Source organism: Panthera onca, chromosome D4 (genome assembly GCF_046562875.1).
Source record: "Panthera onca isolate mPanOnc1 chromosome D4, mPanOnc1 haplotype 2, whole genome shotgun sequence".
In the NCBI taxonomy this organism is placed as follows: domain Eukaryota; kingdom Metazoa; phylum Chordata; class Mammalia; order Carnivora; family Felidae; genus Panthera; species Panthera onca.
Window position 1 is genome coordinate 31,763,328 of NC_138351.1, and position 72,089 is coordinate 31,835,416.

The 72,089-nt window shown below is 39.7% G+C and overlaps 1 protein-coding gene and 1 long non-coding RNA gene across 2 annotated transcripts; one reads left to right on the forward strand and one right to left on the reverse strand.

Annotated features, from left to right (window-relative positions):
* Window positions 1-15,214: 15,214 nt before the first annotated feature.
* On the reverse strand, window positions 15,215-20,159 carry LOC132663512 (procathepsin L). The gene is made up of 8 exons (XM_060609835.2): window positions 19,949-20,159; window positions 18,827-18,963; window positions 18,404-18,526; window positions 18,153-18,299; window positions 17,747-17,971; window positions 17,134-17,299; window positions 16,365-16,479; window positions 15,215-15,609 (listed from the first exon to the last, which is right to left on the reverse strand). The coding sequence occupies exons 2-8, from the start codon at window positions 18,950-18,952 to the stop codon at window positions 15,510-15,512; spliced, it is 1,002 nt and encodes a 333-aa protein (XP_060465818.1). The 5' UTR covers window positions 18,953-18,963; window positions 19,949-20,159; the 3' UTR covers window positions 15,215-15,509.
* A 142-nt stretch (window positions 20,160-20,301) lies between these two features.
* On the forward strand, window positions 20,302-34,956 carry LOC144614180 (uncharacterized). Its single transcript, XR_013551788.2, has 3 exons — window positions 20,302-20,381; window positions 29,642-34,676; window positions 34,837-34,956. It is a non-coding gene; the product is annotated as an uncharacterized LOC144614180 (long non-coding RNA).
* Window positions 34,957-72,089: the final 37,133 nt, after the last annotated feature.

A 72,089-nucleotide genomic window follows, 5' to 3' on the forward strand; every position in this document is an offset into this window, starting at 1 on the left:
TAAAAGGTGGCTGCCAGGCCTGAACACAATATTCTAGACGTGACATCATGAAATTAACATCACTGTCTTCTTTGTTCTACCCTTAAATTCCATTATGCAATCTTCTGGGGTACCCAAATCATGTTCTTAGTCATTTCAAAATTATTGGTACCAAAAATTAATTTTAGGGGTACTATTAAACCACTTTTCCCTCATCCTATAATTGTTATATATACACACATTCTTAAATTTTAACATATACCAACACTTAATCTCAATGTAGAACTTTTTGCACAATGAATTTCATTCTACTGGATTCAGTCTTTCTAGGGTTTAGAAATCCTTTTTTTTTCTCTTTATTCTTTTCAATCTTGATTCTTTTATTTAGAGTATACAGTCTCTATCATGGGCATATATCTTTTTTGCCTACTGAGTGATGATGCCCTGGTTTTCCTGTAGAAGCACTGCTTTTCCAAAAGCAATCCATTTGGTTTAGTTGGGTGGACCACCTTCCAAATCCTGTTGAAGGCATGTGACCCAGGCAGGGCCTAGTGACACCAGCCCTGCCCACAACTGGGAAAAACACTTTCCTCCAAAGAGAATCAGAGTGATAGTCTGACTGGGGTGTGTCCAATGTGGAGGTAGAAGATCCCGCACATGGTGGGAAACAGTGGGGTGCTTGTGACATTTGTTGAGCCCTGGATCCAGGCATGTCTGCAGCCAAGAAGTCCTCTTCTTGTGTAAGCAAGTTTAAAACTGATTTCTGTTTGTGGTGCCTGGGTGGCTCACTTGGTTAGTTGTCAGGCTTTGGCTCAGGTCATGATCTCATGGTTCATGAGTTCTAGCCCCCATTGTGCTCTGTGCTGACAGCTCAGTCTTGAGCCTGCTTTGGATTCTGTGTCTCCCTTGCTCTCTGTCCCTTCCCCACTCATGCTCTGCCTCTCTCTCTGTCTCTCAAAAATAAATAAACATTAAAAAATAAAAAAAAAAAATGATTTCTGTCACTTCAGCCAAGAATCTTGTTTAATAGACCATCCCTGAAAATTGTGTCACTTGGACAATCATATTCTCATAGGAGGTGCTGGTGGCTCAGATTTGTTTTGGAGCTGCATTTCCATAGGAAACATAGTTTTTATTTGTATTTTACATGTGTTTAGGGTGGTTTAGTGGGGTAGGATGGGTGTGTGTGTGTGTGTGTGTGTGTGTGTGTGTGTGTAAGAAATTCTGTCAAGTGTCTTATCAGGGCTGCCACTGTGTTTGTTTAAATATCTGATAAAGGTCAATGAGGGAGATCAGGTCGAGGATAAAGCCTGGCTTTTTGCCACCAGAAACCAAGTGAAAATTGACAGTAACTAACACTATTTGGGTACCATGGTTTAGTTTTTTTTAAATCCAGGTCATATTGCTGGTGTGAATGTAAAATGATAGCTGTTGTGGAAAACAGCTTGGCAGGCAGTTCCTTAAAAAGTTAAATACAGGATTACCATTTGATCCCACAATTCCACTCAGATACTTGTATAACAATGTTCATAGCAGCATTCTTCAGTAGCCAACAGGTGGACACAATCCCAATGTCTATCAACACCTGAATGGATAAAATATGGTATATACATCCAACAGAATTTTGTTCAGTCTTTAAGAGTAATAAAATTGTGATACATGTGAAATATGGATGAACCTTGAAAACACCATGCTAAGTGAAATAAACCAGACACAAAAGGATAAATATTGTATGATTTAACTTATATGAGGTACTTAGAATAGGCACACTTACGGAGACAGAAAGTAGAGTAGAGATTACCAGGGGCTGGGAGGAGGGGAGGATGGGGAGTTATTGTTTAATGGGTACAGAGCTCCTGATTGGGATGATAAGAAAGTTCTGGAAGCGAAAAGTGGTGATGTGTGTACAACATTGTGGATATACTTAATGCCACTGAATTGTACGTGGTTAAAATGATGAATCTTATATTATGCATATTTTATCACCAAAATGAAAAAATACAACCTGCAGACATTAGTGCTTCCTCTGATTTAGTATGCATATCATGGATGAGCAGTCAATATTTGTTTACAATATTTTTCTTTTTATGTAAAATTTACATGTAAGGAACTGCACGAATCTTTTTTTTTTTTTTAGAGAGAGAGAAAAAGTAGGGGGAGCACAAGTGGGGGAGGGGCAGAAAGAGAGGGAGATAGAGAATCTCAAGCAGGCACCACGCCCAGTACAGAACCTGACATAGGCTCAATCCCATGACTTTGAGATCACGACCTGAGCTGAAATTAAGAGTTGGATGTTCAACCAACTGAACCACCCAGGCGCCCCTGAACTGCACAAATCTTTGAGTTTTAACAAATGCATACACCTATATAACCCAAATTCTTATTAAGATACAGAATATTATCATCACTTTGGAAGTTCCTTCATGACCTTCCCTGTGAAATGCTCTGATATAATTTTTTAAAGTTTATTTATTTGAGAGAGAGAGAGAGAGAGAGAGAGAGAGAGAGAGCTCGCGCGCACGCGCAAGCGCGCGCACATGAACGAGTGGGGGAAGGGCAGAGAAAAAGGGAGTGGGGGGGAGAGGAAGAGAATCCCAAGCAGGTTCCACAATGTCAGTGTAGAGCCTGAGGCAGGGCTTGAATCCAAGAACTCTGAGATCATGACCTGATCCAAAAGCAAGAGTAGACACTTAATTGACTGAGCCACCCAGGTGTCCTGCTCTGATATAATTTTTTAAAATGTTTTTATTTATTTTTAAGACAGAGAGAGACAGAGCATGAGCAGGGGAGGGCCAGAGAGAGAGGCAGACACATAATCTGAAGCAGGCTCCAGGCTCTGAGCTGTCAGCACAGAGCCGGATGCGGGGCTTGAACTCACAGACTGTGAGATCATGACCTGAGCTGAAGTTGGATGTTTAACAGACTGAGCCACCCAGGCGCCCCTGATATAATTTTTAAAAGCAGAATAGAGAATCCACAAGTGAGGATTTGTTTTTTTGCTTCTACCTATATTGGCCCTCCCTCTGAGTGTTGTGTGATTAGCAATCTAGTGCTGTTCCTGGATGTGGAGGAAGAGGAGAGGGTACAGAAAGCTGAGGAAAGGACACTTCTGTCCCAATGTTGGGATATGGGATGCAGGTGGAAGTAAAGAGAATATGTATTCTGAAATTCACTAAAGCAGTCTAATCAGAATTGTCTCTTGGTATATTCCCTTATTGTCCACTTCTCTTTGGCTCTTAGCAAAATCCCTCTCTAGCCCCTTGGGCTGAGCCCAATGACTTTGAGCCAACAGCCCACGCCTCTCAGAGAAGTTCTGTGTTATTGAGACTGCATGGCTAATGACTGGCCAGTGGCAGTTCCTCATGTGAATGTTGTGTGAATGGATTGGCTGAGCAATGACAGTGCAAATCTCGGAAAGATAAATCCTCCAAATAGGAGACTTGCCTTGATTTAACCTATCTAAAGACAGTCTGTTTTCCCCTCTTTCTCCTCCTCCTTTTCCTTTACCAATTCTTACGTTTTTTAAATTGAACTGTATACTTCTGAATCTGTTACCTCATGAGAAGAATGTATATTATTATTTTTTTAATTGGAATAATACAGCAGAAAGAGAAAGTATCTCTTTTTATGCTCCAGGAAGCATACCTGGTTTATAACTTTAGAAGACTTTTAAAAATACATACAAAAATGTGTATGTCTCTCTGTGTTTTTTTTTTTTTTTTTTTTGAGAGGGCTCATGTGAATGAGGGGCAGAGAGAGAGGGAGAGAGGGACAGAAGCGGGGCTCACCTGAAGCGGGGCTTGAGCTCACTGGAAGCAGAGCTGGATCTCACGAACTGTGAGATCATGACCTGAGCGAAAGTCCGATGCTTAACTGACTGAGCCACCCACATGCCCTTGTCTCTGTATTTTAAAAAAATTGTAACAAATTATTCATACTGATCTACAACTTGCTTTTTTACCTGAGATGTATATTTCACAGGCATTACTATGTGCTTCTTCTGCTGTAAGATCTACTGACTTCGAGAAAATGACTCACAAAACAACCTGAGAGTTTTATTTTATTTATTTTACTTTATTTTATTTTATTTTTGTTTTATTGGGTTTATTCTTTTCAAAGTCATGTGGATTAATTTAAGTGTCTCAAGTAAAACTTTGGTTACAAAATGACATGGTTGGCCAAGAAAACAATTTAGGAACTCACAATTTTCCATCCACTGATTTTTGAACATTTTTAAGGAGAACCCCTTCTCCCAAGGCTGTTTTTTTTTTTTTAATTTTTTTTAACATTTATTTATTTTTGAGACAGAGAGAGACAGAGCATGAACGGGGGAGGGGCAGAGAGAGAGGGAGACACAGAATCGGAAGCAGGCTCCAGCCCACAGCCTGACGCGGGGCTCGAACTCACGGACCGCAAGATCGTGACCTGAGCTGAAGTCGGACGCTCAACCAACTAAGCCACCCAGGCGCCCCCCAAGGCTGGTTTTAAAGAGTGCTTAAGTAATAATCTGCTTGAGGAATTGTACTTAGCCATTTCTTTACTAAGGGATGAGCAGAAAAAATAAAGTAAGGAAGAAAAATTTTGAGCTTCCTTATCACACCAGAAGGGAATTCCAACTCATAGTTACAAAATGGGATACCCTAAGACCCTAAGCAACATATTTACTACAATTTTTGCCTGTAAGAAAGCCTCCTGATCCCATCAGTTTCCCTTCTTAAGCAAGGCATGGAAAGGTCTTAATATCTGGGTTAGATGGGGACAAGAAGGTCTCCAGTAATCCAATAAACCAACAAAAGCCTGTAATTCCTTTACTGGTTCAGGGATTGGGAAGGCTTGTATTTTATCAGTGACTGCCTCTGGCACCACTTTTGTCTTACCTGCCCAGATGACACCCAGGACACTGCCCAGATGACACCCAGGAAGGATCTGGTCAGTATTTACTTCCCATCCTTGTGACTTCAAGTGCACCTGTAATGACGCAGCTGCTTGAGACAGGGAGGATAAATCATCACAAGTTAACATTACATCATCTATGTAGTGATAAAGCACCATCTCCTCTGGCAATACCCAGTTTTCCAGATCTCTGGCTACCATCCTATGACAAATTGCGGGACTATGGAGGCACTCTTGGGGCAATGCCTGGAAGAGCCATTGTCTCCTGTTGCATGTAAAGGTGAACTGGCCTTGGGATTCAAATTCTAATAGAATGCTGACGAGGGGGTTAGATAGGTCTAGTACGTAATGATATGTCTTAATGGATGCTGTGATTTTTTTTTTTTTTTTCTAACAATGAGGCTATATTAGGCAACATGGCATGGCTGCATGGAGTAACTTTACTGAGTTCCCTATAATCTATTGTCATTCACCAGGTCCAATTAGATTTCTTTTTTTTTTTTTTTTTTTTTTAATGTTTATTTTAGAGAGAGAGAGAGCACAAGCTGGGGAGGGGCAGAAAGAGCCAGAGACAGAATCTGACGTAGGCTGCAGGCTGTGAGCTGTCAGCACAGAGCCCAATGTGGGGCTCGAACCCATGAACCATGAGATCATGACCTGAGCCAAAGTTGGACACTTAACCGACTGAGCCACCCAGGCGCCCCTAGATTTCTTTACAGGCCAAACTAGACTATTGGATGGGCTTTGAGCAGGCCTGATTACCTCTGCCTTTCCTAATTCTTTAATGGTGGCAGTAAACTTGTTATGCTCCCCACCCCCCGTACTTTATATTGTTTTATGCTTATTACTCTTCAGAGGAACTGGCAGCTGTATAGATTCCCATTTTGCAGAACCCACAGTGATGGGTTTTACGACTCCAATGTGCAACTTGAATTTGCCTGTCATGGTAGTTAGATCTAGATCCTGTAAAACATCTACACCCAAAACATACTGAAGAATGGGTGATACATGCACTAGAAAACAGCAGGGTGGGAGCCTGCCAATCTGTAGGTAGAGATTAGTTTGTCTGACCTTGATAATTTGTCTCCCATAGTATCAATTGCTTCTATTTCTCCCTGAGATATCAAGGAGTTTCCATAGATTAGTGTGCATTCAGCTCCAGTGTACATTAGAGCTAGTACAGTCTGTCTGTTAGTGTGAAACTAATAAATGATTAATTCAACATGGGGCCTCTGGTCACCCCTATTGTACTCACCAGAGGGCAATGTTGATCTAACTTCTAATCTCTAGGAGTAAGGAGTACCCATACTCTAAATTCGCTTGTTAGCAGAGGGGCACTCAGGAACACATCTGGCTTTTTTGAGCCTTCTTTCAAGGGAATAAACTGCTTTCCTTTAGTCAATGCCTTCCATAGGCTTAGCAGGAACCATTGGATTGCTTGTCTATATTTCCTCTTAGGGTCCTAGATAATATTAGAGTTTACAACTAGTAAATCTAGTTGTTTACTAGAGACCCTGATGGACCCCCTTTCTGCCATTTTATTATTGGCAGGATCCTTTGTTTTTCCATTTTTCAACCCATCTATTTCCCCTATGCCAGATTCTTTTGGTTTCATTTAAGTCAGCCACCATAGCCACTACTGTAGCAATGGACTGATTAACCATAGGTGCAAGGACAGATGCTAAAGTCTCATAACATGCCCCTGAGGCATGGTCTTTCATATAAGAGGAAAATAATTATTTGGTCCTCTAAAATGCTGAATGTAAATGGCATGTTTCATTCCCAGTTCTCATATAATTTCTTGTAGTTCTTCCATAGAGGTCCAGTGTAATGGAGGGTAGGGAAAAATCCCCTTCATTAGGCCAAGTCATCTTTTTTTTTTTTCATTTACATCCAAGTTAGCATATAGTGCAAACAATGATTTCAGGAGTAGATTCCTTAATGCCCCTTACCCATTTAGCCCATCCCCCTCCCACAACCCCTCCAGTAACCCTGTTTGTTCTCCATATTTAAAGAGTCTGTTATGTTTTGTCCCGCTCCCTGTTTTTATATTATTTTTGCTTCCCTTCCCTGATGTTCATCTGTTTTGTATCTTAAAGTCCTCATATGAGTGAAGTCATATATTTGTCTTTCTCTGACTGACTAATTTCGCTTAGCATAATTTCGCTCTAGTTCCATCCACGTAGTTGTGAATGGCAAGATTTCATTCTTTTTGACTGCCGAGTAATACTCCACTGTATATATATATATATATATATATATATATATATATATGTGTGTGTGTGTGTGTGTGTGTGTGTGTGTGCATTTTTCTAGTTTTCTAGTGCATGCATTCTTTATCCATTCATTCATCAATGGACATTTGGGCTTTGTCCATACTTTGTAGGCCAGGTCATTTTAATGCTAGAGTTTATCAAATCAATCAAATTAGCTAAGCACTTACCCATGCCTGCGGCATGGTATATAACCTTTGTTCCAAGGCAGGTTGAGCAGTGACTGAGGCCATTTTTGACATCTCAGACCCTCTAACACAATACCATCTGTCCCAATATTCCACAGTTGTAACATACAAGATGCATCCCTTCTTGGCCTTTTTGCTTAAAATGCCTCATTAGCTCCACTAATTCACCTCATAGTCATTTTCTGACTTGTTGGAATTTATTCTTGGTTATCTCAAGGCTCATGAGGGGCCTGGGTCTTTGTTTGAATCAAAGGGTATGACTGTAAGTCATTTTCCTTGTCTATTATAATATCCTCCCCATAAGCGGAGTCATTATTCCAGGGATCCTAAGCTTTAGGGTCCCAATTCTCTTGAAATATAATAATTCTCACTTTAGTGTATGGTAGCCTGCACCCATGCATCTTTGCCATTGTACATGTCATACTTCCTAAGCATTTCTCCTGCTGTTGTATTCTTGTGGACAAGATATCCATATTAGATGTGGCTTGTACATCCTTTTCCAAAGTCAATGCTTCTCTAGTCTGTTCTAATTCTCTCCTTACTTATAATTCTGCAGTGTCTCATAATGCACATATCTCTGGCCAAGCTACTGCCACAATAGCTTGTTCACTTTCCCTTCCCTTTTCCCTACCATTCTAGATAGGATATCTAACAATCCTTTGGGCCATTTCAGGGTATCCCCCTATTCATGCACTGCTCCAAAATGCTCAAAAAACCTAGCTGAGTCTTCCCACATGACAGTGGCTGGCCAGCTTGGGATTTCCCCCACCGACAATGGGATTTCCCCCACGGACTATGGGCTTTCCCCTGACAGAGCCCCTTTATCTCTGCTTGTTTTGTTTTAGGTCTCTAGCTTAGCTCACCAATTGTTAGAAGATCGAAGAGGAACAGTAAGGTATCCTTTGAGATACTTTGAAACCAAAAAATGAAGTAAGCCACTCCATACCATTTACACACAGTTTTACTGATATGGGGATTGGGTGGATGACGATCCAGGTGCTTTGCAGCTGTTGTCTGCAAGGTCTGGAGCTTAATCCACAGATTTTATAGAGCAAGGGGGTATGCAGAGGCCATTGTAGGGTCAAACTGTTTAACATTTAACAGATCATCTGTGCACCAGAGTGGGGGAAGGGAAGAAACGATATTATCTCTACTAGTTATCTAAACAACCTTAGGGATGATCAGATTAAGCCTTCTTGCATTCTGGTTAGGGGATACATAAACCTCCAAGGACCTGGAACAAGTATCCCTGAGGGAGATCATTGCAGGGACAGGAACAAGATGGAAGGCCAAAGAATCAGTCTGCTCTCCTACACCTACACTAAATGTAGTCTAGATGCTTTTGGTATATTGTAGAAGAAAAGGTATCCAAAGGTTTGGGAGTTTCAAATGTTAGAGTGGATTTGTCATGTAACAATGCTCACTCACCACAGAAGGGTATAGAGGACACAACTTCTTCCACTATGACTGTAAGAAATAAATTTGTGAGGGAAATCCTAGTATCTTTGAAAAGCTCTGTGGTCACTCTTCTCAACAGATTAGAAATTACAGTGGAAAATGCTGCCACTGAATTGAGATTCTTAAATGCAATGGGGTAAGTGGATCCTGGGTGGCAGGAGCCAAATGGTGGCACTTAATCACCAAAGATAAGGTGGATGTAGAGGCCACTTTTAGGTGACGTGCTTGAGCAATAGAAACTTGAGCAAGACAAAAGGGCCCACAGTGACTACCGAGTGGACGTAAACAGACTCACTGAGTGACCCACCTCGACCTAGTCATAGGCCCTAACTGACCAATGAGCTACTTACAACCAGGCACAGGTACCAAAAAAGGGAAAATTCCATAAGTTCCCATGTTTTCTCACTCCACTCTATAACTATAGTCCCTCACCACTGTGGCAGATAGTTTCTCCTTTGCTGTCCTGCCCAGTGCTCCATTGCAGTGTGTTCAATAAATTTCTATCTCCTTTGTTCTGGCTCGGGTGAATTCTTTCACTGCCAGTGCCACTGACCCCCACCCAACTGGAACACACCACAGTGGACATGGTTACCAAAGTGGACAGCAGAGTTGCTGCAGTAGTTAGAACAGTCTGACTTGCAAGGACCTATGGCACTGGCTAGCTGATAATAGTGTCCCTAGAAGAGAAGCAGGTGGGCAGTCTACTAAATTCTTATATCATCTGTAAAAGCAGATGAGTTCTAGGTCTAACTTGAACAGCAGAAGTCTAACTTGAAAAAAAAAAGAGTTACAGCCCCTCAATTAATTCCAGAACTTGAGACAGTTTACAGACTCCAAACCCTTAACTGAAAGGGAAACTGTGTCCCCACTATACTGTTGATTTTTATTCTGTTTATACTCTTTTTACTGTTCATTTTTTCTCCCAGGCTGTTCCAAAGAGGCTGATAGCCTTTTATAAAGGTGATATGTTTTGGAAAAAAATAAGACAATCAGACATTTTGGGAACTACTCAATACTGCCTCTGAACTGACACTAATTCTAGGAGACCCAAACCTCACACATCAGAGTAGGGGTTTATGGAGAAAGGGTGATCAATGGAGTTTTTGCTCAGGTCCATCTCAGTGGGTTCAGTATAGTTTTTTCCCCCCAGTTCCAGAATGGATAAATGGAATTGACATTCTCAGCAACGGGCAGAATTCCCACACTGGTTCCCAGATCTGTGGAGTTAGGGGTATTATAGTAGGAAAGACCAAGTGGAATTCACCAGAACTGCTTCTACCTTGCAAAATAGTAAGCCAAAAGCAGTGACACATTTCTGGAGGGATTTCAGAAATTAGGGCCACCATCAAGGACTTGAAAGATTCAGGGATCGTGATTTTCACCACCACATCCTCATTCAACTCATCTATTTGGCCTGTGAAAAAAACACACGGATCTTGAAGAATGACAGTGAATTATCATAAACTTAACCCGTGAATTATCATAAACTAACCATAAACTTAACTCCAATTGCTATTCCAGATCTGGTTACATAGCTTCAGCAAATTAACGTATCCCTTACTACCTGGTATGCAGGTATTGATCTGGTAAATGCTTTTTTCCCCTCCACACCTATGAGTAAAGACCACCAGAAGCAGTTTGTTTTCAGTTGGCAAGGCCAACAATACACCTTCACCTTAGGGGCATATCAGCTCTCCAGCTGTACATCATAATTTAGTTCTCAGGGATCTTGATTATCTTTTTCCCCACATCATAGTGGTCCATTACATTGATGACATTATGCTAAATAGAACTAGTGAGCAGGAAGTAGGAACTATTTTAGACTTACTGGTCTTATTGGTAAGACATCTGCATGTCAGAGGGTGGGAAATAAATCCTACAAAAACTTAAGGGCTTCCCATCTCAGTAAAATTTCTAGGTGTTCAGTGATGTTGAGCATGTCAAGATATCCCTTCTAAGATGAAGCATAAATTGTTGCATCTGGCTCCACTATAACCAAAAAAGAGAATGCTTAGTGAGCCTCTTTGGATTTTGAAGGCAACACATTCCTCATTTGAGTATGCTACTCTGGTCCATTTACTGAGTAACCCAAAAACACTGTTAAATTTTGAGTGGGGCTGAGAACAAGATAAGGCTGCAACAGGTCCAGGCTGCTATCTATGCAAGCTACTGGGCCCCTTGGACCATATGATTCAGTAGATTCAATGATGCTTGAAGTGTCAGTAGTAGAAATGCTGTTTGGAGCCACTGATAGGCTCCAATAGACAAATAGTAATGCAGACCCTTAAGGATTTGGGGAGTGAAGTCACGCTATCCTCTGCAGATAACTATTCTCCTTTCGAAAAACAGCTTTTAGCTTGGCTACTGGGTATTAGAGAATAAATGCTTAAAAATGGGCCACCAATTTCATGAGCTGCTCATCATGAACTGTGTATTATCTGACCCACCAAGCCACAAAGCCAAATGTGCATTGCAGCACTCCATCATTAAGTAGAAGTGGTATATATGGGATTGGGTCTAAGCAGGCCCTCAAAGCAGAAGTTACATTAGGAAGGGGCCAAATGCTCATGGCCCCCACTCCTGCCTTCTTGCTCCCAGCCTCAACCTATGGTCTCACAGGGCATTCTCTAAAATCAGTTGATTGAGGAAGAGAAAGCTTGGGCTGGTTTATAGATGGTTCTATGTGATATGCAGACACTAACTGAAGTGGACAACTGTAGCACACTATGACCCCTTTTGGGGACATCCCTAAAGGGCAGTGGTGAAGGGAAATCCTCCCCGTGAGCAGAATGTTGAACATCTGGTTGTTCATTTTGCTTGGAAGGAAAAATGGCCAGAAGTGCTATTATATACTAATTCATGAGCTGTAACCATGGTTTGGCTGGATTATCAGGGTCTTGGAAGAAACCTGGTTGGAAAATTGCTGACAAAGAGACCTAGAGAAGAGGTGTGTGAATAGAGCTCTCTGAATGGGCAAAAAGCATGACTATATTTTTGTCCCATGCAAATGCTCACCAAAGGTAACCTCAGTAAATCAAGTGAATAAAATGACCTGTTCTGTGACTACCAGTCATTCTTTCCTCAGCCACTCCTGTCATTGCAAATGGGCTCATGAATGGTGGCTACGGTAAAAGATGGAGGTTATGCATGGGCTCAGCAAGATGAGAATGTGAGCTCCACAAGAGACAGACTGTGACTACCTTTGTTCTATACCCCAGAACCGACAGCACAGTTGAATGAGGAAATATATTAACTACAAAAGTTTTAATATGTAGTACTGAGAAAAGAGACCATGGAGCAGCTCTTGGTAATAGTTTCTTATTAAGTTATTTAAAAATAGTGATGACCATGAACATTTCTGAAATTCTGTAAAGTGATGGGAGATAAACACACATACACACATACATACATATATATGTATGTAAACATGTATATATACACTAATACTTGCTTCTTTAAACTCCCACAAGTTTTTTGTTTTAGATTTTTATATCAGCCAAAAGGTAACTGAGTTTAGGAAACAGCCAATTTCAAATTTTATAGGCAAAACATATAAATGTGGTCTTAACTGTAACTTAACTGTAACTTTCATCAATCATAAATCACTAACAGAAATAGGGAAGTCTATACTTGCTTAAGATTTTGTAAGTATACCTTGGAGATGGTGATGAAAATTAAGTGCAAAAAATGAGTTTTCTAATTACAGTAGTTTCCCCTTATTTGTGGGTAATACATTCCCAGCCTCCCAGTGGATGCCTGAAACTGCAGATAGTACCAAACTCACACTCGTTTGACCTTTGAACAACACAGGTTTGAATTGTGTAGGCCCACTTTTTTTATACAGTATCGTTTTAATGAGTTAAACATGATGCTACTCTCATGCTTCTACACAAGAGTTTACAAACCCTTGTATTTTAATGAAAATGTCACTTGAAAGATATATTGTACGAAGTGTACTTTCAGTGAGTTAAGCACAGGAATATTCCAATATGCGTCTACATATAAGTTTACAGACTTATATCTCAAAAATGTTATCTGAAGTTATATATATGCAATGTGGTATCAATGGTTTAAGCATACGGCTTATCCTGTGCATGTAGGCCCACTTACATGTGGATTCTTTTACAGTAATGTAAATCTATTTTCCTAATGATTTTCTTAACATTTTTCTCTACTGTAAAAATACTGTAGATAATACGTATAACATCTAAAATACATGTTAATTGTATTATTGGTAAAGTTTCTGGCCAACAGTAAGCTATTAGTTAAGGTTTGGGGAGTCAAAAAGAGACTTCGGGAATTCAAAAGTTATACAGATTTTCAACTGCATGAGATGGGGATAGGGTTGGCACCCCTAGGCCCCACGTTATTCAAGGATCAACTGCACTGTTTTTTCCTATACATATATGATAAAATTTAATTTGTAAATTAGGCATAGGATAAAATCAACATGAAAATGGAATTATAGTATATTGTAATAAGTTATGTGAATGTGGTCTCTGTCAAAATATCTTATTGTACATACTCATCCTTCTTGTGATGTGAGAGGTGATCATATATATATATATATATATATATATATATATACACATATATATAAAATATGTGATGAGATGAAGTGACGTGAATGACAGGCGCTGTGATATAGCATCAGTCTACTATTGACCTCCTACTCACCTGTCAAAAGGAGGATCATTTGCTTCTGGACTGTGGTTGACTAAAACCATGGAAAGCAAAACTGCAATTAAGGAGGGACTACTATACTGAGACCATTCTCTCCCCTAACAAGATGTCCATGTGTTATAGCTACAAATCCACGTAAGCCAATTCCTCCCTCATAACTTGCCAAATTGTCTCACTTTTCCTTACTTCCTCTGAAATATTAACTAGGATAAGTAACTATTTGGATGTCTGGACTATAGGAAATACTGGTAGCCTGTTCTTCAGATTAGATTTTGTAGTGATAACATTTGTTTCCAGCTCTCTTTATTTCAAGTCTATTGGCTCCTTTGAAATTCTTTTAGATGATAGATGTGGTTTGGAACTTTTCACAACTTAAAATATAAAGGTCTTTGGAAGTTACAAAAACAAATACTTTAGACATCTGAGGTGTCCTCTGCTTTGACAGACTTGAAACTTTTTAAAATACAAAGCCATCATGCTTCCCTTCAGTTTAGCACCCAGATGTTTCCTTAGAGTCTTGAGTTGTTCCAGGATTCTGTGGACACCACTGAGTTAGCCTGCTGTTGCAAAGCAAGATGAAGGAATCCTTTCTTAGAGAAAACTCAGATTGAAAATGGTACATTATATTGATGTATGGACAAAAATTATTGAAGGTTTTGTGGGCTATAAGGTTCTAGTTGTCCTCGATCTCTCATTCCCTTCATAATTGAGTATGGCTATATTAAATATTTCACCAGCTTAGTCCTTGTGTTTTCTTATTGATTGGGAGCATGAGATTTTTAAACACATGTATACCTGCTTCTTTGGCCTGCAGAATGTAGGTATATTTTCACAATTTTCCCCCTACTAATAAAAATACATGTCTTCTGTGGAACAGGTTAAAGAAAATAATCATCCATAACCCACCCAAAAGTTTGGCATATTTTCTTTCCATCTTTTAAATATACAAATATATTGTCTTATTTGTATTTACTACCTGTGCAACCATATGCTTAGGCTGTTTTTTTCCCTTCCAAGTTTAGTTTTAATTCAGAGATTACGTAGCTAGCTAAGCCCCCAATTTTGACCCAGTGATCTTCCTAGGCCAGAAGCCTATTTTTGTAGTCTACACTCATCTCTTGTGGATCTTTAACACATTTTTCCAGTTACTATCAAACATGAGAGACTTGTTCATCATAGACATTAAATATACTTTTGCTAACACTAGGCAACAAATGAGGCTTTTCCTAGAAGAGTTATGTGAAAGCCATCAGAGACTTGGCAGAACAAAGATAAAAGACTTGGTAATCCAGAATCTGGTCCTTATTCAACTGCAAAGTAGTCACATGGTCTTTACCAGCAATTCAAGGAGATGCTTCAGTAACTGGCTCTGAGACTTTTTTCCCATAACCTTACTAGGTTTTAACCATCTTGAGTCAAAGGAAGAGGATCTCCTTTTCTAGTGTCTAAAACCTAAGATCTTAATGTCTTCTCACTTTCCTAAAGAGTGAATTGTTAAATTATTAAAACAATTTACCTTTGCCCTTCCAGATTGTTATGTTTTGCTAGATTCAGGGTTGGGTCAACACAGCCAATAGGCAGCTGACATAAAATCTGCATATTTGTTAATTAGAAAATCTTGAGAACCACCCAGCATCCTTCTAATGCACCACTGGCATATCCAGTTATATCTTTATAGCCCAATTAGATTTTATAACTACACAAAAAGTTAATGCATTGAAAACAGAGAAGTTCCACCTCTACATGTTGAGTTAAAATTTATTTTAAAAGGTAAAGTTTTATATATCCTTTGAAAAAATGAAAATTCAAAAGTCTTAGAATTAAGTAATGAGTCTTCAACATTATAAAGCTATTTATAACAGCAATTAAGGTAGTGGTAAAGTTTTACCCTTATAAAAATGTCACAGAATTCAAATCACAACTTGGATCTTCAATGATTCAAGTGTCTTATGTTACATAAGGGTTTGGTCAGTTTTAAGATAAAAATTCCTCCAGATATGCTGTCCTTAAGTCCTCTGATACCCCATCCACCAGCTTACACAGTGGGATAGCTGGCTGCCGTAGCAATTCCACAGTGGTTGTTCTGGTCTTTGGCCATTTTTACATAGCCACTCCAGCCCCATTCTGGACCCCAACTGAAAAAAGAAGAAGTTTTTTGTTTTATACAAAGTATCAAGTACATATTAGCTTCATTAGTAATAGCTAATACTTAAAATAGGGCTTTCCACATATCAGGTGCTATCAAGCACTATTCTAAGTGCTATTACATATATTGGTAAGTATATCAATTCCCACAGGTCCTTAACTTTTTAAGATAGGAAACTGAGGCAGGGCTAGGATTCCAATGTAGCAGTTTGTTTCTGCAGGCTATCTTATACCCCCTCTCAAAGAACTTTAGCAGTGAAAATGGATCCAGATGACCTCAAAGCCTCTGGGAATTGGGAAGTAGAATAAAATGGCAGGGCAACAAATGGTAACAGGAAGGACATACAGAGCCCACTGGACTCTTAGAAAATCCTTCAGAGTTAAAAGAGTCAGCAGTTGTTTCTGCTCAGTATACCTTGTTGAAAAACTGGACACAAAAAAGGAAACCAGCCCTTAACCTTACAGGTGCAAAATCCTTTACCTAAACTCTTGGGGCCAGATGTGTTTCTGAATAAAGTTTTCAAAATTTGGAAATGCAATGTTATAAATATGTAATAATAAGTCCAACAAGCTTGCTACAGAATCCTGTAATCAAACATCAGTACATTTTACCCTTATAAAAAATGTCAAGAGTGTTCACTCTAAGTTCTGGGATTTCAAAATGAGTTTTGGATTTGAAATCAAATACTGATTCCAAACAAGCACTCCCTTTTCAATTTAATATATAACATTTGGAGTTTTATACCTGTTCTTGACAATCCAAAATTTTTTACTTGAATCCGTTTCTTCAAAGCCATAGCCAACTACAAGAACACCATGATCCAGGTTTTCGCTGCTGCAGTCTGGATCATAATAAATGCCTAGAGGAGTAAAATTTGGGGTGAGAAGCTTCAATTGACACATGACAGTAACTCACCCTATCTACCACGGTTAAGAGACATCTCAAAATTCAATGAAATGCCATTAGTAAATTACATATAAAGCTTAAATATTTACCAAAAATAGTTATGGTAACTAATAAACTCAACTCACTAGAAATCAACAAAATTCCACTAAACCCAAAATATTTTCTATTCGAAAAGGATTTCCAATAATAAGATCTAGTTATCAAGGCTAAGACGATTTAGCTACTTCTACTAATATTACTTAGCATAATCCTTTCTACTTCTAAAATGCCAACTAAGGAAACAGCACATTATAAAATAACACTTGAGCCACAGGGTTCTTTACAGTTCAATAGTAAACATTATTTGGAAAAAAGGTCCAACAACTGGAGAATACTTACATCAATTATTTGTATTTGCAGAATTACACAGCCATTTAAAAACACTTAAGGAGAGCTTGTCATGAGAAAATGTCTAAAATATGTCAAATGGAAACATCACTATATTAAATGCACACACTCAAAATTCTAGTCTTGGAAAGCAGGACTCCAAACCTAACACCAAACAATTATGGTTGTGTTTTCCAATTTTGCCTGCCTGAACTTCTATAATAAAAATACAAACACCTACCTGATTTATAGAACTGGAACGACTGATGGCCTGCATCAATAGCAACAGAGATGGGCCCCACAGTTGCCACTGCCTTCATCAGGGCCTTCTCCCACTGAGGGATGTCCACAAAGCCGGTGTCATTAGCAGCAGAACACTCAGGCTTGTAGTTACAGGGCTCTGAGTCCTTTTAAAGGTAAATGGGAAAGAAACTTGATCACTACCATCCACACCTCCAGTTCTAGGACCTCAAGACTCAGCAGTTTGCAGCTTAATGATTTCCAAGTCAGCTTTGTTGTGAGTTAATAGCCAAATGTTTCTGATTTGAAATTGAAAACTTAGCAGATGTTATCTTCAGTGAAACCCCTTAGGCCTACTTGTCCATAAGAAATTTTTCACTATGCAGAAATTATGTGCAGAATGGTGTATAAAAAGCCTCCAAGTTACACAGAATTAAGGACAGCTATGTGCTAACCATCTAATCAGAGAACGTGTGCTAAGGCTGATAATTTATAGTGACAGTTCTGTCAGTTTGCATCTAAAATGTGAATGCTGAGTAAAGTGTCTGTTATCTTTGAAAATGTTCAGCTTTCAAAAGCCGAGCTGGAATAACAAGATAAGGAGCTCCATTTACCCTTCCAAGATACGGATAAGACTCCTCTGTGTCCAGGCCTCCATTGTCCTTAACATACTGGAAGGCATTATCCATTAGGCCACCATTGCAGCCCTCATTGCCTTGAGGCTGAGAGCAGTCCACCAGGTTCTGCTCACTCAATGAAACAAGTTTGCCAGTTTTCTGGAACATCTGTCCTTCAAGAGCACCAGTTGCACTAAAAGCCCAACAAGAACCACACTGACCCTGAAAATAAAAAAGTTATCAGTTTATAAGATAAATACAAAGATTCACAATAACCCATATACCCGAATATTCTTAAAACAAAACAAAACAAAACAAACAAACTCCACTGTCTACCAAAGCAAGGACACTAATTCCTTTTTGGCTTTATTCTTGGAAGGAGATCTGCTAAATATTATCATACCTGATTCTTCACAGGAGTTACATAGCCTTTCTCTCTCCAATCCACAGATTTGGGGATCTCAGCAAATACAGGTTCTTGGAACACTTTCCCTTTCTTGTGCTTCTGGTTTTGAAAGCCATTCATCACCTGCCTGAATTCTTCATTGGTCTTTAAGGAAAAGTAAGTAAAATGTTGAAAAGGCAAGAGGTTATTTTGATAAAGTACAGAGGGCAGGAAGCACAAAAAGCACAGCAATCCACGCTGACACTCACCATGTCACCAAAAGCATTCATTGCCATTGTGAAGCCATGTTTCCCTTGGCTATATTCTCGGTTATGCAGTTCAATCATTTTTATATTCTTCTCCCACACTGCTCTCCTCCATCCTTCTTCATTCTAGAGGCAAATATATAACTTACCATCTTTATTCCTACTTAAAACCAGCCCATCTTCACCTAGTGGATTTGCAGACAGGGAAAAAAGCCATGGCCCAGGATGGCTTATATTTCTGGGAGCTGTTCTCTAGCAACCACACAACAGGAATTATGCCCCATATTGTGCTCAATAATGGGTGCCATGAAGTTATTGCCTTGGTGAAAGCTGACTTCTACATGCTACTCTCTGGCTATAAACTCCCAACGGCAAGGGACTCTTTCTCTTTGGGGGTCCCTTTGGACAGTTTCATATGTTACCTACCATGCCATATAATCTCTTGTGTGTTGCCTTCCACTCGTACCATTGTGCATTTAAACTTTGATCGAATTTTGAAGCAGCTGAGGCTATTCCCAAGCAAAGGGCAGTCAGGAAGAGTGAAGGATTCATGTTTCAAAAACCTAGAAAGGAAAATGAGATCAGTATTTGATGAGACCAATCCTTTAAAAAAGCCATCCTATTTTCTCCTGAGATGTTGTAGAGTAAAAACATTTAAAGTGCCTTCGCAAATATTTACAGGTTCCTGGAAGAAGGCTAAGGATGTGGGTGGAGAAAAACAGGCCAAGGACTTGGAGGTATATGATTCAACCATCAAAATTAAAAACAGGCTGACAAGTGCTATAGGAATTGAAACAGACTTCATTGTAATTGTGCAATGATAATTTAGGTTTTGATCAGAGTTTCAGAATCTTAAGGCAACTAAGAAGCTGTTGGTCCAAGTTCTTTACTGAAAATACCGAGGTGACCCAGGAAATCTTATTTATCAGAACACCTGATCCCAAGTAGGGACAGGGATCCCCAGGGGTTAGGTAGCCACCTCACATCTTTCTTTTGACAAATATACAGCAAGGGGTGAGACATGCTTCTTGAATTGAAAGCTTTCTGAAAGACCTTCCCAGAAGGTGGGCAGGATTGCACCAGTGCTCTGCTGTCCCCACATGTGGTCTCTGCCGCCAGCACCGCCATTAACTACCCCCAAACTGAGGAAGAAATTAGGAGGCACGAGGGCATCCAGAGCCCCAGTTCCCGACCGAGACAGGGCCACGATCTCCCGGAGTTCAGAGCACCTTCTCGGGCCTGGCCCAAAGGGACACTGCAGGCGGGGCCAGGCCGAAGGCTCTCCGCCCCGCTCGCCTCCCTCAGCTTCCAGACGATGTTCACAGACCGAGGTAGAGGGAGCGCCGGGCCCCGCAGCCCTTGCGGAGGTCAGCCTGCCCTGTACCTCCTGGCCAGGCCCAGTCCCGTGGGGGCCCGGCTGCCAGACCTGTGCCCGCAACGGCCCTGAGACGGACCGACTCCTGCACAGCCTAGGACCTCCCCGTGGTCTCAGTGTCGCCCTGGGTTCCCCGAACCGCCCTGCCCCCACTTCCCATCTTCAAGGCTTACAGGATCCAGGCAGCGTCGGCTCAGCCTCACCAACTCCAGGCAAGCAGATGTTTTTATTCCCGCGGGTCGCGCCCGACACTTGCCCGTGCCCTGGGGTGAATCCCCTCCTCCAGTACCGGTCCCCAGACCAAGAAGCTGACCTACGGCGTCCACAGCTGCGCAGGCGCACTCCACAGACACACACAACCCTTCCCAGATCGCCGAGGCCGGGGATTGTGGCCCAGCTGCTCCTGACTCAGCCTTTAAGGCCTCGGGAATTCTGCACGCCCGACCCGCCCTTACTTACGGTCTGCTCGCGCCGCGATTGGCTGCGCCGGCCTGTGGGCGGGGCCTCCAGGCTTGGGACTCCCAGAGCGTGACGCGGCTCAGTCTCAACTTGTCCCAGGACTGCTGGGTCCTGCGTCTGTGCGCTCCGGACATCGCTGAGGAGGGGGTGAAGCACCTCACTGGGGACCCGGATCAACTTACTACCCCGAATTCATGAGATCGGCGGGTGGTCGTACTGGAGCCCCTAGCGCGTCGCTTTGCGGGTCCTTAGGTGCTGAAGTTTTTGGTTAAAATCTCTCGGAGGACTGAGAACGGGATATTCTAGTCCAGTGGTTCCTGTTTATTCCAGGCAAAAATGGGGCGGGTGGAGGATGCAGAGCCCACAGACAGATTTGTTATCAGTGTTTCAGGATGGGATGCCTCTGGGTTTTGGAAGAATCTGGAGCGGACTGGAAATCCCCAAAATATGGGACGCAATGGGCAAGACCTAGTCCTTGGAAGGAAAGGGGATGGACTGGATGGGTGTACAGAGGTATGGCCATTTCGTAATGCTTCTCTTCTGTTCCCCCCCCCCCCTCCCCGCTCCCTTACCTCTCGAGCCATTCACAAAACCAATAGAAAGGAATTACTTACAGGAAAAAAAAAAAAATGGTTTCATAAAAAGGGGAAAAGTGGTTGAGAAGGGTGGAAACTTATTTACTTAAACTCTGCATTAGGGATTGATTGTTAGGTCTTACTCAGTATCCAAAGTGCTTCTCTTGAGATATAAGGAATATACATACTTTAGTAACACTTAACGTGGTTATGCACTTTGAAGAAGTGTTTCCGTTGGAGAACAAATAGATATAAATATATTTGTGTGTGTGTGTGTATATGTGTGTGTATATATACAGACTCTTGAACACCATGGTTGTTAGGGGCAACAACTCCCCTTGCAGGTGAAAATCTGCATTATAACTTTTCAACAGCCAAAACCTTAGCTACTAATTAGCTGCCGGTTACCAGAAGCCTTACCAATATTATGAAAGTTGACTAACACATATATTGTATGTTGTATGTGTTATATATTATGTATTCTTATAGTAAGCTAGAAAAAAGAAAATGTTACTAAGAAAATCACAAGGAAGAGAAAATACATTTATAGTACTGTAATGTATTAATCAAAAGAAATTTGGGTGTAAGTGAACACATTTCAAACCCTGTCAAGGGTTAACTGTATATAGAGATTTAAGGAAATCAGAAATGTTTCTAAGAGTTTCTTTTTTAATTGCAGAAGGAGCATATTTATTGTAGAAAATATATTAAATTTTTTTTTAAATTTTTATTTATTTTTAGAGCACGAGTGGGGGAGGGGCAGAGAGAAAGGGAGTCACAGAATCTGAAGCAGGCTCTACACTCTGAGCTGTCAGCACAGAGCTGGTTGCGAGCCTTTATCTCACAGTGAGATCATGACCTGAGCAGAAGTCAGACACTTAGCTGACTGACCCCCCCTGGTGCCCCAAGAAAACATATTTTAGAAAATGAACACCCTTGTCCTTTCCCCATAACTCCTTCCTCTCTCTCTCTCTCTCTCTCTTTCTATATCTATATCTATATAGATAGATAGATATGTATATAGATATATGTAGATAGATCTATCTATATATAGGTATAGATCTATCTATAGATCTATAGATCTATCTATATGTTTTATGGAGTCATAGTGCATGTCGATTTGTACTTAGTTAAAATTAAATTGATAACTTTGATAGAAACACAATCAGACAAGTATTTCTAAAAGTCAACTTATTGAAGATTTCATTTTATATCCTTTGAAGTAGAATCGTTTTCCTCTTGCACACAGCTGGGAGTCCAAAGTTCTCACATGGTTACAAAAGTGTATTGCATATGGCTGAACTTTCATTTTGTTTTATGCTTAAAAAAAAAAAATTAATCATGGTGGTCAACACAAGCATCCACATGTGGAAGTAAAGGAAGACCACCCACATGATAACTTGCTACAAAAGGAGACCATTCAAAAGAAGCCAGGGTGAGGAAAAGCTTTACAAGGACAAAACAGGGAGACTTCTGTAAGAGGAAGCCGGAAAAGGAATAACTAGAAATGGAACATCTTATGTGGTTGGTTTGGGGAGAATATTTGGATTTTTTTGGTTTGTCCTGGGTTGGAAGTGGAGGCAAAAATAGATTGATAGCCATTGAGCAAGTAAGGCCTGACTATTCCAAAATGGTTGCTGGAGAAGTTTCTTTTGTGGGTTAGAGTTCTTTGTCATGTAAAGTTTGGCCTTTGTTTGCTTGTTTACTCAGTCTATCACAAGAGATCTAAATTATTCTAACACGTGGGTTTTACAGTTGCCTTGGGGGTCACAGCTCCAAAGGATTGCACAGATGGAAAAACCTGCTACTGCTTGACTTCCTCCTGCACCTTAGGCAATAGCCTGAATGGGAGGCTGCCTGGCAGGTGCTGCTCCAAAGAATGACATCACCTTTGTTTCTTGGAATGTGATACAACCTCACATTGTAGGGGAAATCGTCTCTCTAGCAAATATGCTCAAAACCTAAACTTAAATAAAAAATGTATATATTTAGGAGAAATATAGGAGAAAATCTTTTAAGCAAGAGAGTAGAAGATATTATTGCTCCAACTCATGACATCTACATATACATAATCTGTAAAATAAAGTATCGCAGGAATGTGTATTACTAACCATTGTGTTCTTTTTCTTCATATTCTATTGCTATTCCTTTGCCAAATAACTTAGATGAGTACTAGTATTAAAATAGTTACATTTTAGTCAAGCAACCAAGACTTAGCTCTGCCTTTAATAAAATTCAGTTGGCAGAATTTTCCAATTCCTATTTAAAATTCATTCTCTGTGAAAGTATATTCTCATGTGCATGTCCAGATTTCTTTTGCTCACTGGTAAAACAAGGTATAATTCTATACCTCATCTCTGGAAGTTTTAAACCATAGAGGAATAAATAAATCCAATGTGATGGTATTCAAGACCCTGAGGCCACTTAACACCTCTCCCCAAAATAACAACCTCTCCAATTTGTTTAAATTTCAATGAGCCAAGACTTACTTTTAAACACATTACGTAACAGGCAACTGTTAATTTGTAAAGTGGTTTATTATAATTAATAATTTTATGGAAAAAAGCCTGTTTATGATTGGATGTTTATATGAAGCGACTTATGAAATTATTTTTTTGAGCTACTATAACCTTGCTTTTCCTATAAGGTTAAACAGTCAGCCAATTTGTTAAATAAATCAATTAACAAGAATTAATTAAACTCTTAGTTGGTGCTCATTGTCTTCTGGTGTAGTTTATGCATTTACTTAGATACGTTCTACATGTAACTTCACTAACAGCTTTACTGAAACTCAGCCTTTCCATTTTAAAATCTGAGATTAACTACAGTAATCTTTTCTTTAAGTTTATTTATTTATTTTGAGAGAGAACACACACGTGAGTGGGGGAGGGGGGGAGAGAGAGAGAGAGAGAGAGAGAGAGAGAGAGAGAGAGAGAGAATCCTAAGCAGGCTCCACTCTCGGCATGCAGCCTGTCACGGGGCTTGATCTCACGAACCTTGAGATCATGACATGAGCAGAAGCCAAGAATCAGACGCTTAACTGATTGAGCCACCCAGGTTCCCCTAACTACAGTAATCTTGATTTTACAACATATGAGCATAGCCTACTATCATTTAAATAACATGGCGAAACTTCTTGGTCCAGTAGGTACCAAAAGAGCTGGCTTGTGGGATTTTCCCTATTGCCAAAACTATAATCCACAAACTCTCCTTTGGCTCCCAGAGGATCTCTTCCTCAAATTTGAAGAGTCTTTTCATGAAACAAGATGTATTAGTTTCTTACAGCTTCTGTAACAAATTCCCACAAACTTCGTGGCTTAAAACAATAGGAATTTGTTCTCTCACAGTTAGTGGAGGACAGAAGTCCAAAATCAGTATCACTTGGGCTGAAAACCAGGTATCATAGAGCTGTGCTTCCTCTTGAGGCTTTAGGGAAAACGTGTTCTTCTCTTCCAGCTTTTGGTGGCTTTAGTCACTCCTTGGTTTGTGGCACATCACCCCAATCTCTGCCTCTGTGGTCACATTGCTTTCTCCTCTTTTGTCTGTGTCAAATTTCCCTCCCCTTCCCTCTTGTAAGAACCCTTGTGATTACATTTAGAGCTCATCCAGATAATCCAGGATATCCCTCCCCAAATCCTTAATCACATTTGCAAACTCTTTGCCATGTGAGGTAGCATTGATGGGTTCCAAGAATTAAGATCTGATGTCTTTGGGGGACCATTATTTAGTCAACTGCAACATGGCATAAATAAAAACTAATTTCTTGGGGTGCTTGGTGGCTCAGTTGCCACATCAGTTGGGCATTCAGCTTTTGATTTTGGCTCAAGTCATGATACCAGAGTTGTGGGATCAAGCCCCACTTTAGGCTCTGTGCTGAGCATGAAGACTGCTTAAGATTCTCTCTCTCTCCCTTTGCCCCTCTCCCCAGCTTGTGCTGTCTCTCTAAAAATAAATAAATAAGTACATACATACATACATACATACATACTAATTTTCTTGACAAGGCTGATCACAACTTGTGTTTAACATCTTTAGGCTTACTTGACTAGGACAATCAGGCCCTAAACTCTATGCGAACTTCCCACTCTGTAACTTTGCTGATGTCCCTGACTACAGACATTTCCTGCCTTGACTGTTAGTGCAATCAATGTTTGACATGCTTTTTAAATTTCAAGACTCCCACACAGTTTTTATTACCTCTTCCTTGCCCCATCCCTCCTTACTCGTTCCACAGCCACCCATCATTTCAGGGTCTCTGCATATAAAAGCACTGCTTATCCATCCCTTCCTGAAGACATTTCTGGTTTTAGACTTTGAGCATATTCCTATGGCAATTGTCCCCATTAATAAAGTCTTTCCTTACAAATGTACATTCTTGCATTTTTCCCCCTGACACCCTACATCATTATGGTAAGTGGTCAAGACAGAAAAGACCTCTGTACTGTTAAGAGTCAGCTTGCACATACATGTGCCAGGGGTTTGTTCCACAGGAAAAGCATCTTCATATGAGAGGACTCATTACTCCTGGAAATTAAAGCATTATTAGAAAGGTCTTGCGATGATGATGATTGTGATGATGATGATGATGGTAACCACGATGAGGATACTAACAGCTAGATAACACTTAGGTGCCAGGCATCATACTGAGCATCTTCTAGCTTCTCCATCATTTACTCGTCACAACAACCCTGTTATAGCAGTTCTCAAACTTGAGAGACCATCTGAATTACCTGGGGGCTTGTGAGAACTGATTGGTGACCTCCAACCCCCGAGTTTCTGATGCAGTGAGTCTGCAGTGGGGTTTGAGAATTTGCTTTTCTAACAAGTTCCCAAGCAATGCTGATGCTACTGGTTAGGGGACCCACTCTGAGAACCCCTGCCTGAGGAGATAGGTGCTATTGTACACCCCATTTTATAGATGGGGATGGTCATGGCAGGGGGTATACAAAATCAAGGGTGGCGTGGGTTCCTCTCTGGAGTGAAGAAAGAACTTAAATGTACTTTAGGTCACCAGGGCTTAGAAAAGGAAGCTGGGCTTTGGGGACTTTGCCCTCCTCCCTAAGCCCCACTCCCCATTACCTATTTGGCAAACTGGACTCTGGGTTCCAGACGCAGCAAGAGAAATGAAATGTGCACACCAAGGCCATAGCGAGATACAGTGCTAAAGCTCCCCAGGGCCAGGCTCTCCACTTGGACTTCAATGTAGGCTTACCTTGCATCAGGCTGAGAGGAGGGGAGACAGGTGAGCCATGCAGAAGGCATTGCTGCCCTTATTGGGCTGGGCACCCACATCTTCCTGCTCCACCAACTTCCAGGAAGGTGTTTTGCCCTGTGCCTCCTAGGTGTTTCCTTGCTTGATCATTTCTTGGAGACAAAAACTGTACCTTAGCTATGGTCAATTCATTAGCAGATTTTAAGCCTACTTCTGATGACAATGCTGATGACTCATGGTTTTGGGAAGCTCAGGTATTAAAAAAGTGAGGTTCATTCATTCACCAATCCTAAAAACACATACATAAAGCTTTCTTTAAAAAAGATTTGAGACCATAAAAAGGAAATAAAACTATACAATCAAGCATCCCCAATTCCCTATATGATCCTGTCAAAAACCAAAAACCAAAACCAGAAGCTTTGGTAATTTTGCTGAGTCACTGACTCCACTCTGGTGGTTTATGTTTATTTTCTCTTTTGTCTTGTGTTCCCTCTCTGCCCTTGCTTATCAACCACCTACCACCCAATGATTGCTGCCTCCCTATCTTGATTTCATTGTCCTCAAAGCAGACCTATAACTATGGTCTCAAGTACATCTAAACTTTATCCTCAAATCCATAGCATCCACTGAAGAACCCAGATTTCATTTTTGAGAACTAACCCTTTGAATAAGGAATCTGATTTTTCTTCAAGATTGCTGCTAACATGGTCAGATGAAATAGCATGTAAGAGTTCAGTATAGAATAGATGGTTCTGATTCAACAAAGCACTACTTCTTTTTTAAAAATTTATTTATTTCGAGAGAGAGCGAGCGAGCACAAGCAGGGGAGGGGCAGAGAGAGAGTGAGAGAGAGAATCCTAAGCCAGCTCCAAGCTGTCAGCACAGAGCCCAACATGAGTTTCGATCCCATGAACTGTGAGATCGTGTACTGAGCCAAAATCAAGAGCCGGATGCTTAAACGACTGAGCCACCCAGACACCCTAACAACTACTTATGTTATGTTATGTTATGTTATGTTATGTTATGTTATGTTATGTTGTTATGTTATGTTATGTTATTTTCTTTATTTTATTTTATTATTATTTTTTACAACTACTCCTTTTAAATGCATTTTATTATTAATAGAATCCTGTGCCCAGATGGTGTTCTTCCACTCTAGGAGGATAAATCAGGCACATTGCAGAATGCACAAGTCTCCTCAGGTTGTAGCTCCCATGCACTTTGAATTGTAAGGCTTGGAGTCTGGTGTCCTGACTGATTGAATGTTTCCTTGCCCATCATCCCAGGTTTCTCATCCAGGGAGCAAGATCACACAAGGTGGCCATTCCAAAGCGAATTAGCATCTACATTGTGGATATGGCATGTGTGTTTTATAAATCCACTCACTCCTTTTCACAGTACCCTACCCCTTGCATTTGCCTAGTTTGTACATTTCCATGGGCTCAGTGTAGAAGTGACACTTGATGTGTCAAGTGATGGTTTGCATGACTGTGGAAAGTAAGTGGAATTTGACTGAAAAAAATTTGGGAAGTGGTAAAAGAAGAGTTTTTCCTCCAAGTTCAAAGAGGGAAATGGAACTAAATGAAAATTTGAATGACATGAGAAAGTGTTTTAGTTATATCAGGAGGACAAGCAAAACTAAGTTACACGTCTTGTCTCCCCAACAAAAGTGTCTCAAGGGACAGAGACTTTGTTTTATAGTTGATGTCCCCAGAGTGTGATAGATATCACTGCAAATGTAAATATCACTGCAAAATGGCAATTTGTGGGCCAAGAGAAGAATTGTTGCCAATTTGGCTTAGCTCCCTGGGGACTATTGCACTTGACCCAGAGTTTAGTGGGTCTTAGGTGTACTTAGGAAACTTCTCTTGCTCCCAGGACACAGAATCCTAGATCCTCCTCACTGTCCTTGAGATGCTTAGAAATGCCACAAGGAGCTTAGAACTACCTCAATCCTTAGAGAGTTCCCAAGACAGAAACTGGCCATCAAAAGTCTCTTAAGGCCTCAACACTCCATCCTTAGGGTGGATTCTAGAACTCTGTTGGAGTCCACCAGGGTAGTGCAAGAGGTCCCTGTGGGTGACTTCTTGTGATGTAGCCAAGTGGCTACCATGGCCTGCCTGATCCTGGGGAGTGGAGACCCTTTTCTGCTGTTTCTTTCCTTGGTGAAACCTAGTGGGACACTGAGGAGAAAAATAAGTAGTTTGGGGTGCATGAGAGAAATGGTAAAAATAAGCATGAAGGGAAGAATCATATTAATTAAGTGTTTATTGATTTCCAAGAATATGAGAATAATAATAAAGTCATTTGGTGTAATATTGTTGCATTTCCCCCTATTGAGAACTTAGAAGATCTAGACATTGCACTTAACAGGCAATGAAACCTTTCTGTAAGCACAATGGGGACTTGACATCTAAAAACGGATGATTTGGTCATTTTGCCCAATTTATGAAAGGGGAGAAAGTTGTGGAATTAACTGAATTTCATTTCTGTTTTATCTTTTTGGATTTGGAGAAGCAATGAAAAACCATTAATGTTTTTTTCTTTATTATTTTGGTTGAGGTAGAGGAGAGAGCTGATAAATAAGGATGTTTGCTGGAAATACTAAACTTTAATAACTAAAAATAAAGAATATCCCAGAGCTTCTATTTTAAAACCTTTTGATGTTACAACCATATCTGTATTAAAACAGTCAATGGAAAAATGACAGACCAATAAAAGCAACAATTTCCAGTACTTCTGGACACAATTTACTACCTGATTGCCCTGTCTTTGTACTGCAGATAACTCCAATCTTACCTTTGATAGGCATAAACCTTGCACAAATAATTTACCCTCTCCAAGCCTTGGTTTCACCTATTATAAAATGTGGATAATACTAATGACATCATGAGGTTGTATTAAAAACTAAATGAGATAATATGAGTGTTGATATAAGCAGCCATTTATAGAATTTCTGCTTTACAAATTGCAGTATCTTTGAGAAGTAACATTCAATCCAATTGCAGCAAAAACTATTCTTATTGAGATATTGTATACTGATCGTGCTTATAGCTTTGGCCATTCTTACATATCTAGAATCCTCTTGTAAAGCATTAGAGAAGTTTGTAACTTGAGTCAGGGAATCATAAAACCATGGGAGCTGGCATCCTTCCTATTCTGGATGATCCTCTGTCAGAGGAGATCCTCTGGATGATCCTTGTCCTTGGAAGCTCTCCCCTCCAGGGATTCACTTGGACTTATGAATGCATTTGAAATCCTCTAAGAACAATGATAGAATTGTAAAATATATTTTATTTGAAGAAAAGTGGTAGGTGTCAGATGAAGGTCTTGAGGAATTGAGGCTCAGCATTGGCTGAGAGCGCCAGGCCTGAGCCAAGAGTGACATGAAAGACTGGCCCTTGCCCTTACTGCTAGCTCTCTAGCCAGGCCTGTGAGATTGGGTGTCCTCTCTATTTCTTCCTTTGCAAATGACCTGCACTCTCTTCCTCCTAGGGTACTGTATAAGGTGTTGGAATGGGAAGGGCAGGGTAGCTTGGGATGACAGTACAATGGCTGGATTCAGGAAATGATGTTTTGGCATTCACTCTATGAATCTTTATGGAGTCCCTTTATGTCAGGTCCTGTTCTGAGGAATCAAGGATGCACAAACACTGATATATTCCCTGTGATGGAGGAGCTTACATCCAATGAAGTAGTAGGTATGAAGCAAATATTCCTGTTGGATAATATGTGGACTTGTGCTTTCTTTCTTTGCCATTGACCTAAAAGTCTTGGCAGTTTCTCATTTTGTGGGACCCCAAGTAGTGAGGTTCCCATGTAATCATCCCATCCTCTTGATAGAGGGAGACTAAGAAAATATAGCAGCCTCCTCTTCTCCAGATCTCATCAGGAAAAAGAGTTCTGAACAACATGAAATAAAAGACATTGCAACCAAGGCTACACAGTGCCCTCTATCATGGATCAGATGTGTCTGGTTGATTCAGGTATTTCTGCCCTAACCATAGGATCCATTGTTTGTCACCTGGTTCAGCTCTAGCTCATTTGACTGTGACCTGCTGCCTGGTCTCAGTTTTGAAGGAGTCACCTCATTGCACCATTGACCCTAAGGCTGCCCTCCCAAAGACTCCCTCTGGTGACCTCACTATTAACCTTTGTAGGTCCTCCTGTGTACACAGAGAAAACAAGAGCTGATATTCTGATCTGAGAGGACAGTCAGTCAGTAGCATTTGGTGCAGCCTTTGAAGTTTTAACCAAAACACTGTCACTACCTTAGAGTTCTTTCTCAGGAGGCAAAATGTTCACCTGAACAGAATGGGCACAAAATCCATCTCCTGTCCACCACCAAAGCAATTGGCAAAATGTCTATGGCATCAAATAATACAAACTCTTCTATTTTAGATTTAATACTATAGCATAGATACCTTACCTTGATAACACATAGAGCATTCCAGTGTTCACCCATACTATAATGACCTAAACACTCTCCTTTTCTCTTATTTATGAGCATTTAGAATTTGTTTCTTTCATTTACAGACACTACTGCAATGAATATCCTCGCACATGTATCTGTATAGATGTGTGTAAATATTATAAAACTAACTTCTGGGGGCGCCTGTGTGACTCAGTCAGTGAAGTGTCTGACTCTTGATTTCGGCTCAGGTCTTGATCTCAGTATCATGAGATTGAACCGAACCCCAAGTAGGGCTCCAGGCTGGGCGTGGACCCTGCTTAAGATTCTCTCTCTCCCTCCCCTGCTTGCGTGGACATGTGCTCTCCCTCCCTCTTTCTCTCTCAAAAAAACAAACAAAAAAACCCCAAAACCCCAAAAACCAAAAACTAACTTCTGAAAATGGAACTACTTGCTGAAAAAAGTGATTCCAATGTGTATTCCCTCCTGTAGCAAATGAAAATTTCCATTTCCTCAGAATTTGTAAACCATCTCATTTATAAGCAAAATGTCATCTAATTGCTGTTTTACAACATTGAGAACTCAGTGTGCAGAGACTTTACATACACAGTTGGAAGTGATTTAATTTATTCCTCACAACAATCATGTGAGGTAAGAATTGCTAACCATTTTACAATTGAAAAACGAAATATGAGGGGTGCCTGGGTGGCTCAGCCAGTTAAGTGTCCCACTGTTGATTTCGGCTCAGGTTGTGGTATCATGGTGTGTGAGTTCGAGCCCCATGTGGGGTTCTATGCTGATGGTGCAGTACCTTCTTGGGATTCTCTCTCTGTGTCTCTCTCTCTGCCCCCCCCCCCCAAAAATAAATAAATACACACTTAAAAACAAAAAACACCACAAAATGTGAGATAGCTGTGTGCCCTTAGGCAAATGATTCAAACATTCTGTGCTTCCATTCCCATAGTAGAAAAATGGAGGTGGTAATATTGTTTTTATCTATTACATGAATGTGATGGTCAGTTTTATGTGCCAGTTTAGGCTCTAGTCCCCAGCTATTCAACTGAACACTAATCTAGATATTGCTATGCTGAAGAAAGTTCATATCAGTTGACTTTAAGTGAGGGAGATTACCCTAGATAGTCTGGTTGGTCCAGATGCAAGATCTTAAGAGCAGAGCTGAGTCCTTCTTAAGAAAAAAGATATCCCATCTGTGGACTTAGTTGTGCCTGAGAGTTCTAGCATGTTTTCCCTGATGGTCTGCCCCACAGATTTTGGACTTGCCTAACCAGCCCCGTAATCACATGAACTAATTCCTTCCAATAAAACTTACTATATTTACCTCTTACTGGTTCTGCCTCTCTGGTTGGACACAATGATGGTGTGTTAAAAATGAAAAGTACTATATAGCTGAAAGGTATTTTATGGGTACCTATGAATTGTGTGATGTCATGATACAATTACAGTTTAAATGTGCTGGGGGAGGATGGCAGGATAGAGATAAATCTGAAAAGACTGGGTGATGGGATGTGGTTCCACAACCAGCAGGATGTATCATTTTGAATAAGCGACATAATCTCTCTGAGGACCTTCATTTCCTCACTTATTTGACATAAAGGGAAGAAGTTATACCAGATGGTCTCTAAAGACTATTTCAAGGCAAAAAAGTCTAGAATTATGAGTTTGCTTTATATCCATAATTAGGCTTTAAAATATTTTTTTTAATGTCGGCTTTAAGATATCATTTATAAACAGTAAAATTTGTTAATTAAAAACATTTTTTAAAGTTTATTTTTTTATTTTGAGAGAGACAGAAACGTGTGAGTGGGGGAAGGGCAGAGAGAGAGGGAGAGAGAGAGAATCCCAAGCAGGCTCTGCACTGTCAGCACATAGCCTGATGTGGGGCTTGAACCTTGAAATTGTGAGATCATGACCTGAGCTGAAACTGAGAGTTAGACACTCAACTGACTGAGCCATCCAGGCACCCCAGATTTTGTCAATTTTAAGTGAACAGATGGACGACTTTTAACAAATGAACCCAGTAGTATAACCACCACATCATCCCACAAAGTTCCTTTCCTGCCCTTGCCATCCATCCCCTCCCCCAAGCTCGGTGCTTGGCATTCACTGCTTTCTGCCACTATAGCTTTGCCTTTATTGGAATTTCATATAAATGGACTCATACAGTCTGTATTCTTTTGTGTCTGGCTTTTTTCACTTAGCACAATGCTTTTGAGATTTATATCTTTGATTATCAGTGCATTTTGTTATAATTTCATATTGTTATTTGTATTTTTTCTGAAAAAACTGTTTATGTCCTTTGCCCATTTTCTATTGGGTCATTGATCTTTTCCTTATAAATGTATAGAAGTATATTTTTAAAAACTCAGTGAATAATTTGGAAGTTTATTTTTTCTAAAACTGCTTGAGTGTTTTCTCCTACCAAATGGCCCACTTGAAACTGATGGCCACTGATGGCCATTCTTTCTCTGTCTGCCCCCTGGAGGCGCTGTCTCCTTTCCACCTGCCAGCTTGCTGAGGACATGCAAAGGCTGGCCTGTTTCTCACAGTGCCCAGTGGGGAAGCGGGGTCTTGGGAGGAAAAGGAGAGCACAGAGCACCTGCTTATACCCCTGCTCCTTGGCATCCATCTTGGAGTGGGTGGTTCCTGGCTGCAGAGGGACAGCCCAGCCCTGCTTGTGGTCCCTGAACCTGTGCTCCCAGCCCTAGGACCAGAGACCCTGCATGACCAAAACCTGGATTTGTTTGAACTTGCAGCCAAGCCTCCTTTTAGTCCTGTGCACTAGGATGTACCAAGGAGTGGGAGAGGGACTGTCCTCTTATCCCCTTCTGCTTCATTACCCACCACAAACACTCAGGAAACCTTCACAGGGCAGGGCATTCTCCCAAGTGGCCACTTCGAAATCCTTAGTGTAAAGGGAACCCTGTGCAGTTCTGTGGGGCTGGGAGAGCAAAGGGTGATGGGAAATCCACTGGGATAGACAAGGTCACTCCAGCCCCAGAGGCCACCTGGATGCCACCCCTATCTCTCCTCTTTCCCAGGTTGCCCCATCTTGTTGGGGTGCTGGGAAGAACCCACATCTCCCACGGTCCCACTCTGGGCAGCTAGAAGAAGGGCAAGACTTGACCAACTGCACTGGGACGGTTGTGTGCCCAGCTTCCCAGAGAGATCATGTAGCCCATAGGGGTTAGGGTGTGTTGGGTGACATTGTGTGGGTGACTTCTGTTGGGTGACTTCAGATACACTTCCTGGCAAGTGGGCTATCCTGTACCAGCCTCGGTGCCTAAGCACCAAGCACTCAGTCCCTGGGGAAAATGCATCTTGTTTGCCAAACATCCCATTGGACACCCACTAAGGGCATACAACCTGCTTGTCAATTGGGGTTACCCTGTTTACTCCCCTAGTAAGCTTTCAGTGAGCTTCTCAGATAGGCACTACTAGATTTTGTTCTTCGGCTTTTTTATTTTGTCTCTATCTAGCACAAGAGGATATACAAGCAGCAAGGATAATTTAAAATGAGAATGGTGACAATGGTGAAAAATAGTCTTGGTTCAACTCTAGTGCCTACTTTGTCTCTAATTAAAGCTATTAACTGAAAACGTTTGTACAACAGTTCTCCTCTGATAATTTCAAGTGTGTTTGTGTTCCAGAGTTTTTTGTAGAGCTCTTTGAAATTCCCATGGCTTACCTACTGAATCTTCTTTGGAATCTTCAAATTCCCCAAATCTTTAGAGACTTGGTGGTCACTCACTGGCCAGAGGCATTGTAAAAGGATTCTGGAGATTTCAACTTTTCAGCAAAAGCCCTCCCAAATCTTTAGTCTGATTCTGGGATCCCCAAGGAGACTGGGAACCTTTCTCCAGATCTTTCCTGTGAAAGGACCATATGCTCCGTCACACAAATAGCTACTGTGAAGCTCAGTGGTGAGTTTCAATGAGTTTATTCCACTATCTGTGACCCAGGTAGGCTTGGACTTATAGGTATGTTTGTGTTATGTTTCATATTCAGATGCACAGTTCCAACAGTATACTTTATAAATTGTACTCTTTGTCTTCCTTGTAATCTGTCAAGCACCAAGTATAGTGTCATCTCTGTGTGGATGCTCTACAAATGCTAATTGGTAGTGATCAGGATAATGATGTTGACAAATGACTCCATGAAACTGATGAATCATTTGGTGGAAGAGGCCTGGCACAGCAGTTATGTAATGTTGCTTCACCGAACAGGTAATGTTTCATACCTCAGAGCAACACAAAACATTTTGCCTGCCAGTGTTACTATTTCTAGTCAGAGCCAAAAAGGCATCTTGGGAGAGAGAAGAACTTTTGAATGACATTGACTCTGTAAGCAAACCTTAAAGAGATACTGCTGTTTCCTTTGGTGCAGGGTCGACCAAAACCTGGCTCCCGCATGAGTTGGCAATCAAACAAAAAGATGAAGCAAGAAGTTTGAATCAGCTAATAAAAATAAATAAACTAATTCATATGAGTATTAGCACTTCAGTCTCTAGTCTACCATTCATTCCATCCAGTGTATTTTAAAAAAAGTTTTTAATGTTTATTTATTTGTGTGAGAGAGAGACAGACAGAGCATGAGTCAGGGAGGGACAGAGAGAGAGAGGGAGATACAGAACCCGAAGCAGGCTCCAGGCTCTGAGCTGTCAGCACAGAGCCCGATGTGGACCTCAAACTCACAGACCGTGAGATCATGACCTGAGCTTAAGTTGAAAGCTTAACCAACTGAGCCACCTAGGTGCCCCAAGAATTCTTTTAATTGGAATGTATCTATAAAAACATAGATAAATACTAAAGAAGCAAATTCCTAATACTTGCTTCCTGGCAAATTCATAATTAGTTTCAGTTAATCTTTTATGCGTGTAGGTGAGGCCAAAAAAAAAAGTACTCATATGTTTTCTAAAAAATTAAGTTTTTTCTTAATTTTTGAACAAAAATTAAGTCATAACCTTAACTTAAAATGTAAAACAAAAAGTGTAGTTAAATATTAGAATTTTGAACATAAGGGATTTTTTTTTTTTTTTTTTTCTACAGAAGCTAAAATCTAGTACTTAGATGTATTTCTTTGGACAATCAGGCTCATCATTTTAGATCAGGGGTTGCAAATTCCTGGCCGAATCTGGCTCATAGAGAGGTGTTATTCAGTTTGAATAATCATTAACACTTTACAAATGTGAAAACGTCACCACTCTCCAGTTATCAAAACCCTCACCAAAATCTACTGATTCCCCTTCAGCATTTATTTGCATTTTCCTGCAGGGTCCTCCAAAACATTTCAATTTGCAGCTATCTTAGATGACATTGATGTCTCCTTGCTTTTGCTACTCTGATGAAAACATTCTGAGTCAAGGAATTAGAGGGTAAACCCTGTTCCCACCATGGATTCCACATCATGGCCTGTCTTGTTCTGAGTATGAGCAAAAGGAGACAAAAATAGCAGAGGATGATTACCCTCTCATAATCAAAGAAGGGCAAATTGAAATAAACTATCTTTCTATTTTTAACCTTTCGGTTTTGCAAAAGTAAAAAGATTGATGATATTTAGGGTTGGGGAGAGTGTGGAGAAATGGAAATTTGCTGGTAATTGATGCAATTTTTCACCAAAAAAATGGAAATGTTTATAATTTTAAAAATGTACATACTATTTGCCTTAGCAAATCCACTTTTATCCTACAAAATAGTCACATAAATATGGAGATTACATATTTAACATTTTCAAAGACTTTAATTGTAGCACAGTTTGTAATAGCAAAAAAGCCCCCCCCCCCCCAAAACGAAAACAACAAAACACAAAAAACCTGCAAATAAACTAAATGTTCATCAGTAGGGAAGTATTTAATTATGGTTACATATGATGGTTTATTTAAAAATTTTTTTAAAGGTTTTATTTATTTATCTTGAGAGAGAGAGAGTGGGGGAGAAGAGAGAGAGAGAGAGAGAGAGAATCCCAAGCAGGCTCCACGTTGTCAGTGCAGTGGGGCTTGAACTCATGTACCATGAGATTATGACTTGAGCCGAAGTCAGACGCTTAACTGACTGAGCCACCCAGGTGCCCCTACAAATGATGGTTTAAAAGAAGGAACGGGGGATGCCCGGGTGGCTCAGTTAAGTATCTGACTTTTGCTCAGATCACGATCTCACAGTTTGTGAGTTTGAGCCTCACATTGGACTCTGTGCTGACAGCTCAGAGCCTGGAGCCTGCTTCAGATTCTGTATCTCCCTCTTTCTCTGTCCCTCCCCACTCCTGCTCTGTCTCTCTCTCTCTCTCTCTCTCTCAAAAATAAATAATAAACTTTAAAAAAATAAATAAAAGAAAGAACTATATCTGTGTGTAATAGAAATGTATCAAGGATATGATATAACTCTAAGTGCAAAAAACAAACTTTAGAACACTTCACAATATGATTCTATTAAAAAAACAAAATAAGGTAACTGTGTGTGTGTGTGTGTGTGTGTGTGTGTGTGTGTGTACTTTGACATGTAGATGTAGGTATATGCATAAAATCTGGAACAGTGGTACTCATCCTGAAGAGATTTGCCCTGCCCTCCCAGGGGACATTTGACAATGTCTGCAAATGTTTTTGAATTTCATGACTGAGGAAGGGTGCTACTGGCATCTAGTAGGTAGAGGCCAGGATGCTACTAAACACCTTACAGTGCATAGGGCGGTTCCTACAACAAAGAATTAACTGACTCAAAAAGTGAATAGTGAGGTTGAGAAACTCTGGTCCATGAAAATAGGTAGCAAACTATCTCTAGTAATGATAGGAGGATTAGGAGATTCTTTTTATATTATTTTGTATTTTGACGTATTATATATTTTTTTCAATGTATTCCTTTGAAATTAAAACAAATGAGAAATGCAGGGCCTTAGCTGGGACAGAATTACAGTTATAGGAAGGCCTTACACATTTTCATTCACAAAGATGGGCGGTCCACATCCAACAGTTGGGGAAATAAGCAATAATTAAAAAATTAAGGCAAAATAGTTATTTTAGGCAAAGAAGTATTTATCAGTAGATAATGAGTTTGCCCTCTCAGTACCGATTTTGTTCCATTTAGATAGATAGTTTCACACTTAGACAGCCAGTGCTTCCTTCCCCAGGATTACCTCTATAAAGCTCTCAGGTGCTATCTGTGCACATGCCCTCTCCTACACTGCACAGGACTGAGAAATTTCACACCCCCATTTGGCAGGGAGCTAAGGGCAGCCTCAGGTCAACAGTCACCAGGAACAGAAGCCCCAAGTCCCCTCAGCCCTTGTGGAACTGAGATTCTGCCAACAACCATGTGAGCATGAAAGCGAATTCTTTCCTGGCCAAGCCTGTCAGACAACAGAATTACAGCCTTAGGGGGGACCCTGGAGCAGAGGAACTGCTTAGCTGTGTCTAGACTCCTTCCGGGAAAAACTGTGAGATAAGGAATGTGTGTTGTTTTGAGCCGCTAGGTTTGTGGTAATTTGTTATGTAGCAATAGGTAACTACTAAAGTCATGAAGTTTTACAACTTTTGACAGTGAGTCAGAGCCAAAGCAGTGACCAGTCACTGAATTTTCTTTCAACAGAGAGGGCACTGTACTGTCATTCCACTAGCCCAAGAGAATGCTGGACAAAATTCATGGGTTAAATGGAACCACAGGAAACAAAATCACCTCCATTACAGGTTAGGGCATTTAAGATGTATGTGTGTGATTGATATAAGCACTACCCTCAAGTGCATTTTCCCTTTAAAATCTTTTAATCTGGTTTGTAGTTGTTACCACAGACTATCACAGAGAACCCAGGACTGACTTATGGCCCACCCGGCTCCCTGTGGTGTCTAAAAGTTTCCAGGGGAACAGTGCCCTATAGAGAGGGAGCTTTTCTTACCTTTATGGAAAATAAGTTTCCAGAGAACTATATCTGTTGAAAGTATTTTGAGGTGAATCATGTCAGCCTGTTGACAGAAATACATAAAGCCTAATGTTTCAAGATTTCAGGAATGAGTATCATCAGGTAAAGAGTACTCTAAAAAAACTGATGTTCCCATGGCATGAGGACCTCCTGCACAGTTGTCACCTTCGAGAGTATCTTTTTTTAGCCCTAACTTTACCCTCTTCTTTTATATGAGCTATGATGTTATGTCAAACTCCTTTAAAGAAGACAGATCATTACTCTGATTTTTAATAACACTAATAAAATAGGTAACAGTGAGAATTCTTACTTTCTGATCACTTACTCTATGTCAGGCATTGTTTTCAGTGATTGGTGTAGATGACCTCAGAACATATTCCTTAAAAGAATGTGGTTAATAGTAATCATTACCATTTCACAGAGGAAGAAACTGAGTTTTTTGGATGAAACATGACTTGCCCAAGATCAAGTAGCCATCTGGAAGGGGGCAGGGAATAATAACCAAGCAATTTGGTTAGTTCATTGGTTAGTTCAGAATTGAATATCTCCCCACAAAATGACTCGCCTATATCATTTTTTAAATCAGTCAATGTATAATTTACATACCATAATGTATATAATTTTCCATATACTTGGATGAGTTTTGAAAATTTATACAGCTGTGTAATCACCACCACGATCTATATTTAGACCTTTCCATCATCCTAAAATGTCCCCTGTTTCCCTACCTAGTCAATTCCCACCTCTACCCCCAGGCAACTGCTAATCTGTTTTCTATCCTTCTAGATTAGATTCATCTTTACTAGAATTTTTGTATAATCAGACTTACAGAGTTGTACTCACTTGTGTCTGGCCTTTTTCACTCAACATGATCTTTTAAGATTTATCAATACCGTTATGTGTATTAGTAGCTCCTTTTCATTGCTACATGCTACTCCTTTATATGGTTGTATATTTTATTCACTTAGGAGGCCAGCATTATCCTAATAACAAACCCAGACAAAGATATTTCAAGAAAATAAAACTAAAATCACCAAATCATTAAATCATCAATTCATTAATTCACCAAAATTCCTTGCGAATATATGCAGGAATCCTCAGTGAGATATTAGTAAGTGGAATCCAGAAATACATAAAAAGGACAATATACGCTGATCACACTTTATTTATTTATTTATTTATTTATTTATTTATTTTTTTTTTATTTTTGGGACAGAGAGAGACAGAGCATGAACGGGGTAGGGGCAGAGAGAGAGGGAGACACAGAATCGGAAACAGGCTCCAGGCTCCGAGCCATCAGCCCAGAGCCTGACACGGGGCTCGAACTCACAGACCGCGAGATCGTGACCTGGCTGAAGTCGGACACTTAACCGACTGCGCCACCCAGGCGCCCCACACACTTTATTTTTTAGAGCAGTTTTAGGTTTACCACAAAGTTGAGCAGAAGTTATAGAGTTCCCATATAACCCCACCCCCACACATGTAAGCCTTCCCCGCTATCAACATCCTGCACCAGTGTGGTACTTTTGTTACAATCCATGGCCCTACATTGATACATCATTATCAGCCAAAGTCCATAGTTTACCTTAAGGTTCATTCTTGGTGTTGTATATTCTATGGGTTTTGAAAAAAAGGTAATGACATGTATTTACCATTGTAGTATCATACAGAATAGTTTCACTGACTTAAAATTCCTCTGTGCTCTATTTATTCATCCCTCTCTTCCTCCAACCCCCTGGCAACCACTGATCTTTTTTACTGTCTCCATAGTTTTGTCTTTTCCAGAATGTCACATAGTTGAGATCATACACTTCCAGAGCCTTTTTAGATTTTTTTTTTTTTTCACTTAGTAATAGGAATTTAAGATTCCTCCATGTCTTTCCATGGCTTGATAGCTCATTTATTTTTAGTGCTGAATAATATTCCATTGTCTAGATGTACCACAACTTATTCATTTGCCTACTAAATAACATCTTGGTTGCTTCCAAGTTTTGGCATTATGAATAAAACTGCCATAAGTGTCCATGTGCAGGTTTTTGTGTGGACATAAGTTTTCAAATTATTGTGTAAATGCCAAACAACTCAATTGCCAGATTCTATGGTAAGAATATATTTAGTTTTGTCAAAAACTGCCAAATTGTCTTTCAAAGTGTCTGTACCAGTTTGTATTCCTACCAGTGTAACTGAGCCAACATGAGTTCGCTCCTTGGTGAGTCAGAAACTGCACTAGGCTGAGTTGTTACACAAAGAAAACTTAATTTGCAGCAAATAAGGAGATCACAGGAATGGCTTCCAAAGCCATAACGGCTCAAGCAAGGATGGATACGTTCTTTTTATTCAGGGATGGGATGAATATTTAGATAGAGAAGTCTTGTTGTGTGTAGAGGTGGGCATAAGGTTGTGCATGCATTTTAAGGAAACATTCCTATACACACATTGTATGTTATGTATATGAGGCTTGTGCTCCTCCTTAGGTGGAGATTTTAGTATTATAAGGAAGTAAAAGTAGTTGTCACTCATTCTAGAAGTCACTCCATCATCCATCTGTGCAGATGTGAGTCAGGGGTTAAGCTCAAACTGGTCTCGGTGGTCTGGTCTGGCTGGAGGTCTTGTCAGAGCAGTGGCTATCGCTGGAGGGGTGGTTTCACTTTGCATCTGCCTGAGTTGAGAGATAAACTGGAAAGAGCTTAGGGAAAAATGTGGAACAAGGGTGGGTGAGCACAAGCAGGTGGGCAATAAAGGTCAGATCTTGGGTTCTAGCTGGTGACATCACAATGAATGAGAGTTCCTATTGCTCCGCATCTTCACTAGTTTTTGATGATGTCAATATTATGAATTTTGGCCATTCTAATGGATGTACAGTGGTATCTCATTGTTGCTTTAATTGCGTTTCCGTGACATATGATGTAGAGTGTCTTTTGATATGCTTACTTGCCATCTGTATATCTTCTTTGTTGAGGTCTCTGTTAAGGTCTTAGTGGCCCATTTTTTTTTTTTTTAATGTTTATTTATTTTTGACAGAGAGAGAGAGAGAGAGAGCGAGTGAGCAGGGGAGGGGCGGAGAGAGAGGGAAACAGAATCCGAGGCAGGCTCCAGGCCTGACATGGGGCTTGAACTCACGAACTGCGAGATCGTGACCTGAGCCGAAGTCGGGTGCTTAATGGACTGAGCCACCCAAGCGCCCTGGCCCATTTTTTAATTGAGTTGTTAGTTTCCTTATTGTTAAGTTCTTTGTATATTTTGGAAAACTGTCCTCTATCAGGTATGTCTTTTACAAATATTTTCTCCCAGTCTGTGGCTTGTCTTCTCATTCTCTTGATATAGAGAAGACATATTTAATTAATGAAGTCCGGCTTATCAAGTCCTTTTTTAAAAAATGAATTGCACCTTTAGTGTTGTACAAAGGTCTTTTTAAACGTAATTTTAACATCTGAAAAATATGCTGTCATGTTAACCTGGCAAAATTTATTACAAGTTTCCTATCTGGAGATTACTTCCTAATTTTCTCTACTTAAAAACACTGCCTTGAGAACTTTTTTAAAGTACTAAGTATTTAAAAATTGAGTATTCACATACCATAGTGTGCAATTCAGTTTTTATTATATGCAAAAAAGTTGTGGGACCATCAAGAACATTTTTATTCTTCCCCAAAGAAACGCAGTACCTGTTAGCTGCCACACCTCATCCCACCTAGTGATAACCACTAATCTACTTTCTGTCTACATAGAATTTGCCTACTCTGGATATTTTATACAAATTAAATATAAATTTGGCCCTTTGTCTCTGGGTTCTTTCACTTAGGATAATGTTTTTATGATCCATTTTGGTTTAATTTTTGTGTACCATGTGTGGTATGTGCTATAAAGAAAAGAGGGAAAGTAACCTGAAAAGAGAGGTAGTCTTGGGGCACCTGGGTGGCTCAGTCCGTTAAGCACCTGACTTTGGCTCAGGTCATGATCTCATGGCTTGTGAGTTCGAGCCCCACTTCGGGCTCTGTGCTGATAGCTCAGAGCCTGGAGCCTGCTTCGGATTCTGTGTTGCCCTCTCTTTCTTTGTCCCTCCTGCTCATGCTCTGTCTCTCAAAAATAAATAAACATTAAAAAAAAAAAAGAGAGAGATAGTCTCTAAATGGAGATGTATTTTTAGAATTAAAAAAAAAAAGCAGTTTTTACTTGCTAAGGAGCTCTTTACAAAATCAGACCTCTGATAGAGGCTGATAATTTTCTGGCCTTTGTGCATATCTTTGAATGGATCAGTTTGGATTCTAAGAAAACAAGATTAACAGGGTTTAGGAAAGCCTTAGTTGTCACTTGGATTTAGAACCCAGCTGCTATCTGTGCAGGGTTTTTTTTTTGCTGCTGCAGAACAAAAGCTGATGGGTTTTTCCTGGAATTCTAACTCACAGATTCTAATTGCCTGAGCCTGACTGTAAACTGAAACTTGAAACCATCCGCTGTGGGCTATTTCAGCCTCAGCACAAAGTGTGCTGGATGAAAAGCAGACATCTCTCAGGCTGAGGGATCGTTGCAGATTCAGAACACCCTGTGTGGGGCCACAAACGGAAAACACCATGGACGCTGTCTGGACTGCCTGGGTCACATGCAAGTGTCTACAGGAAAGGGCTTGTTCCCTACTTGGACCATTTGGAATCAGGCTGCTGATCGGCTTTATATTTCTGACACAAAATGAATTGCATTCCAACCTTTGATTTCTTCCAAGAACTACGTATAAGTTTGTGGAGGATGCATTGCAGGGACTGTGAACTTTCTGCCTACTCCTGGTGGAGTGGACTCTTGACCCCCTCTCAGGGGCAGCTCCCTGTTGATGATTATATTTGGCTTTGTGGATCAGCAGCAGTACTGTTAAGCTGACCCAATTTTCCTTGTTTTTCTCCTAGTACACACACTTTAGTACAGCAAACAGATCATTAAGTGCAGCAATCCCTCAAAAAGGATCAATTTTTTCGAGGTGTTTACTGGATATATCATCAGGATGGAAGGGGTGGGAGGTTATGAAAACCCACTTTGAAATTTTTAAAAATTCAAGATTTTCTCCTGATGGATTCCTGGACACGACCTGTCTTTCTATTCGAGTTGTATAAAAATATTTTTTCCTGTGAAAATACATTTATTACTTTTGCATACAACTCTTCTTGATGAAATGTCTGGATAAGAGTAAGGGATGATTAAAAAACATAAATTTATGATTGCTGAAAAGGACACATTGATTTTGCAACAGTGAGAAAAACCAAAACCAAAATCTGGATGTCAGTGGAGCTGGGGGCAGCATTAATGACCTTTGTTTTTCAAAACTGTTCTGGAAGCTTTCCCCTTCTCCGGAAGGAAACAAGGAAACTAGTTGTGCTGCCTTTCCAAACTGCTGAGAAAGTTCTGATTCAGACTGAGGAAGCTAGATCACATCCAACAGTGCTGGCTATGGGACAGCTTGGGTGGCCCCAGCTCTTGGACTTTTAGTGCAAAACACACTCAGGGGGTGGGTGAGCTGGTGTCACAGCTAAACAAAACTGTAACTGAGTGCCTTCTTGCAGTCCCTCTAAAACCAAGGACTCGACTAAATTTTTCCAACTGAACTGGAAATCCTGGGGCTGGAGGCCTCAGTGGGGACCCACTGAGTGTTCTGTTAACCTGGGGGCCCACATGTGGCCTGCTTGGGTTGCACTAACAGTTAAAGTACGCCCTGAGAGGCATTTATGACACTGCCTCAGCTGGCAGCCATTTAGATTAGCTTCAACCTATAGCCAGGATGATTCTGTGCCTGAACTCGTGCCTTAGGTCACATAAAAAAGATTCATACAGAAACTTGTGGAGGAAGCCACATGCCTTTCTAAGATAGAGCTTTATAACTAATGGGATTTGTGTTAAACCTCAAGGGGCATAACTGAGATCAATAATAATAAGTGATCTCACCCTGCTGCACGGAGTCCTACTGATAATTATTTTGCTATAAAGACGGTTTGGCCAAGGGCCAAGGGATGGACTTTACTGAAAAGAATTACCATAGCAGGCCTGGGATATCATCCTTAGAAAGGCCTGCTCGCAAGGACGGCCCTTGATTGGTATCTTAGAACTTGGATTTTGCATCAGCTCTCATAAACTCTAACTGATAAGTGTGGCTCATTTTGCCTAAACTTTGTACAAACAATGTGGTATATGCTAAACACGTCCTTTCTTGCTGGGGATCTGGAATTTTAGTATATAGTAGGCAGAGGGTATATATGTGACCGGCCCCTCACCTGAGCTCTGTCGTGAATGAGCTACGCTGGTTGGCAACACTCTGCACCTGTTGTCATATATCAGTGCAGGAGGAATTAAGCCTGTTCTATGCAAGTCCACTTGGAAAGAATGTTCAGAAGCTTGTGACTAGATTCCTCTGGACTTTTTTCCATGTGCCTTTTCCCTTTGCTGATTTTCCTCTGTGTCTTTTGCTATAATAAACATTAATTATGTGGTATAACAATTTCTGGGTCCTGTGAGTCCTTCAAGTGAATCATCAAGCCTGGGGGTGATCTGGAAATCTGACACAGAGGTCTTGCTCTAAACCTGTTTGTTTTTTTTTTTTGAGAAATATATGAAATTCTGTAATGTTCACAGATCATTGAAAAGTTTTGGGGGGAGGAGTTAAGATGGTGGAGAAGTAGGGGACCCTGGGCTTTTCTTGTCCCTCAAACACAGCTATATTGAGGTCATATCACTTGGAATGCCCAGGAAATCTATCTGTGGAGTGGCAGAAGGATCTCCACGGTTGGAGGGAGACAGCGTGGCAGGTGTAAGGTGCAAGGAAGTGAATTGTGTGAGAGAATAACTGTAGTGCCATGGAGGAGAGAGAACCCTTTCTGTGGAGAGATGAAAGGGAGAGAGAGAGGTTGAGAGAGTGTGGCATCGAATTCTCACCAGAGGAAAACCTCTCTGGACCATGGACTGGGGAGTGAAAAGTACTGAGTGTCACAGACTTTTTTTTGCAAGCAGTATTTGGTGCTCAAACTCTGAGTTTTTGGAAGTGTGCAACTTTCTCTGGAGGGGGCTGTGGTATGATCTCCTGAGAAGGAGGGAGCTGGCCCCTGAGTGCATAGCCTGGTGTAGTGATCTCCGGGGTGCACTGGGAAACAGTCCTCTTCCTAGAGTACTTTTGGAAGAGGGTTTATTGCCTCCCAAGGTCAAAAGACCCTGCAGGTGCCAGCAAAAGGCCTTTCATCAGCAGAGGAAGGAGGCATATAACCTTTGATGCTTTTAGCAGTGCTACATCATAGATTCCGTGCACTGTGCAGGCGTGAGACTGTTTCTCGGGGACAGAGGACTTCATACAGCATGGAGAGGCTCTACTGTGGAGGAGGGGGGTGGATCCATGCAGTGCAGGCTCCTTTAACACTTTGGATTTTGAATCCCAGCTGAGCACCAAAGAAAAATACAGGAGAGTTGTGGCGCAGGGTGAGCTTACTTGCCCCCACTAAGTTCAGGAGTTGTGGACAGAGGAGGGTGTGAGATCCCCACTCTGGGGAGGACAGATTGGGTGTTTTCCCCTAAACACCAATACAGTGAGACTTTAGAGAGCAGTATAGTGGCCCTCCATGCAGGCAAGACCCACTGACACCAAGCCCCACCCCCCTGTGCCTGGCAACTGCTTATTTACTAGGGCAAGACTCCTCTGAGCCAGCACAGCGAACCTCTACTCCAGAAAACCATCATGGCAACCACCCCACATGAACCATGTATATTGAAAATTGAATGCTTTCAAGTGCCACATGCAGTTCTGGTGGAAATAGGACCAAGCTTACTTTCCTCCTCCTCCTCCTCCTCCTCCTCCTCCTCCTCCTCCTCCTCCTCCTCTTCCTTCTTCTTCTTCTTCTGTTTCTTCTTCTTCTTCTTCTTTCTTCTTTTTTTTCTCTTGGAATCAGGCTCATAGTTTCTTGTTTGTCTTTTTTATTTCTTCTTCTTCTCTCTCTCTCTCTCTCTTTTTCTTTTGGATAAGACTTTTTTTATTCTTTTCTTTTTCCTTATCTTCTTATGGTTTGCCTCCCCCTCTGTTTTTACCTTATTTTTCCTTCCCTTCCCCTATATTCATCTGTTGTGTTTCTCAAATTCCACATATGAGTGAAACCATATGACATTTGTCTTTCTCTGACTTATTGTGCTGAGCATAATACACTCTAGTTCCATCCACGCTGTTGCAAATGGCAAAATTTCATTCTTTTGATTGCCAAGTAGTATTCCATTGTATATATATAAACCACATCTTCCTTATCTATTCATCAGTTGATGGACATTTGGGCTTTTTCCATACTTTTGCTATTGTTGATAGCGCTGCTATAAACATTGGGGTGCATGTGCCCCTTCGAATCAGCATTTTTGTATCCTTTGGATAAATGCCTAGCAGTGTAATTGCTGGGCCGTAGGGTAGTTCTATTTCTAATTTTTTGAAGAACTACCCTACTGTTTTCCAGAGTGGCTACACCAGTCTCCATTCCCACCAGCACTGCAAAAGGGTTCCCTTTCTCCACATCCTCACCAGCATATGTTCCTTCCTGCATTGCTAATTTTAGCCATTCTGACAGGTGTGAGGTGGCATGTAATTGTGGCTTTGATTTGTATTTCTCTGATGATAAGTGATGTTGAGCATCTTTTTTTTTTTTTTTTTAATTTTCAATGTTTATTTATTTTAGAGACAGAGAGAACACAAGCGGGGGAGGGGCAGAGAGAGCCAGAGACAGAATCTGAAGCAGGCTGCAGGCTCTGAGCTCTCAGCACAGAGCCCGACGGGGCTCAAACCCACAAATCGTGAGATCATGACCTGAACCAAAGTCAGACACTTAACAGACTGAGCCACCCAAGTGCTCCTGTTGAGCATCTTTTCATGTGTCTGTTAGCTATCTGGATGTCTTTTTTGGAAAAGTGTCTATTCATGCCTTCTGCCCATTTCTTCACTGGATTACTTGTTTTTTTGGGTGTTGAGTTTGATAAGTTCTTTATTGCTTTTGGTTACTAACCCTTTATCCTATATGTCATTTGCAAATATCTTCCTTCATTCTGTTGGTTGGTTTTAGTTTGGCTGATTATTTCTCCTTTGCTGTGCAGAAGCTTTATATCTTGATAAGTTCTCAATAGTTCGTTTTTGCTTTTATTTTTTTTTTTGTCTCCAGAGATATGTCTAGTAAGAATTTGCTGTGGCCTGTGTCGAAGAGGTTGCTGCCTGTCTTCTCCTCTAGTCTTTTGATGATTTCCTGTCTCACATTTAGGTCTTTCACCCATTTTGAATGTATTTTTGTGTATGGGGTAGGAAAGTGGTCCAGTTTCATTTTTAGCATGTCACTGTCCAGTTTTCCCAGAACCATTGGCTGAAGAGAATGTCTCTTTTCCATTGGATATTCTTTCCTGCCTTGTTGAAGATTAGTTGGCCATACATTTGTGGGTCCATTTCTGGATTTTCTATTCTGTTCCTTGATCTGTGTGTCTGTTTTTGTGCCAGTACCATACTGTCTTGATGATTATAGCTTTGTAATACAGCTTGAAGTCCAGAATTGTGATGCCTCCAGCTTTGGTTTTCTTTTTCAACCTTACTTTGGCTATTTGGCATTTTCTCTGGTTCCAAACACATTTTAAAATTGTTTGTTCTAGCTCTGTGAAGAATGCTGGTGTTATTTTGACAGGGATTGCATTGAATATGTAGATTGCTTTGGGTAGTGTCAACATTTTAACAATATTTCTTCTTCCAATCCATGAGCATGGAATGTTTTTCCATTTCTCTGTGTCTTCTTCAATTTCTTTCATAAGTTTTCTATAGTTTCCAATGTATAGATCTTTTACATCTTTGGTTAGGTTTATTCCTAGGTATCTTATGGTTTTTGGTGCAATTGTAAATGGGATTGATATCTTAATTTCTCTTTTTGTTGCTTCATTATTGACATATAGAAATGCAACCGATTTTTGTATGCTGATTTTATATCCTGTGACTTTGCTGAATTCATGTATCAGTTCCAGCAGTTTTTGGTGGAGTCTTTGAGGTTTTCACATAAAGTATCATGTCATCTGTGAAGAGTGAAAGCTTGACTTCTTCCTTGTCACTTTGTACATCTTTATTTCTTTTTGTTGTCTGATGGCTGGGACTAGGACTTCCAGTACTAAGTTAAATAAGAGTGGTAAGAATGGGTATCCCTGTCATGTTCCTGACCTTAAGGGGAAAGCTCTCAGTTTTTCCCCATTGAGGATGATTTTAGCAGTGGGTCTTTCATATATGGCCTTTATGATGTTGAGGTATGTTCCTTCTATCCCTACTTTCTTAAGGATTGTTATCGAGAAAGCATGCTGTATTTGTCAAATGCTTTTTCTGCATCTATTGAAAGTATCATATGGTTTTTACCTTTTCTTTTATTAATGTGGTATATTATGTTGATTTATTTGTGCATATTGAACCAGCCCTGTAGCCCAGGAATAAATTCCAATTGATCATAGTGAATAATTCTTTTAATGTACTGTTGAATTTGATATGCTAGTATCTTGTTGATAATTTTTACATACAGACTTATCAGGGATATTGGCCAGTAATTCTTTCCTTTTTAGTGGGGTCTTTATCTGGTTTTGAAATCAAGGTAATGCTGACTTCATAGAATGAATCTGAAAGATTTCCATTTCTATTTTTTGGAACAGTTTGAGATGAAGAGGTATTAACTCTTCTTTAAATGTCTGGTAGAATGTCCCTGGAAAGCTATCTGGCCCAGGCCCAGGACTTTTATTTGTTGGGAGATTTTTTTTTTAATGTTTATTTTTGAGAGAGAAAGAGAGACAGAACATGAGTGGGGGAGGGGCAGAGAGAGAGGGAGCCACAGAAACTGAAGCAGGTTTCAGACTCTGAGCTGTCAGCACAGAGCCCACCGGGCTGGAACTCACGAATCATGAGGTCATGACCTGAGCCGAAGTTGGGTGCCCAACCGACTGCGCCACCCAGATGCTCCAAAGATTATAACTTATTAAATAAAGTAAAGGGCACCTGGGTGGCGCAGTCGGTTTAGCCTCCGATTCTTGATCTTGGGTCAGGTCATGATCTCACGGTTTGTGGGTTCGAGCTCCACATTGGGCTCTGCACTGATGTTGCAGAGTCTGCTTGGGATTCTGTCTCTCCTTCTCTGTGAACTTGCCCCGCTTGTGCACTCTCTGTCTCTCAAAATAAATAAATAAACTTTAAAAAATTTAAAAGTAAATAAATAAAGTAAAAATTCTCTAAGCCTGTGTAGGCTTAGAGAATTTTTATAAATTCTCTATAAATTCTCTATAAATATATATATATATTTATAGAGACATAAATTCTCTATAAATTCTCTATAAATATATATATATATTTATAGAGACATATATAAATAAAGAAATGGGGAAGAAAACTTTCCTGTCATCATAAATGCAGAAGGAATGATGGAATTAAAAAAAATCATTTTTGGGGTGCCTGGGTGGCTCCATCAATTAAGTGTCTGAATTCAGTTTAAGTCATGATCTTGTGGTTTGTGGCTTCGAGCCCTAAGTCAGCTCTGCTCTGACAGTGCAGAGCCTGCTTGAGATCCTCTGTCTCCCTCTCTCTCTGCCCCTCCCTCTCTCTTATGCATGTGTACTCTCTCTCTCAAAAATAAATAAACATTTTTAAAAAATCTTTAAAAAAAGATCACTTTTTGGCAATTATCAAAATTGATTTCAGCAGGGATCATAAATAAATGCTAAAACTAATGGGTGAATGTTTGAGAAGTAAGAGGACATATTTAGCCTAAAATTCTCTCCTCCTATTTATTAATACAAAGAATAAAAGGGTAACTTCATTGTGGAGAATCTTAGAAGATACCCCTTTAACAACATGTTCTAAATTAATATCACCAGTGGGGCACCTGGGTGGCTCAGTCGGTTGGGCGTCCAACTTCGGCTCAGGTCATGATCTCACGGTTTGTGAGTTCGAGCCCCGCATCAGGCTCTGGGCTGACAGCTCACAGCCTGGAGCCTGCTTCGGATTCTGTGTCTCCCCCTCTGTGTGCCCCTGCCCCGCTCCTGCTCTGTCTCTGTCTCAAAAAATAAATAAACATTAAACATTAAAAAAAAATTAATCAATTAATATCACCAGTAATTTAACTGATGGCACATACCTTCACCAGTAGAGAAAACCCAGCAGCACTCTGTGGCATTGCTCCCAGAGGGGCATAGCCTAAATCTAGTCACAAAGGAATATCTGACAAAGCTAAACTGAACAGCATTCAGCAGAACACATTCTGACCTCTTCAAATATACCAGTGTTGTGAAATACAAAGAAAGGCTGAGGGACTGTTGAAGGAAGACTAGATACATGACTACATAATGCAATGCATAATCTTAGATTTATTTTTTTTTCTGTAAAGGACATTATTAAAAGAACTGGTAAAATGTGAATAATGTTTATAAATTACATAATAATACTATTTTACTAATATCAATTTTGATTTTGAGAAATGTACTGGGATTATTTAAGAAAATTAATTGTTTTTAGGTTATACACACTGAAGTATTTAAGGGGCCTCCTGTCTGCCACTTGCACTTCAACATTTCAGGAAAACTTATAAACTCCATTTATTCATCCATTCATCTCTCTATGGGAGTGTGCGTAAAGCAAATGTAGTAAAATGTAAACATTTTGGGAAGTCAAGGTGAAAGTCATACTTTGTATTCTTCCAACTTTTCTATAAATCATATATTTTTTTTAATCAGAGAGAAAAAATAACTCAGAAATGGATCAAGGTATATATAAGTTATCAGAGTTCATTGGCTATATAAGAAAACCACAGAAAGACCATGGATGTTGCAGTCCTCAGGGAGTCAAACACTGCCTGGTGTATCTGCTTCTCACTACATAAAACTTTATTTCCTCCTATTTCATTTCAGAAGTCCAAGGGGGATGCTCATTGGCACATCTTGGATTAAATTCCTTGTTTGGAATTAATGAGGAAGCAGAAGGATGAGATATGATTTTTGGCCCATCTGGGTTGTCTGCTGCCCTGTTGCAGGATCTATTATTAGCAGACAGTGGGGAAGTACTTAGCAGACATTTGTTATACCACTACAGCTGATAATTCATCATAAGAAATAAAGTATTCCAAGTCAGTGGGAATGGTATGGAATAATTTAATGGTATAAGGACAACTAACTATTCACCCAAAGAAAATATCTGTTGATGCCTACTCATGCCCCATCAAAAAAGCCATAACATACAGTGTAAAGGATAACTCAATTTAATGTGTTGTATATCTTTTACATGGAACTTGACACCATGTAAGTTCACTAAGGAAACCTCTTGTGCTGGAACAGCAGCTATGAAACAGAAATGCTTATTTTACACAGTAATATTATGAATAACTTATATAATCATTGAAGAAACCCCTACATTCTTAGAGGTTTCTCTGGAGATAACTGAGTCATAATCACTCTAAACCAAGTATTCCCAACAGGAATTGTATTGTCAAGGAGTCAGAAAATTGGTTTTGGGGTAAGGGAGGTAGGGTGGGGATTTAAAAAATCTTACATTTTATGTATAAAGCATAAATATACAGTACATAAATAGATATACAACACATCTTTGACCTGATCTTATTATTGGGATAGGACAATTAGGAAAAAAAAATCTAAAAGGCCTCCATGGGGGAAGTAATAATGAGAAAAAAAGTGGAGAAACACTATGCAACAGATATAAGGAAGGTGAATTTCCACACTTAGTTCAAAATAAGGGCTTATTCTTATTATCTTTGAGGGAGTGTGCTCAGCAGTGAGGAAGAAGGAGGGAATGATTTGTAGATATCTATTCAATTAAATCTATTAAAACATCTCCTTTTTTTTTTTCAAGTAAATTGAAGAAATATTGGCCATGATGATGATGGTAGTGACAGTGACAATACTTAACATGTGCATAACTGTAGCCACATGCTATGTGTTCTTCCATTTAATTTAGCTAGATTAACTTCTTTAAGCCTCCTAATGATCTGATGATGTGATGTCTCCATTTTGCAGCTAAGAAAACTAAGATACCAAGTTTACATAACCTACTCAATGTTTCACAGGGATCTGGGAACTCAGTATAGGTATTGTGGTTCCAAGTACAGGTTCTCAACTACTGTGTCATGTCAACACCAGAAAGAAACTCACAGAGGTCACTATATAACTAAGTACAAACACAGAAACTGCAGGGGCTACAGAGAATTAAGATTTACACAATCCCACATTTATAAGCACCTCACTGGTTTCATATCAAATATGGAAGATAGGGATATTTTGTCTTACTGAACATCACTGTTCACAGCTGCTCTAAAAATTAATAAGGCTTGTTCTTTCAATAATTGTGCAACTTTTTAATATTTTATATCAATACTGTTTATACTAAATGCACTGCTTGTACTATATAGAAGACATTGTCTTTGTAGAAGAGACAGCTGAGCAACACTAACTTTCCCTATATAGACATGTCAGACGACAATAGGACATGATATGGTTGACATTTTCAAGTATTTTCCATAAGGGTAATTTGTCATTAATGTATATGTAGAAAGTCATAGTTTTGTTACAATAATAAGAAGGTAAAAGTTTTAAATTTCTACAATGATGTTGGATTCTAATATATAAACAACAAATAACTAAGTGGCATGTACACATGTATGTCCTCACAAATGCTGAGGAACCAGAGAATATTCACATTTTATCTGATGCAGTTCTAATTATGCAACTTTTTTCTGGCCTTTTGAAGTTGCCTGTTCTAGTGAATATCTATGAATGTTTTGTTGTATATTGAATGTTTTTATATTACACATGAAACAAGAGTTCTGAACGAACAATTTTAGATAAAGCCTTTTACTTATTTTTCACAAATTTATAGTTTCCCCCCCAGTACAATCACTGATAGATAATAAAGTCTGAAGGTTTGTTGAGAACTTTCATACATCCAAAACATTTACATTTTAGTGATCTTTCATTGGAAAATAATTTCTTGGGGCGCCTGGGTGGCTCAGTCAGTTAAGTGTCCGAACTTCAGCTCAGGTCATGATCTTGTGGTCCATGAGTTCGAGCCCTGTGTTGGGCTCTGTGCTGACAGCTAAGAGCGTGGAGCCTGCTTTGGATTCTGTGTCTCCCTCTCTCTGCCCTTCCCCTGCTAGCGCTCTGTCTCTGTCTCTCTCTCAAAAATAAACATTAAAAAAATAATAAAAAAAGAGAAATAATTTATTGATAAAGTCTTCTCTCTAGATATTGAAATGTTGTATTCTTTCCTGTGTTTTGATATACTATGAGGTCTCTCCCATCTATGTATTTCTTTTATACTACAAATTGGCTTTTAGCCAACATATTTATTACTTTCCTTCATTGTGTGATTTATGTGGTGTTCAACAAAGTTTAGTCACTGTCAGAAAGTTTGTAGATTACTACAACTTTCTTCACAGTGTCAGTTTGTTGAGGATTGAGTTCATACAGAATTATTTCCTTTCCCATTGCCTTCAAGGGACCTTTCCTGGGAGAAGGCTCAGATACCCAATGAGGATTGTGCTCTGGCTTAAAAATCACCCATCCACAGTAGATTTCAAGATTTTATCTTCTATGTAAGTTATCTGATATATAGTGATTTCTTATAGAAGATTTTTCTATGTACATTAAGTTCATAAGATTGCTTCTGTGTGTAACTTCTTCGATTTTCTAGCCCAGACCTCTGGCTGAAATCTTTCTCACACTCATCCACCCATAGGTGTGTGTCTATGTGTGTATCTGATACCTTTTGAAGCTTGATTTCTGACCTAATGATTTCAGTCATATGCTTAATCCCCTATGTTAGTCTTCTTGTATTCTCTTAAGTATGACTTCTGACTGAAAAATTTCCTACATCCATTGCGTTCATAAAGTTTTTTAAATGAGTTCTTAGACCTGTTGTTATGCTGAAAGCTTCCCCACATTTATTTCATTCATAGAATTTCTCCCCTGTGTGGATTTTTCTGATAATCTCTGAGGCTTGATTTGTGGCTGAAAGTTTTTCCACATTCATTATATTTTTAAGGTTTCCCTTGCGTGTGTGTTCTATGATGTATATGAGGGTTGATTTATCTCTAAAAGTTTTCTTACATTCTTTATATTTGTAAGGTTTCTCCCCTGTGTGAATACTCTGATAATTTGTGAAGCTTGATTTATGGCTGAAAATTTTAGTCATACTGAACGTGAGCATTCATTACATTTATAGGATTTCTCCCCTTTGGGAACTCTCAATGTACTTACTGTAGGCTTGCCTTCTCAATGTGTTGTCGTTGGTAAATGAAATTTCCTACAAACATTTGTCCTAATTTTCTGGACACTTCTTGAAAAGGTTATCAAGTTGACAATCTTTTAAAAATAAGAAAATTGGAAACACTGTGTGAAATTTAACATTTTTCTTTTGGAATGTAGCTTATATACATATTATTATGTATTATTTTATTTGACTCTGGTTTCTGGTCCAGTTTTCCAACAATAAAGTAATACCAAATGCATAATGCCTGCATTCTGATTCTTTAGAAACAATTATTTAAAAAGGAAACTGGCAGTGTATGCACTTGCATTTAGGGCTCACCTGGATAATCTAGAATAATCTCTTTATTTCAAGATTTTAAACCTAATCACAGCTGCAAAGTCTCTTTTGCTAGATAAAGTAATATTCACAGTTTCCAGGGATTAGAACCTGGGTAACTCTTGGGGATATTCTTCAGCCTACCACACCCTATTGGGCACTTTATTTTGTTCTAGGCACTGAAATACAACTTTAAACAAGGCAGACTAGATTAGAATAAGCATTTAGGCAAGCATGTCTAACCCCAAATTGGATGGATTTTAAGAAGCATGATAAGCACCATCAAATGAAGCAGAACAGTTATGTGGGAGAGAAGTGGTGCCACAGAAAATTTTCATTTTTGGCAGATAATTGAAAATTCTGAAATACATGATTTCAGGGGTAGTAAGAGGTGATGAATGTTTCAGAGAATAAATACAAGGAAGGGAAAAGTAGACTGAAGTGAGGGATTTTAAATAGAGTGGTCATAGAAGGCAATACTGAGAAAATGAGGTCTGAATTCTTTGTCTTTTATAAAAGCAAACCATGTGTGGGTTGTACCTGTAACAGATGACATCTCCCATTCATTGGTTTATCTCATTTTGCCTTTTTACAAACATGAAACCTAACAAATGTGCAAAGACTACTCTGTGCAGGTTACCAAGTAGCATAAAATGGACATTTAAGGGATCACCATCCAGGTGAAGAAATATAAAGTGATTAGATTTGTGACTTTCTTGAGCACAAGTTTTTCATGCTTCCGGGTCCCATCTTTCATGAATTTTGTAATCACTTGCTACCTTTTCTTTAAGTTTTACAACCCACGTATATATGCCTACAAAAATACAGCTTGGTTTTATAAGTTGCTTTATATGAATTGAATTACAGTTTATTATAATCATGTTTGTCTTGGTTATTTTGCTTAACATGGCGAGATTTATCCATGATCTTGTTTGTAGCAATAAGTTGGTCCATTCCCTTTGCTACAATGATACTCCATAGACTATGTCAGGAGCAGAATAGCCTGGCTGTGAGGTTATCTACAAACTAACACAAACATAGTGGCTTCAACAACACAAACTTCTTATTTTACAGCTCTGCAGGTCAGAAGTACAGCACTGCTCTCACTAGGCTAAAATCAAGGTGCTGCCACAGATGTATTCCTTTCTGGAGATACTTGGGGGCCAATCTCTTTCCTTGCTTATTTCTGTTGTTTAAAAGAATTCAATTTCTAGTGGTTGGAGGACTAAAGTTTTCTTTTCTGTTCACTGTCAGTCAGTTCATAGAGGATACCCACATTTTTTTGGCTTATGGCTCCCTTTCTCTGTTTTTCAAGTCAGCAATGGTGATCAAGTCCCTCCAGGCTTCAAATCTCTCCACTTCCCTTTGGCATCTTTCTGACTCTTCTGCTTTCTTCTTCCACTTTTAAATGCCCGTGTTATTACCTTGGACCCATTTGGATAATCCAGGATAATCTCCCTATTTTAAGGTCATTGATTAGCAATCTTAATCGCTCTACCAAGTAATTGAAAAATTTTAGAACTAAGACTGCTGTTTACCACAGGTATATATATCTTTAATTTACTACAGAATGCCCACTGATTTCAAAAGCAATCATATTAGTTAACTCCACTAGCAGTGGATGAAGTCTGATACTTCATGTCCTCATCCACTCCTGATATTGTCAGACTCTTAATTTATGCCAATTTTATAAATTTGTAGTGGTACCATGGTGCAGTTTCATTTTGTATTTCTCCCATAACTGATGAGGTTAAATATCTTTCTCCATGTTTACTGGGCACGCAGATTTCCTCTTTGTAAAAGTTCCTAATTAAGTCGTTTGCCCATTTTTCTGCTAGGTTGCTTTTCTTCTTCTTCAAAGATTTGTAGAAGTGCTTTATATAATCTGGATACTAGTCCTGTCTTGGTTCCGTGTACTAAAATAGATTCTGCTATTCTGTACCTAATCTTCTTTCTCTTTCTATGGTGTCTTTAGATGTCTACAATTCTGAACTTTAATATAGTTAAGTTTATCAATCTTTTCTTGTATAGTTAGTGTTTTCTAGTGTCAAATCTTTCCCTATCCAGAGTAATAAAGGTTATATCTCCTATATTATGTTCAAAAATATTTATAGTTTTGCTTTATATGAGCCAGCCTTTAATCCCCCCAAATTGACATATGTTATATGGAAAATTGCATGGGTACAGTGTCATTTTTCATATGAATAGCTCTCCCATGCATTCTGCCATACTTTCTCAGGAAAAAACTGATTAAGGCATATTTGTTTTTGTGCTCTTTATTATTCCATGGGTCTATTTAATTATCCTACTGTAGGAGTGCTGATAACACTGACTCCATCTTTGGCCCTCCATCTTGTTTATGCCCATGCAAAGACCTTCTCCACATTATGTATTCCAGGCCCCATGGAGGTTACTGTATGCCCTGACCAGAATATGGAAGGGCTTGTTCTGGTCTTCCCTAAAGTGTCACACAGTAGGCTCCACTTTAGGTAAATAGTAGAGATGAGTGGTACATGAATGCCCCACTTAGATAATGAGTAGAGATCCTCATTATGACACCACTTTAGATAATTTCCCTGTGACCGCACCATCATTCTAGAAAAGTTTGGGATTAAGGTCCAGTTTTGGTAGAGAATGGGGGTAAAGAATGGCTGTATGCTGTCTGTATTGTCCTTCCACCTGATCCCCTCTGTCAGTAGGTTGCCCTGAATAAAACTCTGTGTAAATAGTCATATAGTGGCTTACTTTTGTTTTTCAGTCTTAAAGTGCCTTCTCAGTCTGTAGGATACTTTCCTGACCCTCTTCAACCTTCTAACAATTATTGAGCCAGCCAAGAGATGGAAAATGAAACAAGCATGGGTAAAAAAGGCCATGTGAAAAAAACCTGTTGTCTGTGGGAGAAATCTCAAGCTGGTCAGCTACTGCCATGTGGGGAGATTTGGCCACTTGGTCAGCTACTGCACAACTCACGCTGCAACAAAGGTTTGTGCCGCCTGCATGGGTGAGAATTGCAGGTGCTTAGCTAATTTGGTTGATTGGATAAATGGTAGCATTAAGATGACTTAGCCTAATGAGGGGAATGTTTCTCCAGCTCTGTTGTGCTAGACCTCTATGGAAGAACTATAAAGAAATTGTATGTGAATTTGGAATCAAACATACCATTTACGCCCAACATTTTAGAGGCCCAGATGAATTATATTCCTCTGATATGAAAGACCATATCTTAGAGTCAGCCACAGGGGTATGGAATGGAACTTCAGTATCTGTCTCTTCCCCTATGGTTAATCAGCCCATTGCTATAGTAAGTGCTATGGTTGTTGACTTAATGTGACCTCAAAAGAATCCATGATAAAGGAAACAGATGGGTTGAAATGGAAAAACAAAGGATCTTGCCCACCATAAAATGGCAGAAAGGGGCCCATCAAGGTCTCTTATAAGCAATTGTGGCAAGATCTAATATTATCTGGGATCCCAGAAGAAAATATAGCAAACAACCCAGTTTGGTCTTGCTAAGCCTAAGAGAAAGCAGTTTACTTCCTGGAAGGAAGACTCAAAAAAGCCAGATATGTCACCAAATGCACTTCCACTAGTGGAGGAATTTCAGGGCGGATACCCCTACCCCTAAAGACTAGGGGTTAGACCAACATTGCCCTCTAGTGTGTGCAAGAGGAGGTGACTGGAGGCCCCATTTTGCATTAACCATTTATTAGTCTTCCACTAACAGACTGTACTACCTTTAATACACACTGGAGCTCAATGCACACTTATCTATGGAAGCCCTTCAATATTTCAGGGAGAAATAAAGGCAATTGATATTTATGGGAGACAAATTATCAAGGTCAGAGAAACTAATCTTTATCTACAGACTGTCAGTCTTCCTCCTTGCTATTGTTTTAGTGCATATTTCCCCTATTCCAGAATATATTTTGGGTATAGATAAACATCTATACAAGATCTGAATCAAACTACAACTACAGACAAGTTTAGTAGTGAAACCCATTATGTGGGTCCTGCAAAATGAGAACCTATACAGCTGCCAGTTCCCTGGAAAGTAATAACTATAAAACAATATAAGTTACCTGGGGGGCATAAAGAAATCACTGCCAATATTAGAGAGTTAGAAAAGGTGGGTGTAATAAGGCCTACTGAACAATCCCATTCACTAATCCATTTTGGAGGTACTTGGGTGGCTCAGTGGGTTGGGCATCTGACTCTTGATTTCAGCTCAGGTCATGATCCCAGGGTTGTGGGATCAAGCCCCATGCTCAGTGTGGAGCCTGCTTAAGATTCTCTCTCTCCCTGTCCCTCTCCACCTTTCAAGAACTCTCTCTCTCTCTCTAAAAAAAAAAAAAAAATGTTATTAAATAAAAGTTAAAAAAAATTGTCCACTTCGGCCTATAAAGAAATCTAATGGAACCTGGTGAATGACAATAGATTATAGGGAACTCAGTAAAGTTACTCCATGTAGCCATGCCATGGTGCCTAATATAGCCTTATTGTTAGAAAAAAAAATCACAGCATCTATTAAGACATATCATTATGTACTGGACCTATCTAACCCCCTCGTCAGCATTCCATTAGAACTTGAATCCCAAGACCAGTTCACCTTTACATGCAATAGGAGACGATAGTTCTTTCAGGCATTGCCCCAAGAGTGCCTCCATAGTCCTGCAATTTGTCATAGGATGGTAGCCAGAGGAAAACTGGGTATTGCCAGAGGAGATGGTGCTTTATCACTATATGGATGATGTAATGTTAACTTGTGAAGATTAATCCTCCCTGTCTCAAGCAGCTGCGTCATTACAGGTACGCTTGAAGTCACAAGGATGAGAAGTAAATACTGACCAGATCCAAGGGCAGGACAAGTGTCCTGGGTGTCATCTGGGCAGGTAAGACAAAAGTGGTGCCAGAGGCAGTCACTGATAAAATACAAGCCTTCCCAATCCCTGAACCAGTAAAGGAATTACAGGCTTTTGTTGGCTTATTGGATCACTGGAGACTTTTTAGTCCTCATCTAGGCAGATCTTTAGACTTTTGTATACCTTACTTAAGAAAGGAAGCTGATGGGATTGGGGTGTTAACCAACAAGAGGCTTTCTAAAAGGCAAAAATGGCAGTAAGATGAGTACAGGCCCTATAGGTATTGATGATAGATGTGAATTGTGTATTAGATGTGAGTTCATATCCAGAAAGGTTTGGCTGTGGTCTGTGGCAATGACAAAATGGAAATGAATCCCATTAGAATTGTGGCCTTAATTATGGAAGAGAAACCAGGCATAGACCTCACCTCCCCCCAGAAACAATTATTAGCTGTTTATCTTGCCCTGCAACAGATGGAAGGACTGACAGCCACCTGCCTGTGACAGTATGAACCTCCTTCTCAGTAAGGGTACAGGTTAAATACATGTTCAGCAAACCTAAGATTGCTGGTGCTCACGTAAACAACTTACACAAATGGCACACTTATCTACAGCAGTGGAGCACTTACAATCCTCCCCCCCCCCCCCCACCGTACCCCCCATCTCATGAACTGCACTTGTTACTAGGGCTGGTCACTTAGGTTGACCCCACCCAACTTCCAGTCATTGACTTTGTGCCTCCCCTCACTCAACTAAAGAAAGGGGTAGTGGTGCACTTATGGCAGTTGCCTGGGAAACTCCCCTACTTGGTCTTCCTCTGCTGTCTTCCTGGACTATGATGTACTTTGGTTTGAAGAAGGAACTAAAAGTAGTCTGGTGCACAGAATTAAGAGCAATATTAATTGTGTTGACACATGAAACCATGCCCATTGATTTGACCACTGATAGCTGGGAAGAGTGGAAAGGATTAACAACATGGATGCCACAATGGCATAGAAAAGTCTGGTCTGTATTAAATATTCCCTTGTGGGGAGCAGAACTATGGAAAGGTATTGGGGAAGTATGCACTAAACTGGATGCAGCTGTCCAAGTATGGCACATGTCTGCGTACTCCCCATCCATACTACCCGGCAATTATGAAGCAGCCACTCTAGCTCAGGCACACACCCTTCTGCTGGAGGAAATGCTGACTCTGTCTGATGTAGCAAAATGGGTCCATGATAAATCAGGACACCGAGATCCCAAAACTACTTAGGAAATAGTAAAGAGATTATATTTGCCTTTAAAATATTCTGATCTACAAGCTGCTGACAAGTAGTACCTCCAGTGCCACCTCAGATGAGAGCCATTGTGCTATACCTCGGGTCATATTGGGTGGACTATATGCCCTGTTTCTTGATGGCAAATAGATTACATAGGCTGTTTGCCGGTATCAGAAGGGCCCAAGTATGCACTAATCTTTGTGGACACTACCACAGGACTAGAGAATATGTAGGGAATGCTGACTCAGATCGAGGTACACATTTTGCCAGCCATGAAGTCCAAGAATGCACAGAGGCCTGGGACATATTATGGACTTTCCACCTGCCATACAGCCCCACTGCTGCAGGCTTAATTGCAAGGGTGAATGGGCTAATAAAAAACACGTTAAAGACTCTGTCACCAGAAGACTCCCTCAGTGGACCATCTAATCTCAGAGACTAACAGAGGCCATTTGACTTCTTAATGCCATGCACATAGTAGGACAGATTAGCACATGAACACCTAACCAACACACCCCAGGTTGGGTGTTAGAGGTTCAGGTATCCTTAGGAGGTCTGAGGCCTACAAGGCTGGAGGACGATTCCTTTTGCATTTGCTACAAGACCTCCCAGCTGGTAAGACTTTAGTTCATTGGAAATTGGCTTTGAGTCTGCCCCTCCCTCAACCCCCACCACCTTTTATTTGTGATTTTATATATTTGGGTCCTTTCTCTTTTCTTTTTTATAAATCTCTCTAGAGGTTTATTAATTTTTTTAAAGAACCAGCTCCTGGTTTCATTGATCTGTTCTATTGTTTTTTAGTTTCTATAGCATTTATTTCTGTTGTAATTTTTATTATGTCCTTTCTTCTGCTGGTTTTAGGTTTTGTTTGTTGTTCTTTTTCTAACTCCTTTAGGTGTAAGGGTAGGTTGTGTATTTGAGAATTTTCTTGCTTTTTGATGTAGACCTGTATTGCTATAAGCTTCTGTCTTCAAACCACTTTGCTACATCCCAAAGATTTTGAACCATTGTGTTTTCATTTTTGTTTGCATATACTTAAAATATTTTTTCTTTTATTTTCTGGGTGACCCAGTCATTGTTTAGTAACATGTTATTTCACCTCCATGTAGTTGTGGTCTTTCCATATTTTCTTCTTGTGGTTGACTTTGAGTTTCATAGCATTGTCATCAGAGAGGTTGCATGGTATGATTTTGATCCTTTTGTATTTGTTGAGGCTTGTTTTTTGGGCTGATATGTGATCTATTCTGGAGAACGTTTCATGTGCACTTGCAAAGAATGTGTATTATGTTGTGTTAGGATGGAATGCTTTAATGTATCTCTTACATCCATCTGGTCCAGTGTGTCATTCAAAGATATTGCTTCCTTATTGATTTTCTGTTTAGATGATGTGTCCATTGATGTAAGTTGGGTTTTAAAGTCCCCTACTATTATTGTATTATTATTGATTAGTTCCTTTATGTTTGTTATAAACTCTTTTAAATATTTGGGTGCTTTCATGTTGGGTGCACAAATATTTAAAATTGTTATATCTTCTTGTTAGGTGTCTCCTTTAAATTATGTAGTGTCCTTCTTTGTCTCTTGTTACAGTCTTTGTTTTAAAGTTTATTTTGTCTGATACAAGTATTGGTAATCCAGCTTTCTTTTGACATCCATTAGCATGATAGATGGTAATGGATCCTCTCAATTTCAATTTGTAGGTGTCTTTAGGTTTGCAATGAGTCTCTTGTAGGTAGCATATAGATAGGTTTTGGTTTTTTATCCATTCTGATACTCTTTGTCTTTTGATTGTAGCATTTAGTCCTTTTACATTCAAAGTAATTATTTATAGACATGGACTTATTGCCATTTGCTACTTGTTTTGTGGTTGTTTCTGAAGATTTTCTCTGATCCTTTCTTGTCTTTTTCTCTTCCATGGTTTGCTGGGTTTTTTTAGTGATATATTTAGATTTATTTCTTCTTTGCATATTTATTAGTGTTTTTTTAATTTGTGGTTACCATTAGGTTTGTATTTAACATTTTCTGCATATAGTAGCCTATATTGATTGAACTTAAGCTTGAACTCATTCTTTACCCCTCTCTTCTCCAGATTTTAGGTATATGGTATATTCTACATCCTTTTATTTTGTGAATACCTTTACTGATTTTTACAAGTATACTTATTTTTACTTCTTTTGTGTTTTTTTTTATACTCTTGCTTATGGTCTTACCTTTCTACTAAGAGTCCCTTTTAATATTTCTTGTAGGGTGCTTAGTGGTCATGAATTCTTTCAGTTTTTGTTTTACTGAGAAACTCTGTATGTCTCCTTCTATTCTGAATGATAGCTTTGCTGGATAGAGTATACTTGGCTAACAGGTTTTTCTCATTGAGCACTTTGAATATATCATGTCACTCCCTTCTGGCTTGGAAAATTTCTGCTGTAAAATCTGCTGGTAGACTTATGGAGTTTCTTTTGTTTGTAACTGTTTTCTTTTGTATTTCTTTAAAAATTTTTTCTTTATCACTAGATTTTTACATTTTAATTACAATATAAGTTAGTATGAATCTGCTTTTGTCAATTTTGTTAGGGTTTCTCTGGGCCTCCTGGATCTGGATATCTGTTTCTTTTCCTAGATTAGGGAAGTTTTCAGGTATTATTCATTTCTCTTTTTTCTTAATGTTTATTTATTTTTGAGAGAGAGAGAGAGAGAGAGAGAGAGAGAGTGAGCAGGAGAGGGACAGAGAGAGGGAGACACAGAATCTGAAGCAGACTCCATGTCAGACTCTTATGTCAGAGTATGTCAGCTCTGTGCTGACAGCTCAGAGCCCAATATGGGGCTTCAACTGCCAGATCATGCATGAGCTGAGCTCATGTTGGACACTTAACAGATTGAGCCACCCAGGTTCCCCAGGTATTATTTCTTAAAATAAACTCTCTGCCTCCTTTTCTCTCTCTCCTTCTTCTGGGATTCCTACAATACAAATGTTATTACATTCGATGGAGTCACTGAGTTCCCTAAGTCTATTCTTGTTTTTCAAGAAAATTTTTTTTTCTCTTTTGTTCACCTTATTACTTTCTGTTGCTCTGTCTTCTAGGTCATTGATTTATTCATCTTTTTCTTCCAGCCTGCTGTTCATGCCATCAAGCATATTTCTCATTTTGTTTACTAACCCTTTATCCCTGCTATGCTATGTTTTTCTTATTTTTGTATTGATAGTCTCACTGATGTACTCCACTCTTTTCTCAAGTCCAGTGGGTATTCTTATTATCATTGCTTTAAATTCTCCACCAGGCATGTACTTATATGTGTTTTGCTTAGATCTCTGGCCCTCTGTCTTCTCATTTATCTTATTTGTCCTGTAGAGTCCTGCCGTGTAGTGTCCTCTGTTCCCCAGGGCCTGGAACTTCTGGGAATGTCTCCAATTCATGTTGCATGCACTTTGCTGTTGTGTTCTGGCTGTTTTATCCTTTAGGCCAGTCATCTGCAGAGGCTGTCTTTACCTGTTCTGGGCAGTGTTTTGTCCCTGGCCTGAATGTGGTACCTTTCAACTGCGTGTGCTCTGGTCTGCTTGTGAAATGAGATCTGTCACCTCTGCCATTGGAAGCAAGGCCTCACAAAATTCCCAGGTTGGAAGATGCAGCATTTGGAGGGGTTTAGTCTGGTCTTTGGTGAAGAGGTCTCCTATGCTGTGATTGAGACAAGCATGACTGGGAATGATGGTTCCACCAAAGCACTGGAAAGCAGGGCTTGGTGTAAGCAATTAGGAAGTGACTGGTTCCTGCAGGTGGCCCTGTGTTTATGCTGAGGAGCAAGGGAGAGAAATGGCTAGTTCCTTTATTTCTGGAGGGTCTCTCCATGAACCATGAACGCTGCCTCTGTGGGACATGCTCTAAGATGAGCAATTAACCTCCCCACTGTGTGCCCCAGTTGCTCTTCTGATCACTATTTCACACTGTATGTCTGTAGGATGTTTGCCCTCCCTTGTCTTCATGAGCAGCTCCAATGTCCTCTGTGCTCTCTCAGAGCATGCTGACCTTTAAAACTCTAGGCTTTAAGTCCCACTGGTTGCAAGAACTCATGAAATTCAGGCCCTCTCACTCTGTCAGCCAATTACTATGGGGGTCTGTTTTCCCCGTGTGCTCCCATGTGTGCTAGTATGTCTCTTATACTTCTCCATGACCATGACACCCTCCCCAGCACAGCTGCCAAGAACTGTTTCTCTCCCAAGCCCAGTCTCTGTACTTCCTACCTTCGTTGATGTGGCCTCTTCTCTCCCTTTAGTTGTGGAGTTTTCTGCTAGTCTTCAGATCGATTTCTGGGATATTTAGGATGATTTGGTATTTATCTAGTTGTATTCATGGGTCAAGGCAAGCCTAGGATCCTCTTACTGTGCCGTCATCTTCCCCCACCTCTATATTTTATACAAATTTTAATTGCTTTTATAACCTTAGTTTTTTTTTTTTCTATTAAATATAACTGCATTATTTAATTTGTCAGCTATAAATGAGATAACTGGGCTCCCAGTTATAAAGATGAAAAAATGAACATGCTTATATTGCATCCCTTATGTCACACTCTTTCCCTTCCACTGTTTTTTTGGATCTAGTTTTCAATTTTTCCAAAGATAAAGGTTGTGAAGATGCTCATCTCTGTCTACTTTGCATCTAATTTCCCTTAGATACCATCTGTTAGTACTCAGTAACTCATCTGAGGATCTTCTGCTTAGAAATTCTTCCTGTAATAATCCATGTAATAACCATGGATTTTTTCTTTTCTCTAACTTGAAGATCACTTTTAGGTTTGTGAAATGATACCCTGTAAAAGGCAAATAATGTAAATTTTTGGTCAATTGCATAGGTTTCAATATTTCTGAATGTTAAAGAAGGTCCAGCTTTATGTGATCCCTTTTGGGGATAGTAAAAAAAAATATTCTGATGCTCAAAATTATCAATATCCTTAAACCCCTGAATCATAAGCCTAAATAACATTAAATCTGGAAACATCTATGTGTACTGGGTTTTAAAAAAGACACTGCATGAGGACTTCCACTTCTGACCACTAGAATATATAAAGAAATTTTATTTTATTCTTTATTTTATTATTATTTTTAATTCTAAGTAGGCTCAATGCCCAAAATAGAGCTTGAACTCATGACCCTGAGATTAAGAGTTGCATGCTCTACCAACTGAGCCAACCAGGCACCCCTACAAAGGAACTTTTAGTGGTTTTTTTTTTTTTGAAAGAAGGAGAAAAAAATTTTTTTTAATGTTTATTTATATTTGGCAAGGGGAGGGGCAGAGAGACAGACACAAAATGTGAAGCAGGTTTCAGTTTCCCAACTGGGAGCTGTCAGCACAGAGCCCCATGCGGGGCTCGAAATCATGAGCAGTGAGATCATGACTTGAGCTGAAGTTAGACACTGAGCCACCCAGGTGACCTGAGAGATAATGTTAAATAAGCTCCATGCTCAGTGCAAGGCTTGGTGCAGGGCTCAAGGGCTCACCACGACCCAGAGATCATGGCTTGAGGCTAAACCAGGAGTTGGACGCTCAACCAACTGAGCCACCCAGGTGCCCCTGAATGAAATTTTGCCATTTGCAACAGCGTGGATGGAACTAGAGTGTATTATGCTCAGCAAAATAAGTCAGAGAAAAACAAACACCATAAGATTTCACTCATATGTGGAATTTAAGAAACAACAGATGAACGTAGGGGAAGAGAAGGAAAAATAAGATGAAAACAGAGGGAGGCAAACCATAAGAGGCTCCATAAGAAACCATAAGAACAAACTGAGGGTTGCTGGAGGGGAGATGGGTGGGACAATGGGCTAAATGGGTGATGGGAATTAAGGAGGCCACTTGCTGGGATGAGCACTGGGTGTTATATGTAAGGGTTCTACACCTGAAACCAATACTACATGTATGTTAACTAACTTGAATTTGGTGAATAAATTTTAAAAAATAAAAATAAAATAAAAATTCAAGGAAACCTAAAAAAATAAAATTTTTTAAATGTTTTATTTATTTTTGACACAGAAGGAGACAGAGCATGAGCAGGGGAGGGGCAGAGAGAGAGGGAGACACAGAATCCAAAGCAGGCTCCATGCTCTGAGCTGTCAGCACAGAGCCCGACGCGGGGCTCAAACTCACGGACTGTGAGATCAGGACCTGAGCTGAAGTCGGACGCTTAACCAACTGAGCCCCCCAGGGGCCCCCAAAAATAAATTTTTAATGCAATGATAAAAAGACAAGTAACTTGATTAAAAAATAGGCAAAGGATCTGCATAGACATGTCTCCAAAGAATATACATAAATGGCCAATAAGCACATGAAAGGATGGTCAACATTATTAGTCACTATGGAAATGCAAATCAAAACCATAATAGATACCTTTTCACATCCACCTCAAATGGCCACAATAAAAACATAGGAAATAAGTGTTGGTGAAGATGTGTAGATATTGAAACACTTATGCATTTCTGGTTGGAAGGTAAAGTGGTCTAGCTCCTCTGAAAAAGAGTCTGGCTATTGCTCAAAAGGTTAAACATAAATGTCACCACAAAGTTACATATGATTCCATTCCTAGGTATATACCCAAAAGAAATGAAAATATGTGTATACAAAAATGTATACATGAATGTTCATAGCAGTATTATTCATAATAGCCAAAAAGCAGAAATAATCTAAGTGTCCATCAACTGATGAATGAATAGATACAATATAGTTTATCCATATAATGAAACATTATTTGTCAATAAAAATAAAGTAAGCACTGATAGATTCCATAATCTAGATCTACCTTCAACACATGTTAAATAAATGAAGCCAGATACAAAAAACCATATTTTGTAAGATTTCATTTATCTGAAATGTTCAGGACAGGCAAATCTATAAGCACAAAATAGATTAGTTGTTGTCCAGGGCTGGGAGGAATGGGAACAACTGTGTGTGTGTGTGTGTGTGTGTGTGTGTGTGTGTGTGTGTGTAACAGTTAAAGGGTACAAGGCTTTTTTTGGGTGATGAAAATGTGCTAAAATTAATGGAAGTGATTGTAAAATTCTGTGAATACACTAAAAAATTCTGAATTATACACTTAAAAATGGGTGAATTCTCTGCTATACAACATACCTCAAACTATTATAATAAAATCAATGTAATTCATAATATCAAAAAGAAAAAACATACAATCATCTCAGAAGATAAAGAAAAAGCTTTTAATAACATTCAGTGCCCATTGACAATATAAAAAAGAAAAAAATCTGAGCCAAGTATGAGAAGAACAAATTCCTCAACCTGACAAAAGACAACTGTGAAAAACCTATAAGGAACATTGTATTTTGTGCTGAAAGATCAAAAGCTTCCCTCTAAGATGAGGAACAAAGCAAGGATGCCTCCTCTCACAACATTTTTTTTTTAATGTTTATTTATTTTTGAGAGAGAGAGAAAGAGAGAGCATGAGCAGAGGAGAGTTAGAGAGGGAAACACAGAATCTGAAGCAGGGTCCAGGCTCTGAGCTGTCAACACAGAGCTAGATGTGGGGCTTAAATCCACGAACCACGAGATCATGACCTGAGCCAAAGTTGGTCACTTAACCAACTGAGCCACCCAGATGCCCCTTCACAACTTGTATTCAATGTTATTGGAAGTCCTAACCAGTTCATTGAAGAAAAATATACATAGATCAATTATATTTCTAGACACTTCCAATAAACAACTGGAAATCAAAATTTAAAAACATCATAAAGATACAAAGAATAGACTTCACATCGTATGTGTAAGATAGTGTGATGGACTGAATTGTGTCCCTCCTTCTCAATTCTTATGTTGAAGCCCTATCCCCAGTACCTAAGAATGTGACTGTGTATAAAGAGGTCATTAAGTTAAAATGAGGCTATTAGGGTGGACCCTCATCCAATTTGGATTTTGTCATTATAAGAGAAAATTAGACATATCTGAAGACAACAAAGATGTGTGTACAGAGAAAAGATCATATGGAGACACAGGCAGATGGTGGCTATCTGTAAGCCAAGGAAAGAAACCTCTGGAAAAACCAAATGATACCTTGATCTTAGACAGCTAGCCTTCAGAACTGTAAGAAAGTAATTTCTGTTGGTTAAGCCTCTCAGTCCGTGGTATTTTGTTATGGGAGTACTAGGAAACCAACACAGACAGGTACAGTGAAAACTATAAAATATTTCAAAGATAAAGAAAAGTCCTAAATCACAGGGAATCATAAAAGGAGATCAAAATAAAATACATCATTTCATGGAACATAATGACTCGGTATTATTAAATGTGAGTCATTCCCAAATTGAGCACAGATTTAAGGCAATCCCAATCAGAATCCCAGGAGGGTTTTTGAAGATAATGGCAAATAATTCTAAAATTTATATGGGAACACAAAGAATCCATATGTTCCAAAACAGTTCTTAAAAGAACAATGTTGGAGGACTTAGCCTTCCTGATTTTAAAATGTATTATAAGCTACATTAATTAAGAGTGTAGTATTAGCATTAAGATAGACATATAGATCAATGAAACAAAATAGAGTCCAGAAACAGCCTCATACACTTTATGGTCAATTAATTTTTTTGACAAAGGTGTCAAGGCAGTTCAATGGGGAAAGAATAATCTGTGCAATCAATTATTGTTGATACAATTGGATAGCAAAATGTGAAAAATGAACTCCAATTCCAGTTTTATATCTTATAGAAAAATTACCTGGCAATGGATCATAAACCTCATATTAAACCTAAAATTATGAAATTTTCAAAGAAAACAGGAGAAAAACCTTAGTATGCAGTAGAGGATTCACTTTACCCAGAGAAAGGTCTGGCCCTTGTCCAGATCCCGGAGAGGTAAGCCCTAGGCTCTTGGGATGCCCTAGTTGATCAGATTTTGTTTATCTGATTTATGGTGGGTGGGGCTTGGTTCACATGGTATCACCTGACCTCTGGAGGGGCTGGAGACTGAGGTTAGTCAAGCAGGTGGTCAGCTATGCCCATATTATGACCCCCTATAAAAACCTGGGACAGCAAAGCTTGGGTTGAGTTTCCCTGGTTGGCAATACTCTGCATGCCCTGCCATACATTGTTGCTGGGGACAAAGAGTACTTCCCACATGACTTCACTGGAATAGGAAGTGAGGTATACCTCGTATCTCTTTTCTTTGTGGATTTTAGTCTGCATCTGTTTGCTATAATAAACCGTAACTATGAGTACAATGGCTTTTCTGAGTTCTGTGAGTTGTTCTAGTGATTTGTGCAGGGGCCTCCCAAACTGCACTTAGTGACTCTACATTAGACAGAGATCTCTGCAATAGGGCACAAAAAGCATGTACAGCCTCATTAGTTATTAGGGAAATGCAAATTAAAACCTAAGAACCTGCAATTAGACACCCAACAGAGTGGTGAAGATAGTAAGACTTAGAATACCAAATGTTAGTAAGGGTGCAGAGAAACTAGGACTCTCATACATTGTTAATAGGCATAAGAAATGGCATAGCCCCTTGGAAACACCGACGATTTTTAGTAAAGTTACTTATACACTTACCTTAAGACCCAGGAAGTTTGGGGGCGCCTAGGTGGCTCAGTCAGTTAAGTGTCTGACTCTTGGTTTTGGCTCAGGTCATGGTCTTGCAGCTTTGTGGGTTCTAGCCTTGTAGCTAGTCTCAGCGCTGGTAGCATGGAGCCTGCTTGGGATTCTCTCTCTCTCTCTCTCTCTCTCTCTCTCTCTCTCTCTCACTGTCTTTCTCTCTGTCTCTCTCCCTCCCCCTCTCCCACTTGTGATGTCTCTGTCTCTCTCAAAATAAATAAGTAAACCTAAAAAAAAGGTCCCAGGAAGTCAACTCTTCAGTATTTACACATAAGAAATGACATGTTCACACAAAGGTTTGCACTCAAACATTCATAAGTTTTATTCATAATGACCACAAATTGGAAAAAAACCCCTAAATATATATCAATTGTGAAGTGGATAACAGATTGTGGTATATGTACACAAATGAATATGACTCAGGAATAAAAAGAATAAGCTACTGATATACAATCAACATGCCTTATAAAAGCATTATGCCAAGTGAAATAAACCAAAGGAGAGTATACACTGTATCATTCCATTATATATAATTGTAAAAAAGTCCAAACAATTATGATAGAAAGCAGAAGAGTGGTTTTTAGTGGCTGCTAGGGCCCTGAGGGGCGGGAATAGAAGAAGGATGGGAATGACAGCAAGGGTTACAAGGACACTATGATTTTGGTGGTAGAAATCAACTGCATTTATTTCTCAAAATTCAGTGAACTGGACAATAAAAATTGCTGTTAAATATACTTCTACAAATGCGATTAATATTAAAAAAGAACAAATAGATACATTCTTGAGGAAGTCACATGGTAAGGTGTGCTTGCCACTGGGACAGTGGCTGTAGTTCTCCAGCATCACATTTCTATACTGGTCCTCTGAGCAGGGTCCAGCTGCTTCCAGTCCTCCTGGGTAAACTCTGTAGTCATGTCCTTGTAGGACACTGCTGCCTGTAATAGTTGTTACAACGGTTGACTGTTGTTAAAGATGATTATTATGGCCCTTTGTCTTATATTTTGAAGCACTCATACATTGTACAAATATTTTTCTCATTCCTTAATTAATTTGTATTTATTTATATTATATACGTATAATTCCAGTTAATAAAATACTGATTTTGGTACATAGAATAATAATGCCCTAAAGATGTTTGTGGCCTACCTGTGAATATATACCTTCCATGGCAAATGGGACTTTACAGATTTGATTAAGGTTAAGTACTTTGAGGGGGTTCCTGGGTGGTTCAGTTGGTTAAGTGTCTGACTGGCTCAGATCATTATCTCACAGTTTGTGAGTTCAAGCCCTGCATTGAGCCTGCTTTGGATTCTCTGTCTCCCTCTCTCTCCCCCTCCTTCACTCACTCACTCTGCCTCTCTCTCAAAAATAAATAAATAAACATTTTTAAAAGTGTTTAAGTACTTTGAAATGAGGATATTATCCTAAATTATCTGGGTATGCACATCCTAATCACATG

Excerpts from the sequence above, each read along its gene's own strand:
- LOC132663512 (XM_060609835.2), bottom strand. The coding sequence starts at position 18,952 with ATGAATCCTTCACTCTTCCTGACTGCCCTTTGCTTGGGAATAGCCTCA. Across the intron at positions 17,972-18,152 it reads TAACTCCTGTGAAGAATCAG|GGTCAGTGTGGTTCTTGTTG; the intron begins GTATGATAATAT and ends TTTTATTTTCAG. Across the intron at positions 17,300-17,746 it reads CTTATCCGTATCTTGGAAGG|GACTCAGAGCCCTGTAACTA; the intron begins GTAAATGGAGCT and ends TACCTTTAAAAG.